This window comes from Somniosus microcephalus, unplaced genomic scaffold (genome assembly GCF_052327205.1).
Source record: "Somniosus microcephalus isolate GS21.2 unplaced genomic scaffold, FLI_Smic_1.0 unresolved_chr2, whole genome shotgun sequence".
Taxonomy (NCBI): Eukaryota; Metazoa; Chordata; class Chondrichthyes; order Squaliformes; family Somniosidae; genus Somniosus; species Somniosus microcephalus.
Window position 1 is genome coordinate 40018769 of NW_028225180.1, and position 72089 is coordinate 40090857.

Genomic DNA, 72089 nt, shown 5'->3' on the forward strand with positions numbered 1-72089 from the left:
TTAGGTTAATCTTCCAACAGAGCCAAGTGAAAAGCTTCCCAATTCAGTTACATCCTGTTGTTTTTCATTGTAATAATAAAACTCTTAAAAAAGAAATATTATTGATGTATGAGGTTACACTCACCATTCAAATAAAATTAACATAATTGCATTATTGTAAAAATTAGGGTCTTAATTCGGTTCAAGTTCAGACAATGGTTTAAATTCTGCTTTGTGTTAAGTACAAATTGAATATGTACTTGGTTTGGTTCAAGTTCAGTAGTATTGTGAATCGGACGCATTGGACCGAGTGTGTGAAGTAGAAATTGAATCATTAGATTTTACAAATAAACTGACGGGATAATATCCTTCTATTTGACGGAGAGAGAGAGATTTTGGTGCAAGTAGCTTCACTCTCTTCTAATTAAAAAATGCAACCTTACCTTGAGCATGCATTTTAATTTACTCTGACGTTCCAAACAACAATCATCCAAAACAAGGTCTAGAAATTAAAACGTACAACACCATAAAACAGGTCTGTCGTCCCCACGAGTCACTGTTGGCGTTTAACCTCAAAGCAGACAAATTATCAAAGACACAATTTGAGATAAAGGACCTTGTTACAAACCCAATGCTAATATTCAGTAAACAGCCGGCTGTGAGGCATTGAACCACAGCTCGGGATTTCTATATATAAATGTTAGCACAGAAATTTCTTATCAGCACGCAGGGGATATTGTGTGTAATCGTTGGATTACATTTAAAATATGAACATCACTGAAACGTTCAGACTGAAGATATGCAACAATCCGAGAAGTTACTGTACTATTTAAGCAGATAAACTTATCACATTTCTGTATATATTTTAACTGCGTGATATCGGACGATATCGAAAAGGCTTTTATACGGCCCCGGCAGATTTTCCCTTCCATGGACTTCAATGGAAGGGAAATCAGTCGTGGTGTCTAACATGTGCTTAATTCCATATCGACCATGAAACACTCAGAGTTAAAAGTACCCCCATTGTTCCCAACAAGAATCATGTCTCTTCGGTAAAATGAATTCAATGTTCAACATGAAGTCGGCATAACTTACTTGAGATTATCGATCACCGTTTTGAGCTCGAGCGCCTTTAGGGAAACATGAGTAATACTACCAGATGTAACGTAAATTAGTGATTGGCTGGCGTTCGGGGACGGTTTGCTTCATGTTCACTTGTATTGTGAATCAGACGCATTGGGCTGCTGGCCTGTTTTTATGTTGTAACTTCTGCGCATTATTTGGGTCAATAGCGTCTCACAGCATGAGTCCAATCTCTTTATCTTCTATGGACCTGCTCTAAACAATTTTATTCAGAGGAGAACAATAGGTATTTGAAAGAAACATGGCAGGAATACTGACCTTTAATGTGAGTCTGGAAATTACATTTTGTCCTATCAGAGGAGAGACGTTTCGTGGGTGAAATAGGACATATGAAGTGAAGCAAAGCAGGTGGAATCCCATTTCCGGACTATTGCAGGACACGCGTGATTTTCATTTCTATTGAAGCCGCAGGGACTGAATATCGGGTGGAACATATAACAGGCAACCCATGCGATACCACCATTGAAGACTCAGGGACTGAATATCGGGCGGAACATATGTCAGGCGACCAATGCGATACCACCTAATTTGTATTCCCGCCCAAGGCCAATATTACACTCCTCCTAGTCTTCTTATAATATTCATATGATAGTTATTTTATCGGAATGTTATCAATTCAAGGAAAGCCTTTGCTACCCTCACTAAAATTTAAAGAGTCACACAACACCAGGTTATAGTCCAACAGCTTTATTTGAAATCACAAGCTTTCGGAGCGCTGCTCCTTCTTCAGGTGAAGTGGAGAAATGCATAAAGACACAGCTTATATAGTCAGAGAATCATGTCAGATGTTTACAGGTAACTTTTCCAACTGCCATTAATCACACCTCGGAACCCTGAGTGAGAACCTCTCTGGATATGTCGAGGGCATCCTGAAACCCATCGTACAGGGAGCCCCCAGCTTCTGTCGTGACACTACAGACTTCTTACAGAAGCTCAGCACCCACGGACCAGTTGAACCAGGAACACTCCTCGCCACGATGGACGTCTCGGCACTCTACACCAGTATCCCCCACGATGACGGCATCGCTGCGACAGCCTCAGTACTCAACAGCAACAACAGCCAATCTCCAGACGCCATCCTACAACTCATCCGCTTCATCCTTGACCACAATGTCTTCACCTTCAACAACCAGTTCTTTACCCAAACACACGGAACAGCCATGGGGACCAAATTCGCACCCCAATACACAAACATCTTCATGCACAAGTTTGAGCAAGACTTCTTCGCTGCACAGGATCTCCAACCAACGCTATACACCAGATACATCGACGACATTTTCTTCCTATGGACCCACGGCGAAGAATCACTGAAAAGACTACACGATAACATCAACAAGTTCCATCCCACCATCAAACTCACCATGGACTACTCCTCAGAATCAATCTCATTCCTGGACACACGAATCTCCATCAAAGACGGACACCTCAGCACTTCACTCTACCGCAAGCCCACGGACAACCTCACGATGCTTCACTTCTCCAGCTTCCACCCTAACCACGTTAAAGAAGCCATCCCCTATGGACAAGCCCTGCGAATACACAGGATCTGCTCAGACGAGGAGGAACGCGATGGACACCTACAGACACTGAAAGCCGCCGTTGTAAGAACGGGATATGACGCTCGACTCGTCGATCGACAGTTCCGACGGGCCACAGCGAAAAATCGCATAGACCTCCTCAGAAGACAAACACGGGACACAACCAACAGAGTACCCTTCGTCGTCCAGTACTTCCCCGGAGCGGAGAAACTACGCCATGTTCTTCGCAGCCTTCAACATGTCATCGATGACGACGAACACCTCGCTAAGGCCATCCCCACGCCTCCACTACTCACATTCAAACAGTCGCCTAACCTCAAACAGACCATCGTTCGCAGCAAATTACCCAGCTTTCAGGAGAACAGCGACCACGACACCACACAACCCTGCCACAGCAACCTCTGCAAGACATGCCAGATCATCAACACAGATACCATCATCACACGTGAGGACACCACCCACCAGGTACATGGTACATACTCATGTGACTCGGCCAACGTTGTCTACCTCATACATTGCAGGAAAGGATGCCCCGGAGCATGGTACATCGGCGAGACCATGCAGACACTGCGACAACGGATGAACGGACACCGCACAACAATCACCAGGCAGGAGTGTTCCCTCCCAGTCGGGGAACACTTCAGCAGTCAAGGACATTCACCCTCCGATCTTCGGGTAAGCATTCTCCAAGGTGGCCTTCGAGACACACGACAATGCAAAATCGTCGAGCAGAAACTGATAGCCAAGTTCCGCACCCATGAGGACGGCCTCAACAGAGATCTTGGGTTCATGTCACGCTACATGTAACCCCACCTGATGCAGGGTCATCCAGACTCGAGTCGACATTGGCTTGTTCTCTCTACACGGATGCGGCCGGACCTGCTGTGATTTCCAGCCAAAAAAAAAAATGCTTTTTGCCTGTTTTTTTGTTTTTCATACAGACCCCAGCATCTGCAATATTTGACCCCTTGTGACCCCACCTCATTGTTCTTTGATGTAATGTTTCCCTGACTGACCTGTTTGGACACCATTCACACCTTTGACTGCTGTGATTATCTCTCTGCCGAGGTGTGATTAATGGCAGTTGGAAAGGTTACCTGTAAACATCTGACATGATTCTCTGACTATATAAGCTGTGTCTTTATGCATTTCTCCACTTCACCTGAAGAAGGAGCAGCGCTCCGAAAGCTTGTGATTTCAAATAAAGCTGTTGGACTATAACCTGGTGTTGTGTGACTTTTTACATTTGTCCACCCCAGTCCAACTCCGGCATCTCCACACCCTCACTAAAATTGGAAAGCGAATTTTCATAGTGTTCACCCGCTATTGTCCAATTATCAATTACACCTGTTTTGTGTTCCTGCCTATGTTCAATTTCAACCACATGATGGGCTACTGCTTAATTTTGGTTCATTTGTTATGGAGACTTCAGAGTAAACGACATTTACAATGACTAAACTATGCCAGCAATTGACCGGTCTCTGGCCTGAGTGCATCTTAAGTAGAGGTAACGGGGACAGCACTCTGCTACTGGACACAATACTGCCCTGTTAGTTTTGTTTAGTTTTCATAAAACAATGTGATACATTGAGTTGTGGAAATAAAGTTGACTATGAACGAACGATTGATGGTGTAAAGACGGTATTGTTACCAAATAAGTGCATGTCTGCAAGAGAGACTAAATGTTCATGTTCTTGTTTCCGGTTCTCACATTCACTCCGTGCTCTGACGATTCAATATCCCATCTCGGTTTAGGTGGTAATCGACAATGTGCATCTAAGACGGTGGGGCACACACCTCTGCATGACATTATCTGGGTCAGGGCTGTACTTTGTTACAGGCACTGCACATTGTCAATAGCAACCGAACCACAGCCAGTGGTTTCAGCAGCTGCACATTTTGCTGGAGGTTGGGATTCAAGCACACTGGGACTGCTCTAGCTTGGTTCCAATCTTAACTATCCAAATGTAGCCATAGCATCTCCAGCATTGGCTGCTCTCTTATCCCGCACTGCTACGTTTGGCGTTTTATCAAATATTTAAGCTTTGCCCTCTGACCTTCCTCGTGCATAACTGCCCCTTGGTGACATCATCCGAAGACTTGGAGTCAGCTTCCACATGTGCTGACGTGGTAACTCTACGCCTTTGAATATAGAAGATAAAGAAGGGTGATACAATTGATGTTATTAAGATACTTAAAGTATTTGATAAGGTAAATAGAAATTTAAAAAAATCTCGTTGGGCAGTCCAGAAATAGGGGGCATAACCTTAAAATTAGAATGAGGCAGGTTCAAGATTGATATTAGGAAGCAGGTCTTCACTCAAAGAATAGGGAAAACCTGGAACACTCTACCCAAAAAAGCTGTTGAGGCTGGGGGTCAATTCAAAATGTAAAACTGTGTTTAATAGATTTGTGTTAGCAACGATATTAAGGGTTACAGAACCAAGGCCGGTGGATGGAGTTAAGATACAGATCAGCCAATACCTAATGGAATGGTGGGAAAGGCTTCAGAGGTTGAATGGCCTCATCATTTTCCTATGTTCCTAAATCCAAAATACTGTTGGTCTTTTTTCATGACTTTACCTACCTGCATGGGTACTTCTGGTTCTCCATTAAATATATGCGACCATTCATTAAAAAACCTAATATGTCACACTTATCCACATTAAACACCATCTGTCATCTCTATCCCCAGTTCTCCAACCTGTTTTCCTGAAGGTGCTGACAGTCGGGATAGCTGTTGAACAAACTCCTTCCTTTTGTGTTGTAAGCCAATTTCGAGATTATTCTTGCTATTTCCAAATTTACATCATCTAAATACATAAAACACAAAACTGGATTCCTGTGGTACACTTCGAACCTATTGCCAAGCTTTCTCACTCTAGCATTAAATGGAACTAACTGTTTGATACTTGTCAATCAGCCGCCGTTATATCCACGCTGCTACATCTTTTCTGATCCAAAAGGTCAGATTTTACTAGGATGCAGTTACAGGACAATTAACTGTAAAAAGAAGCGAACCATTTTTTTCTTCAACAAGACCTTTGTCAGGCCTCAGTTAGAAAACGGTGTCTAATTTTGGACCCTCACTTCAGGATAGAATTGGTGCAGAGAAGGGCCATGCAATTAACACCCTGTTTGAAGCATCCTAGTTACCAAGATAGGCTCAAAGAGATGGCTCTGTACACTTTGGAGAAGCGCAGAGTTAGTGGTGAATTGATTAGAGTTCATAAGATGATGATGGAGTCAATTTGCCTTTCTCTAGACAAAATTTTTGGCTAAATATTTTAGGGTGGACCAGGAGTCACAATCTGAAGTTGTCTACTGCCAGATCTAGGTAAGATTTCAGGAGATAGCTCTTTTATCAAAGGATAGTGCTCCTGTGCTTGTGCGGTGGATGCCGAGTCACTGAATTCCATTAAGCGAGGGCTGCATCTTCTGTGGGCTGGTGCGGAGGACACCTCGTACAACGGGAAGGTACCTGATCAGGGTAATCCGGGCCGGTGTGATCCCCTGGACAAATTTAAATCCCATAAAGGGATCTGAGAGGAATTTTCCTGATTTTCGACTACTCATGATCCTGGGTTTGATCTGTTTTGGCGCCTCTTCCAGTAGATCACATGGTTTTGGGTGGGGAGGTGAGTTTATTTATTGGGAAGCACAAGGCATCTCAACTGTACGGGACAGGGTGGGTGGACCAATAGTTCTCTTCCTGTCCGCCATTTTTCGTATGTTCCTAACAAACCTTTTGTGGAAAACATTATTAAAAACCTGATAAAAATGTATACAATCAATTTACTTCATACCCGCCATCTTTGCAATCGGTTACATTTTAAAAGATACTGTAAAAGTTCTCAAACATGACTTGACTTTCTTAAATCCATGCAGACAGCCCTTAAATTAACCCGTGCATTTCCAAATCCTCACTAATTTTTTCTCGGTTTCTTGATTTGAAGCATTTGTCCAAAAACTAATGTTTGTACTCGGGTTACAGATTGGCGCAAAGTTCCGATCAAACCCCAGCGACACAAATCGGGAGACGGGTTCAAACTGAGACATCAGACCAAAATCAGCAATCATCAGAAATCCCTGCAGCGTCTCAACAGGACCCAAACTGACTCAACTCCAAAGAAATTAACAAAAAATAGTAACCATTTCTCTGCTTCACTTTTTTTTTGCAGAAATTGACTCGACACAACTTAAATTCAAACTGCAAACCTACAACAGATATGCAGCTGCTAAAACCACTTACTGTGGTTGGGTTGCTATTGGCAATGTGCAGAAACTGCTGCAAAGCACAGGCCTGACCCAGATAATGTCATGCGGACGTGCGTGTCCCGCCATCTGAGAATCACATTGTCGATCACCACATTAACCCAGATGGGTTTTTGACTGGTCGGGTGTAGCGAGTGAAGGGGAAAACAGGAAGCAAGATAATTAACATTTACTCGTTCTCAGAGTCAGGCAATTATTTGATACAAACAACCCTGTATACCGTCTACCACTCGGGCACAGTCAGCATTATTCCCCAACTAAATGGAATACTGGAATGGTACAGCACAAATGGAGGCCATTTGGCCGATTTACCCGTGCTGGCAAATATCTGTCACATTCCGTTATGAAAACTAAATAGCAAAACTACTACGCAAGTATTGCGTCAGTGCCAGAGTGCTGACCCCTTGAACTCCACCATTATCTATCTACAGTGTACTGGGCCCATCGAGAGGCGAATTGGCTGCGCGTTTAAGCTGCTGAAAAGGGAGTGGTCATTTATTTAGCGTTCTCGGTAACTTAGAGTCAACATTTGGCCAGTGATTGCATACTCACCGTTGAATTAGAAGATTGAGGGCGAGATTCCCTCTCCAGCACAAAATCTAGGTTGACACTCCCAGTGCCAGTACTGAGGGAACGATGCACTCTCGGAATTGCCGTCTTTCAGAAGAGACTTTAAAGAAAGCCTCCATCTATTTCGAAGCAGAGCAGAGGAGTTCTCCCTGGTGTCTAGGGACCAATATTTACCCCTCAACCGACATCGCTAAAAACAGTTTATGTGGTCATTATCACGTTGCACTTCGTGAGTCCTTGCTTTGCGCAAGGTAGCTGTCACCCTGCCTACATCACAACAGTGAGATTACTTAAAAAGAACTTATTTTTTGAAGCAGGGTCCAACCCGAAACGTCAACTCAAATTTCTCTCCACGGATGTTGCCTGACCTGCTGAGTTTTTCCAGCATTTTCTGTTGTTATTTCGGATTTCCAACATCTGCAGTATTTTGCTATCGTCCCACTTAATTTGCTGTAAGGTGCGTTGGTGCCGAGGTCGTGAAAGGCGCTATAGAAATCCAACTACTTTATTTCAATGGAAGTTGAAGTTTAAATAGCATCATAGCATAGTACAGGATACATGGAGACCATTCGGTCTATCAAGTCTGTGCTGGCTCTTTCGAAAAACATTCGAGTTATTCCCACTCCCCGCTCTTTTTCCATATCCCTGCAATTGTTTCTCCTTCAAGTATTTATCAAATTCACTTTTGAAGACTACGTTTGAATCTGTTTCCTCTGCCCTATCGGGCAGTGCATTCCAAATCCTATCCACATGTTGCATTAACGTTTACCTTCATGTCGCCTCTGGTCCTTTTGAGAATTACCATAAATTTGTGCACTCAGGTTATCGATTCATAAGTCATTGGCTACAGTTTCACTTTATTTATTCTATCTAAACCCTTCATGGTTTTAAATAACTCCATCAGATTTCTGCTTAGTCTACTCTGCTCTAAGGAAAACAATCCCAGCTTCTCTAGTCTGTCAACGTGATAGTAATGCCTCATCCCTGGAACAATTCTAGTAAATCTCTTCTGTACCCTGTCCAAAGTCTTCAGGTCCTTCATAAAGTGTTGTGTCCAGAATTGTACACAATATTCACGCTGGGACCGAATGATTGTTTTATATAGATTTCGCATAAATCTTTTGTACTCTATGGCTTTATTTATATAACCCAGGATCCCATTTGCTTAATTAATTGCTTTATTAACCTAAACGGCCGCCTTCAAATATCTGTGCACAAATACGCCCAGGGCTCTGTATTTCTTTACCCCTTTAAAATTGTACCATTTAGCTTTTATTGCCTCACCTCACTCTTCCTATCGAAAGGGATCAGCTCACACTCTTCTGCGTTGAATTTCATCTGCCACGTGTCCGCCCATTCCATCAGCATAGCTATGTCCTCTTGAAGTGTATTAATATCTTACTCACTGTTTATTACACGGCCAAGTTTCGTGTCAACTGCAAATTTCGATATTATATCCTGTAATCCCAAGTCCAAGTCAATAATTTATATGAAAAACATGAGTAGTCCTAGTGCTGAACCCTGGTGAACAACTGTATAGTTCACTCGATTCCGAAAATGAGCCATTCATCACAACTCTATGTTTTCTATCCTGCAACTAATTTTGTGTCCATGTTGCTACTGCACTTTATTCCATGTGCTTTTATTTTGCTAACAAGACTAATAAGTATTATTTCTCAAAGCCTTCTGAAAGCCCATATATACAGCATGAGCTGCACTGCCATCAACCACACTCTCTGTTATTTCTTAAAAAAGCTCAGTTAATTGAGTCAAATAGGATTTGCTCTAAACAAATCCGTGTAGGCTCTCCTTTATTTGTCCATGTTTGTTCAAGCAGCTGTTAATCAACTCCCGGATTCCCCACCACCGACGTTAAACAGACTTGTTTGTAATTGCCACCCTGCTCCATTTTTTGAACAATGATGCAACATTTGCAATCCTCCTGTCCTCTGGCACCACCCCTGTATCTGGCAAGTTTGATCCAAAACTGACTCAGTGGCAGGAAGTCGACGGATGTTTTTGTGACACGAAGCCTTTTTCCAGTGTGGTTCTGCAGGGCTCAATGCTAGGTCCCTTGCTTTTTGTGGTATATATCATTGTTTTAGACTTCAAGAAGGGGGCATGATTAAGAAGCTTACGGATGATACAAAAATAGCCGTGTGGTTGATAGTGAGGAAGAAAGCTGTAGACTGCAGGAGGATATCAATATCTGGTCAGGTGGGCAGGAAAGTGGCAACTGGACTTCAATCGGTGTCGTATGAAGTAATGTATTTGTGGAGAGCTAACAAGGCAAGGGAATAGACAATAAATTGTAGGATACTGAGAAGTGCAGAGGAACAGTTAGACCTTAGAGTGCATGTCCACAGATCCCTGAAGGTATCAAGACAGGCAGACAAGGTTGGCTAAGAAGGCATTCGGGATACTTTGCTTTATTATCTGAACATTAAATATAAGAGCAGGGATATCATGCTTGAACTGTATAAAACACTATTTAGACCACAGCAAGAGTACTGCGTACAATTCTGGTCACCACATTGCAGGGATAACGTGATTGTGCTGGAGCGGGTTCAGAGGAGGTTTAAGAGACTGTTACCAGGACTGGAGAATTTTAGCTATGAGAACAGGTTGGATTGGCTGGGGTTGTTTCTTTGGAACAGAGGAGGCTGAGGGGAGGCCTGATTGAAGTGTATAAAATTATGAGGAGGCTAGATCGAGCAGAGAGGAAGGACTTATTTACCCAGCAGACAAGTAAATTACAAGGAGGCACAGAGTTAAAGTGATTGGTAGAAGGATTAGAGGGGGGCTGAGGAGAACCTTTTTAACCCAGAGGCTGGTGGGGGTCTGGAACTCACTGCCTGAAAGGGCGGTAGAGGCAGAAACGCTCATTACATTTTAAAGCACTTGGATATAGACCGGGAGCTGGAAAATGGAATTAAGCGGGATAGCTCCTTTTCGGCAGCACGGAAACAACTAGCCGAATGGCCCCCTTGTTTGCTGCAAATTTATATGCTTGTATGATTCTATGTATCTAGTGGGGATTAGAAGAATGTGGCGAGCAACGTGGCAATTTGTACCTTGCTTTCCACAGTAATCTAGGAGGGATCCCAACCAGACCGGCTGACTTATCCACTTTAGCCACAGCCAGCCTTTCTAGTACATCCACTTTATCTGTAATATCTCATCCAGTGTCCTTCGTGTTTACCGTAGCTTTGGCAAAGTACTCTTCTTGGTAAACTCTGATGCGTAGCACTCATTTAATACCTCAGCAATGCCTTCTGCCTCTACCAATAGATCAACATGTTTGCACGATTTGCCCCACCGCTCATATGACATAACCTTTTTCTCTTAGTATGCCGATAGGAGACCTTTGGTTTCCCTTTTTAGTTTGGCGCCAATCTATTCTCGCACTGTCACTTTCCCTTTATTATTTCCTTTTTCATTTCTACATTTTGCTTTTCTATATCCAGCCAGATGCTCGCTTGAATTATCAAGCTGACATCTGTCATACGTCGCCTTTTATAATTCATCCCACCCTAACACGTTCGTTATCCAGGCTTTGGTCGCCCTATCTTTCTCCCTTGTGGGAATGTACCTAGACTGTACACGAAACATCTTCCCTTTAAAGGCCATCCATTGCTCGATTACATTCCTGCCTGCCAGTCTTTGACTCCACTTTAACCGGGACAGGTCCCTCATCAATTCGCTGAAAATAGCCCTTCTCCAGTTAAGTTATTTTTAAATTCGTTATTGCTCATTGCCTCTCTCAATAGCTAATGTAAACATTATGATACTATGATGACTACTCCCAAGATGCTCCCCCACTGTGAAATTCTCCATTTGACCCACTTGAACTGACAAAGTAAAATGCAGCGTCAGCTTTCTGGACAGCCCATATCTCTGACATCGACCATCTGAAGGCAGGCTGTGAGAACCTAACTTCCAACAGCAGCCCGGGCAGAAAAAACAGGAAACAAAAAGAAAGACTTGAATTTATATAGCGTCTTACACGACTACTAGACGACCCAAAGCGCTTCACATCCAATAAATCATTTTTTTTCCAAGTGTAATCACCATTGAAATGCAGGAAAGGCGGCAGCCAATATGCGCACAGCAAGCTCGCACAGACAGCAATGTGATACTGACCAGATAATCTGTTTTCAGTGATGTTGATGGAGAGATAAATATTGGCCAGGACACCGGGGATATCTCCCCTGTTCTTCAAAATAGCGCTTAGGCATATTTTACGTCACTTGACAGGGCTGACGGTGCCTCGGGCTAAGTATCCAATTAAAAATGTTTCCACTTGTGGGGAAGAGCATAACTGGAGATCATCAATGTAAGATACCGACAAAGAAATCAAATAGGGAATTCAGAAGTAGCTTGTTTCCCCAGAAAGTGGTGAGCATGTGGAACTCGCTACCACAGGGAGTAGTTGAGGTAAATATTGGCCCAAAACCGCGCGTGCAAGCCCCCGATCTGCACTCACCCTGTGCGCTGACATCTGAAGCCCGGGCCTGCTTGCATTTCCTGTCACAGGCCCGGTTCAGATGTCAGTGCGCAGTGCTTACCTGATTCAGCGGCGTAGTTAGTGCGATGTGCCGGCTGGGATCAGGTGAGCACTGTACAACCAATCAGGGGAGGGGACGGTTCATTCATGAGTTTGAGAGTAAGAACTGTCAAACTCATGAAAACTACGGGGGCCCAAAACACTATTTAAGCTTTAAATAAAATTTTTAAAAACATCCCAATCATTAAATTAAGTATAAATAAGATTTAAAAAAAATTTGAACAATTTTTTTTTTGAAAAAAATAATTTTTTAATAAAAAGGGTCTAAAACTAAACTTACCTTATTGTAGATTCTTTAAAATAATAAACCTGTGCAAAAAAAATTCTAAAACTGCAATAAAACACCACTTACCTGTAAAAATAAATACTTACGTGTGCTTTTTCCAAGCGTAAAGACCGGAGGCTTTTACACATGCGCAGATCCCCCAAAACAGAGGAAATCCAAGACGCACGCGCTGCCCCCTACAGCGCACGCGCTAGCCTCTTCAACTCTTGGGTTAGAGGAGAGGAAATGCCGGTTTTCAGCGCATGCGCTGTGCATGCTGAAAACCGGCATTTCCTCCGGCCAGATGCGTGAGTACCCCTTCTGTACTCACGCGTTTGGGGAGGAATTACTGCCCCATTATAGATGCCTTTAAGGGGAGGCTAGGCATGTATATGAGGGAGAAGGGAATAGAGGGTTGTGCTGATAGATTTAGTTCAGGAAAGATGGAAGCAGACTCGAGTGAAGCATAAATACCGACATGGCCTGTTTCTGTGCCGTATATCCTATGTAGCCTATTTATCATCTGAAGGACGGAACCTCCGACAGTGAAGCACTCCACTGATGTGTCAGCCTAGATGTTTCTGCTCAATTCTCTGGAGTGGGACTTGAACCGATAACCTTCTGATTCAGAGGCGAGGGAGCTACCAGCTGAGCCGTGACTGATACTAAAGAGGGAGAGAAGGGAATTCAAGGCCCTGATTTCCTTCTTCCATCTAGGCCCGAAAGGTAAATAAATTAAGCGTCCCCATCTACATTTATGTCAAGTGTTTGAATAAATCTGTGCAAATTTCCATTCTGCATTGACACCGACAAATATAATTGCACCGACAGCCCGGAGTCCGAGTAGGAACATACCCCAGGCATCATGGTTCTGTTCTAGATCATTAGTGGGAAGGACACATAACCAGTTATAAGCAATCTCCAAAAGGTCCCCTGCTCCCTGTGTCTCGCCGAATTGGCAACCCGTTTATAGAGAATGTGTTTGAGATTTAAATACGCACAATTGATAACTCATAATCTCGCAATATCGTAAGTTCAGGCAACACGGACCACGGGTTCTAGAGTTTGATGAATAATCTCAAAATTCAGCGAATTTTCTCGGGTATGGTAATGTCATGCTTATTCTACTGGACCACTGACTTGGTGTCCTCGAGTGGTAATCGAGAGAACGTGAGCTGAAATCCCACCATGCCAGCTTGAGAATTTGAATTCGGTTTCTGAAAATTTCTGGAAACAATGCTGGAATCAGTAAAACTAATCATGAAGCTGTGGGTTGTTTTAAAACTCAACGGGTTCACTGGTGCCGTTTAGAGAAGGAAACCTGCATTCCTTACCCGGTCTGGGCCTCTGTGTGACTCCGGCCCCAAACTAACGTGGCTGAGTCCTAACGGCCCCTCTGAAGTGGACTAGCGAGCCTGTCAGCTGTATCCAGGACAAATCGGGGTGGACATTACATGCCGAGCTTTCCAGCGACGCCCTTACGCCTAGAATGAATAAAAACAATTCAACGGATTATTATGTTCTTTTGGTACTTGGATTCATGAAACAATGAACAAGATAAAATATTGTCGCTTGGAGATTATTTTGGGATAATTGAATAATTAGTGATTATTAACAATCTACTGTCCAAAGTTAGCAACTAGTCAACCACTTCAAATTGTTAATCTTCCGATAAAATAAACACACACGAAGCGTCTCTCCACTTATAGGACTAAATGTAATATCCAGCCTTACACTAAAGGTCAGCATTCCCAAATTCTCTCAAATATCAGCTGTTCCCCTCGGAACTGAACTGAAGAAAACAGAAAAAATAAATGTTTGGACTGTTGCGTTGAGAAGCTAGTGAAAGGACAGGGTAAAACTCCACCCCCCCCCCCCCGCCGCCCCCCCCCCCTGGCTAACCGGTTATATCAGACAGACCCCGCAGTGTTACACAATTGTCCCGTCAGAAAGGCTGGCGAGCTCTGAAGGAGGACACAGAGACTCGATCGGTGACTGATACTCATGGGTAAGTTAAGCCGACTTCATATTGTCCATGTAATTCATTTTACCAGAACATGGCTTTTCTTGCGATCAATGGGGGCAATTAAAACCCTGGGCGATGGTGTGAAATGAGCGATGCGGAATTAGCCGCCCGTTACACGCTCGACAGATGTTCCTTTCCATTGAGCGCCATTGAAGGGAAAATCTGGCGAGTGCAGATAACAGCCCATTCGACACCGCCCGTTTTAGACCATCTGTCAATGTTTAAATTGCCCCCAACATACACAGAATTGTGACAAGTTCATCGGCATATTAACTGCATTTAAAATATTACAATATGTTCTCGGATTGATGGATATCTTCAGTCCATATTTATCAGTTGAGGTCCTGTCGTCAAATGCAATCCGCCCATTACATACAATATCACACGAACAAATGGAACGTGTGGGCAGGGTTATTTTTAACCACTGATTATTCAATTTGCATTTAACACAATGCAGAATTAAAACTACGTCTTAGCATTTAGCCGAAATAAGACACGAAGTTTTACATTGACACAATTACTTTTCTTTTTAGTTCAATGGTCAGTGTAACCTCATACATTAATAATATAGTGTTAAGTGATTTATTATTATAATTATAGAGAACGGGATGAAACTGAAATGGGAAGATTTTCGCAAGGCTGTATTGAAAGTATTGCCTAGGTGTGCATGTATAAGTTATTTCGGTTGGTAATTGCAGCGAAATTCGCAATTAAAATAGATGCTTGCGATTACAGGACGAATATCAGACAGAAGAAAGTGCTTTATCACCAAAGGAAACATATTGCCTTCGATCTGGCACAAATCCATTGCCCCGATTAAATTTCACGAATGGGTAGAAAGTTTCCTTCAGAGGTTTAGTTTGTTCGATTTTTTAAACTGAATTGTTAAAATCCCCATCATGTGATTCGTGAAAACGAAGCACTCCTCAAGATTCAAAGGGAAGAACCTTGTGCACATGAACGTATATTACTGAAGGGTTCAATCGAAATGAATTGAATTCATAGAAAATAGTTATACATTAGGTACCAGGATGGCTAACATGTCACAATTTTCCATTGGCAGATTATAATACTATAAAGAATATTGTTTATTTACTATTAAATCAAATGTTGGCATTCTAATGTCTGTGGAAATACCTTCTTATGGACTAAGGGTCAATTTTCCAGTCCTTATTTGGATCATGGCAACTTCACTGGGCATAGAAGAGAGCGCCATCAGTCCCAATATTAACCCAAAATCCGGTACAAGGGAAGCCCTGGTGAGACGGGGAGGCTCCCAGACTCATTCACCAACCAGAAGAGTAAACCGTCCAGGAATTCAGATGGGAAAACCGAAAGCTCTGGGGGTAAGATTTCACCCTTTATTTTATTCAGTTATTCCTTCTCAAATAGATCACTATTTCAACATGCAATGCTTTAATTTCAAGATTCCTTGAGTAAAATATTTTTGAGCCGCAAGTGTAGGGACATCATCAATTAGCTGATGGAGATTAGTTCCCGGCACTAGTCGAAGGGAAATTATAAACAACTTCAGTGTGAGCATATGTAGAAGTTCATTGGGACTACCAACCGGGAAATATGTTCCTGAGTACATTTATGGGCTATACTTCTCAAAATTAATTCTGGGGATATGGTCTTCGCTAGCAAGGTCAGCATTTATTTCCCAAACCATTTACCCATGAAAAGATCATGGTGCACCTACTTGTTTAACAGCTACAGTCCCTGTGGTGAAGGCACTTCAAAAGTGCTGTTAGCCAAGATCTGAAGGGTTTTTACCCAGCGACGATGAAGGAACGGCGCATATCTTCACATGTCGGGGTGGTGTGTGACTTGGAGGGAAGTTCATGGTGTTCTCATGCACCTGTTACCCTTGTCTTTCTGCGATGTGGAGCTCCCGGGTTTGGGCAGTGCCGTTGACGATGCCTTGGCGAGTTGCTACAATGCATCCTGTAGGTGGTGCACACTTTAGCCACGGTGCGCCGGTGGTGGTGGGAGTGAAGGTTTAAGGTGGTCCACAGGAATATGTGTGTTGGAGAATTTGCTCCGTGGCTATCGTCGTAACAAAAGTTTGTTATTCCGAAGATAATAACACAGCTCATGATTCTTGCATGAGTGTTTAATTTAAATAATATCAAGCATGATTACATTCAATAATAGCACTAATAGATTTTATATGATTGTTGTACAGTGTTATTTTAAATGACAAGAATCCATGTAAATTATTCAAACTGGTTCCCCGGGCCGTAGTGATCACCTTCGGCCCTAGGATGCCTGAATGTCTTTGAGCTTCCAACTGACCCTGAGAGCGCTTAAACCCCAAAGAGAACCACACAACCTGTGTTTCCCAGGCATAAAGCCCCATCCCTCCAGGTCTACTGTGTGGCTGCATGGCTTCTGACCAACCCGAGAACGTCTGCCTTGGGGACAAACAGGATCTACTGTTATACTATAGTACAAGCTTGGTCTGTGCCTACATAATACATAGTTGCACGTTTTGTTGACGCCACGTTTTTAGGCGTTTACCCCGCTTAATTGCTAGGGCTAGAATTCGGCTCGGACGGTGGCACAAAACGGGCGGTCTTGGATAGGCGGCTGGTATTCTCAGGGCCTGATATTCAGTCCCATTGCAGTCAAGTGGACTGAATGTCAGGCGCTGCGTTTAACTGGGCCGCCGATCCGATACCGCCCATTTTGTGTCACTACCAGAGACGAATTTCTGGTCCATTTTAGGAATTTACCTCGGTTCAACAAGCTTTGTTTATACTGCATTAATTAGGTCAGCTTTTATCTTTTACCGTGGTATATGGTATCTTGGCAAATAGTATCTTTCAGCCTTTATCTCTATCTGGGCTTTTATGACTTTGTGTCCTTGCGTTTCCAAACTCTTTATGGTTCATACATAGAGACAAGATTCACGTTCCCCTTGCTCCCACATCTGGTCTAATACTAAATATGATAATGCAAGAATGCTAGGACACCTTGACCATTTAAATGATCTTAAAGCTTTCTAACAATGTACTAATCTAATCATCTCATTCAGCTTTCAACAAAGCTTTACTTGTCTCTTACCTTGATCTCTCTCCCTTTCTGACTCTCTTTTTCACCTTCTCTCGCTATTAGCTCCTCTGTCTAGCTCCCACACACATGTATGATTTTATATATGTTAGCTTTCTTGGCCACTGCTTGTTCTCTTCTAGGTTACTCAGATTGTGTTGGGAACATTGATTATATTATTCTGGACACCTTTAATTCTGAGTCCGATATCGATGGCAGGAGGACACAGAACACATTGGTTTGGCGGACTGTCGGTGAGTTTCCTTGCAATGTCTGTAGTAGATACTGTTTGGAGGAATTTAAATCGGGTTGGAATTGTTTAGATGTGATGTTAGGCTTTTTTTTGCCATTTTATGCATGGAATTGTAGCGCCTTGCTCTAATATTCTTCTCAGTGTCGCTATTGTTTCGGAGGCATCAACTATTCAAACCGAATAATATTCCCGTTAAAATGGCGAACAAATTGGATGTTACAGGAATGAAAATTCCGAAGGTAAAAGCAAGAATAATAAAGTCTGCACCCAGATTTATTTAAAATCGTTAAGTATCGAGATGGTTATTTGTTTGATTGTCTGAACAATCAGCCAGAAAATTAAACTTCAGGATTTAACTGTACACCAGAATGATAGCGGCCTTAAATTAATTGTAATTATGAGGGCAAGTTGCATAAACCTAACTTGAATACCCTCGACTATAGAAGATTAAGGGGTCATGTAAGTGAAGTGTTTAAGATGCTTAAAGTATATAACATGGTTGATAGAGAGAAACGATTTCCTCTGATGGGGGCGTCCAGAACATAACCTTAAAATTCGAACTAGGCCATTCAGGGGAGACAGCAGAAGGCACTTCTTCACGCAAAGGATATTGGAAATCCGGTGCTCTCTCCCTCCAATAGCTGTTTAGGGTAGGGAGCAATTGAAAATTTCAAAGCTGAGGCTGATCGATGTATGTTACATGCATGAGGTTATTAAGGGTTACTGAACCAAGGCAGGTAAATGAAGTCAAGTTACAGATTAGCCATGATCTAATCAATAGGCGGAACAGGCTCGAGGGGCTGAATGACCTTGTCGTGATTCTGTATTCCAATAATTATACACAGGCTTCATCAAGTGGAATTAATATGTCACATTTCTTTCCCAGTTTATACTTTCTGGGAGCCTGTGGTGTATGCTGGGAAAGACTCCATCTAGAGGCCTTGTAAGTATCTCCACAATGACTCTCCATTTAAACAAAACAGTCCATTTCACGGAATACTGCTCCAATTTGATATTCTGATTGCTGAGCTGATTATGGACGTATTCGCAAAGTAACGTTTAACAGGGATAGTTCAGATATGTGGTAAGCCGTATACTTGGGTGGGTCTTGGGGATGAAATTGGAGAATTGCAGGCCGGTAAAACAAGCGGTAGTGCATCGGTCGCACGTTAGACGTCCAGCCCTATATTCAGTTCTATTGAATTCATCATCGATATTGTCGGTTTCACCCTCACTGGGAGTAAATTTGGACTTCGTTGGTAGTAAATCGAGTCGACAGCCCGTCTTAAGATCTGCCCCAGTGTCTTTTACCCACGAGACCCAGTTGTAATTCCAGAAATTTGTTCTCCTTTCACTTTTACTAGGCAGGAGTATTAAGACTCTTTGGAACCAAGAAGGGTAGATGGAGTTAAGCTAAACATCAGAAATAATGTAATTGAAGGGGGGAACAGTTTCGAGGAGCTGTGTGGCCTATTCCTGATCCTATGTCCCTGTGTTCCTAGTGACTGTCTAGAAGAGATTTCATTATTTGTCGCTCAGACTCTACCCCTGATCAGTGCAGTTTCCCACTACTCACACTACTCATATTGCTCTGCAAAATCCAAAATAGAAAACCTTCTTCATCTACAAATTAGATTATAATAAATTCCATTTTTTCTCTTTCACTTTTATGACAACTACTTACCCTGCCATACTAGGAAATTTTTATTTTCATCCAGGAAACTTTTATTCTAATTTGATACCTCTTTCAAGGAGTCAGCAGAGACTTCATGGAACTCTGTGCTATAACTTTCTGTGATTCAATTTTATTGCAATAAATGCATTTTGTATGGAAATTGGAACTCGATTATGTCTTCAGATGCTGCTTTCAATTTGATTTTCCACCCAGACAAAATAATGGCCTTTTGTATACATCACCAAACTTAGATATTTTAGTAAACTTTTGCTTATTCTTCGAAGGTGGCGATGTGCCTGGTGCTCAATGCGATCAGCGCCCTTCTTGGCTTAGGCAATATGGTCCTGTGTTGCATTTACTTCGAGATTAGGACCCCACTCATATTCTGCCCTTCCGGAAGAGTCTGTGATTCTGGGCCCATTACTTTGGCTGTAAGTACAGAATTGAAATATTAATCGCAGAATTAGAAAATGATACAGCAGAGTGGGAGGCCATTCGGCCCATCGTGCCAGTGCTTGCTTCTTTAAAGAGTTATCCAAGCATACTCACGCGACTGCTCTTTCTCCATAACTCTGCAAAATTTTCCCAATTTAATTATTTGTACAATACCCTTTTGAGAGGTATTATTGAATCTCCTTCCACCACGCATTCAGGCAGTACACTACATATCACAAGAACTCGCTACATAACCTTTGTCCTCATGTCGCCTCTGGTTAATTTGCAAATTACCTTAAATCTCTGTCCCCTGGGTACCGATCGTGCTGCCACTAGAACCAGCTTCTCCTTAGTTACTCTTTCAAACGCCTTCATGATTTTGAACAATTCTACCAAATTTCCCCTTAACCTGCTCTGCTCCAAGGAGATCAACCCCAGTTTCTCTAGTCTATCCACGTTACTGAAGTTTTTCTCCCTGGTACCTTTCTATAAAATCTCATGTGCAGCCTCTCTCAGGCTTTGACATTGTTTCGAAAGCGTGGTGCACAGTACTGGCCACAGTACACCAGCTGAAGCCTAAGCAATGTTTTATACAGTGTTAGCATAAATAACTTTAGATGTAAATATTCAATTCAGCCCTCTCTTTGGCCTTGTTATGGTTGGTTGTGCAATTAAATAAATTCCTAAAAGAAACAATCGAAATAGCCCTTCATAGTACAGCTTTGAATCACTTTCCATTTCACAGGCAAACACAGGCGCAATAAAATCAGTGGTCGTTGGATCACCTTGAGAGAGAAACAATGAGAAATCCCTTTAGAAGGCGTCTTGTTTTCCATCTTACGAAGTGTAACCGCAATGCAGTGACAATTCAGCATTTCAATGGGATGAGAGGGCATCCTGTGAAGACATGTATACCGGAAACAAGCTTGAAGTTGAAGTAGATGTTTGGAGAGGCAACATAAATTTGCTTAATCCTGCAAATAGCTAACAAAAAGATTTGTACATAGATAGTCTGGATCATGAATTATTTATAGAATAAATAAGTAAAAACTGATTCCAGTAGCAGAGGGTCGGTAACCAGAGCACACAGATTGAAGATAATTGGCAAAAGAACACAGTGACTTGAATAATAACTTTCAAAGTGGAATTCGATAAACACTTGAATGGAAAAAAAATACTTGGCTATGGGGAAAGGGTCAAATTGGATATCACTTTCATGGTACATGCATATGCACGAAGGCCCGCATGGCCTCCTTCTGTGCTGTATAATTCTGTGATTTTATGAATTGGTATTCCGCAGATTAAAGCAATCTTCGGCCTGTTCGTACTTTCTATGTGCACAAGCTGTTATAACTTTTCCAATTATATTGTCAACTGTTCACGTTTGTAATGACTAGACATTATGCCAACCGGTCTGTGGCTGCCCCGTCCTCAACCTGGAGTGTAGAGTTCCTTCAATTAAATGTTCTTCTAGACTTACAACATTGTGGTCAGTTTTCCTATCCACAGTGTCAGCTGTGGCTCAGTGGGTAGAACCCGTGCCTCTGAGTCAGAAGGTTGTGGGTTCACAGTGCCACTCCAGCACCTTGAACACAAAAATCTATGCTGACATTCCAGTGCATTGCTGAGAGAATGCTGCACCGTCGGAGCTGCCGTCTTTCGGATGAAATGTTAAACAGATGCTCTCAGGTAGCCGTAAAGGATCCCATGGCATATTTCGAAGAAGAGCAGGGGAGTTATTGCCGGTGTCCTGGCCCATAGTTTTCCCTCAATCAACATATCAAAAACAGATTATCTGGTCATTATATCATTGCTTGTGGGAGCTTGCTCTGCGCAATTTAGCTGCTGCCTTTCCTACATTACAACAGTGAGTACACTCTAAATTGTACTTAATTGGATGTAAAGCGCTTTGAGACGTCCGGTGGTCGTGAAAGGCGCTATATAAATGCAAGTCTTTCTTTTAAGAGTAAAGTTCAGACTTGCAAACGGGGGGTGACTAACATTTCCACGCCCTGGGCCAGTAATTGCCTCCCCTACCCTGAAATATATTTTCAACTGAAGACATGTTCTCGAATCCCTGTGGGCGGTCGCCTAATATTGAGTCAATGGGGATGAAATTAGTTTGCTTTACGCTCCTCGCGATCTTCTTTTCCATTAAATTGAATTGGAGAGGAGAATCGTTAGGAGCGTAAAATTGACTTTGGATGCCCGTTGATCACTACTGGTGGAGATAAATTTAACTCCCAGTATTTTTCGTTGACCCAACATTGGCTAATTTGTAAGCGTCGACTTCAGATTCTCCTTGAATTGTGCTGTCGCTGTATGTACGACATTTCTCGTTGTCAGAAGTCGGCTTATTTCTAATTGCCCTGAACATGTTCTTTCCACTGATCCACAGATATATCGCTTCAGTCTCATACTCGTTCTCTACCTGCTGGCAATGTTGGAGATGTTTATATCAATTGTCATTTCCATTTTCGGAGGCAAGGATTTGTGGTACAATTCATTGATACAAGTCAATAAGGTTTGTATTTACAAGACCAAATTACCAAACAATATTCCGGACTCTGCTGAATATTAACTCTAACAATTCAGAAATTGGTATTAACCTCCCAAAGGTATTGCAATATGAAATTTTGCACCAGTATTTACTGTAGTCAGCGGACGAACGGCGCCCGCCATTCGTTAGACTTGCCAAGTCTATTTAATTTCGATGACCTTTTGTACTGGACGCTGCAGTAAGAGATTCAAACGTTGCGGCGAGCAAGCAACTGTGTATCTCCTTCACCAATCATATTGAAGGTTTGAAGTTTGAACATTCCAGATTCTGAAACAGGAACTTCATGTTAGAATAGTGTATTCAATGTCAAATCAGGTATTCAACGCGAAATCGAGAGAGGGAAAGGAAGATTGGATTCAGAGAGAGAAGAAAAGAGACAGAGAGAAAGATAAAGTAATTGTTTAAAACTTTTAATTTTTAAAATAATCTCCATCTACAATTAAAATCTGCAGAAACAAGATTCCACATTCGTAATAGTTAATTATCAGTGCCGGAGAGGTTGTTTGGCAGTAATTAAAAATTAACACGTTTTCAAAAAAAGCTACTTAGACTGATATGGATTTTCCCTAGCTTTCTGTGGCGAGGTTAGTCCCTCTCTAACATGCAGTACAGGAAATTCACGCAGCTCAGTACATTTGAATGGGGAGCCAGAAAGCGAGATGCCATTTTCGAGCAGTTTGATGACTAGCGGTGATACTCGGACAGGAACTCCAGGTTTTCTAGTTGAACTGCGCATCTATATAGGCTCGAAGTAGCTGTCCAATTTGTGAATAAATAACAGTGACTGCCATTAGCCTCGCCATTATTGTTAAAGTAAATTCTAGCCCATTATAACGTATGCCGTGATTCTCATTTATCGAGAAATTTCACACAATACGTGGAGGAAATCATCATCATTTACCTCAGCTTGGATGTTTGCATGTTTATTTATTTGTTTATTTAATTACTGTTTTCCAAGAATTCCGTTTTCCTTCCCAGCCTTCCCATAAGCCGACTGATCAGGACAACACATCTCAAAAACCGATCCCCAAGGTCCAACCTACAACAGTCTGATGTCACCACCGTTATAGAAAGGTTTACAATGGTACGAATGCAGACCTTACAATGGGACACATTACAGATGAAATTTAAGGTAGAGAACTGAAAAGTGATGCATTTTTGAAGAACGAGGAGAATCATTATAAACTATTAATTTCTATGACCTTATGTACTGGAAAAGTGTACAGAAACCGATAGATGGGAGTTCAGGGAGACTCAACTATGATGGTGGCAGGCCAAGCTGATATAGCTGTTAACAACATGCGGGATAAATTGCTTTATAAATAGTCACACAGCGTACAAACGCACGGAAGTTATGCTAAATCTTTGTAAATCATTGATTAGGCCTCCACTGGAGCATTGTGTCCAATTATAAGCACCACACTTTCGGAAGGATATCAAGACCTTGGAGATGGTGCAGAAGAGATTTATTAGAATGTTAGCAGTGGTGAAGTGTTTCAGTTATTTCAAGAGCCTGTAGAAGCTGGGATTATTCTCCTTAAAGCAGGGAAGGATAAGGGGAGATTTAATAAAGGTGTGCAAAATTATGAGACGTTTTGATAGAATAAATTAGCAGAAGCTATTTCCACTGACAGAAGAGTCGGTAATCCGAGGACGCAGATTTAATGGAATTTGTGGTCGGAGGCTTCCAACGGGGCATTGCCTCCGATCCACAAATAAAAAGCCCGCCAGCTGGTGGCCCGGGAGGTACGGAGAATCGAGGTCCTGGGCCATTCCGGCTACCCGCGGAAGAGGCCCATGCATCCTAGGGGTGCACGTGATTTGCAAGCGCTCCTGGGATCTCGTGACAAAAGAAAGGAATCACTATTCATGCTTATGGGGATTCCTGGTGTACGGAATCCCCACAAGCATGAATGGGAATACCCCCAAAATACATCCACACATCAAATGAATAAATAAAAACATTACATATTTAAAATGCCGTTAAATTAAATTAAATATTCAAAACAAAAGTTAAATGATTTAAAGGGGCTAAAATAAACTTACCTTATTGCAGGTTTTTAAATTTATATCATTTTTAAAAACTCTTACTTAGGTTTTACCAGGAATAAGAATTTCATGGGCACTCGCAAGGCAGAAGTTGGGCAAAAAGCCCAACTCTCCGGCCACAATGCCCTTTTCCCGGGGACCCATTGTATCTGTCAAGGACATTTTTGAGAGACCGCCGGGTCCGGGTTTTCACGCATGCACGTCCCACGTGAAAACCCGGACCATGCGCGGCATTAAATTATGGGCCATTGTAATTGGCAAAAGTGCACAAGGGGGGAGGAGGACAAATGAATTTACGCAGCGAGTTGTTCTGATCTGGAACACACTGCCTGAATGGACGGTGGAAGCAGATTCAATCGTAACTTTCAAAAAGGAAATATATATAAAATTAAAGCGGAAAACTTTGCAGGGCTCTGGGGAAAGAGTAGGGTAGTGGCTGTAATTGGATCGCTCTTTTATGAAGTCGGCATAGGAGCGATGGGCCAAGTGGTCTCCTTCTGTGCCATATCATTCGTGATTCTATGATTCAGCAAGAAGACTTTTTGCTGCAGTGGCGTCTAAATCCAGTTCATCCATGACGTCATTATTTCTATCGAGCAATACGTGTGAAGCGAAGAGCATTACCTGAAACACCAGTTGATAAATGAACAGAATAAAGATAAATTTGAGACCTGTCACAACGGATTATGTTGGGAAAAATCACCGTATAATGCAACAGATTCCAGCTCTGATTCGTTGTTCTTTCTGTAGTGAAAAACCTTGTTGATCTTTGATGCAGTATTGATTGTGTTGCTTAAATGATTGAAAAAATTTATCTACCGTGCTATTACTTTCTTGACTTAAGACGGTCTTATTTTCTTCCTACACCTTCTGCCAATTCCTCCGCCTCACCTTTCACCTCTGAAGAGATTCATTACTTGTTGGTGGTAGGCGATCAGTCGGGCAATCGGGTGGGTGTCAACTCGACATTTTTCAGCCTGTCCCGAGAGTGTTCACTCGTACGAGCTTGGCTTTCCCCGGCACACACCCCTTGTATTCGGGTAATTTTACCATAACAGGCCGGGCGTGAATCTGACAGCATCGGGTGGAAAGCCAGTTTTACATCCTCCCCACCCCGTCCCCTTTGTATTACTCTCCGTTGACTTCAATGAGCATAAAAGCAGGCGGGGTTTAAAACCCACGGTCACCCGATTCCATTCGTTTCCCGACTGCAAAGTTAGGTTAAAATTGCCTCCAAGAGCGGGAATCATTTTCCCGTTCGTCCTCCCAGCGAATTCTATTCCAGTCTAGAACCTGGGACATTTCTACACTGTGTGACTTAGCAATCAGCTACCTAAACGGACTGATCTATGGAATAGGAAATGCAGACGTCAGCTGGTGCACGCGTTGTGCCCATATCGCTGTATCCAACATCACGTGTTTGTACCGGAATATGAGGAACTCTAGACTGAAACCCTGGGGAGAGATCTTGCACTCAGCAGACGCCTGATTGGAAAAAGTTATTTCCATTTTAAATTGTTCAACACCTCCTCTAAAGAAGCGGAATGTCACAGGTTGCATTCTTCCTCTAAGATCTCATGCGGGGACCTCCAGCTCACAGAGATACAGGAATCTATAGGGAAATGATTCGGCTCTTCAGGCAGGTTGTGGAAATGGACCGGTGCTGGGTAATTTGGGAGAAATAGCCCTGCGAATCAACAACGTTATTCACAAGGAGAAACATGGCACCTGCTTTCTTTATGAAATTATTTGGTAAGACACCAGGAGGGTTAATTTAACCAAACCGGTCGGGCCGTAAACGGGCGGGTTCTGGTCTCCCGCTCGTGTTAAACTCCGCCCGATTTTACTTTCCATTGAAATAAGGTTAAGCTTCGCCCAGTCTTTCTCTCCTATGTTTTGCTGTGCAGTATTGGTATCGGAATGGTCATTTCACTCATTTGAAGTAACTTCGCCAACCATTCAGATATAAAGCTCAAAACCACCATTAAAATGGTACAGAGGGATTCTATTGTAAATATTATAATTTAGATTTAGTCTGCTAATAACGCAAACAGTAATTTCTAGACTCACAGCGCTTTATTCAGTCGCACACACCTATTACTGTTTCTGTATGATAGATTTTCAGCTATAGGTAGGGGCCTAAAACAGGTGTTCAATCCCTCATCCTGCTTTTATTACCTCAAGTCTGGACTATTCCAATGCTCTCCTGTCCTGCCTTCCACCTTGTACCCTCGGTAAACTTCTGCTCATCCATCATTCTGACGGGTCATTCTAACTCGCACCAGGTCCCGTTCACACATCACCCGCTGAGCGCGCTGATCTACACTCACTCCTGGTCCGGCAACACCTCACTTTGAAAATTATCATCTTTGTATTCAAATCCCTGTAAGGCCTCGCCCCTCCCTATCTCTATAACCTTTTCCAGCCCTACAACCCTCAGAATTATCGGGGTTACTCCAGTTCTGGCCTCTTGGGTAGCCCTGGTTTTAACGCTTCAAGGTTGGCGGACTTGCCTTCAGATTCCTCGGCACTATACTACTGCAAATTCTCCCTAAATCTGTGCAATTCTCTGCATTTTTCTCCATCCTTAAGATGCTGCTTAAAACCTACATCTTTACCCAAGCTTTTGGTCAGCTGTCGTAATAACTCCTGATGTTTCACGGTGTCAAATTGTGTTTGATAATCGTTAAGTTACGGGCGCTACATAAATGCAAGTTGTTGTTATTGATGATGCGGATCAGCTGCCTTTCATTAGTACCGCCCGATTTTCCTTCCCATTGGCCACTCTGCGGGTAAAATGATCTAATGCCGGAAACCATCGCCAAGTATGTTGCACAAGTGAAGCAGGGGATCTAAGACCTGGGCCCGAAGCTCACTGAAAATTGGGCTTCGTGCTTTCTCTGCCTAAAATCTGCGGGGGTCCAAACGCCAATCGTCTGATGCAGCTCGTCGCTAGGGCCATCGTAAAATTCGTTCGACAGGGCCAGCGAGCAATCCCAAGGGGAAGGAAAGGAGTGAACAGTAAGTGCGAATCCAGGTCTCAGCCCTGCTCCACATGACCGCACATTAAGGGAAGTGAAACACTATTTTACTTACGTGCTCTGTGTGGCCTCCCGAGGTCACTTGAGGGATCAGTTGTTTGGCCATTGTATACCGGAAAAAACTGAGGGTGCATGTACTGGGCATGCTCCATCCAATTGATCACGAATTGGCAGCGTGGTGGCGGAATGCCGTGGACGCTTGGAAGACACTTCCAGAGGTGACCTGGCGCGGAAACATTGCAGTCCGAAATTCAGCACCCAACCCTCATTTATCGGCGACAAATATGAGCAACTCTGCACAATTACTCCCCCTCGTCTCTCAGTTGCTCTCATTTGGAGTTTCCGAGGGGTTTGACGAAAGTCCCACCGTAATTTTGCCAGAAACCCCAGGAAAAAGACAGCGTCAACAAACCACTTCTCCCGTGTTTTGTTCTGACATTCCATTGGAAGGAGCGTAAGATGCCGAGGAAAAAAAAGTGGAATAGGACTGTCGCTGGTTATTGTCTGTCGGTCTGTTCACTCTGCTGTTTCTCTGACCCTGGCGTGTTTCTCATTCATTGCCTCTCTGTATCTCTCCACAATAGTAATTAGTGACAACAAGTTTGGGTTATAAAAGTGCTGAGGTCAATAAGATAGGACGTTCTGCTCTTTGGGCGAGGATTACACTGTGACATTTCCGTTTGGCTCCACATTCTACATCTCCTATCTCTGCGTCCCTCTCTGTACCGCGAGGTCTCTTTTCTCAATTTATCTTACTGTATTTCTCTATATATCTGTATCTTTCTCTTTATATATCTCTCTCTTTCTGTATCTCTCTCTCTTGGTTTCTCATTTACTACATCTTTATTTCTTTCCATCTCTTTCTATTTCTGTATCTCATTGTGCCGCTATCTCTCTCTTTCTGCATCTACTGTCTTTCTGCATCTCTTTCCTTTCATCCCAGTCTCTCTCTCTCTTAACGACCCTCTCTTTCCACATCTCTCCTGTCGCTCTGCATATTTCTCTGTCTTGGCGGAGGCAAAACGCTTTCACAGATAGAGCTGGCAGGAGCAGCCCTGTTATTTAACTCAGACTGGTTATTAGCATGTGAAGCGGCTGTAAAATAAGTCAAGGAGTTAATCCCATGAAATCAATCTGATAAAAAGAGATTTTTCATGTTTTAAATAGAATTCTGACCAAACATCCACGTCCTAAGCTAGCGCTCATGTGGCTCTTATGTTAATGTAATTCGCAGGGCGAGAGACCACGGGATCGGGTGCAATGCGTGTTTCACATCCTGCCCGATTTTGCTTCCGTGCACTTCAAAGGAGAGTAAAATCGGGCGGGGTGTAAAACCACCGTTGCACCCGATTGTCTCAATTTCCCGACGGACGTGGATTATTAATAAAGCTATTTTTATCTTTAAAAATAATGATAATCCGATTTCTACTTCCTGTATTTCCAGTTTTCTTTTTTTACTTCAAGCACGTGCTGTTTTGGATTATTTTTAATCTCCCGTGTATCTCATTTCATTGCTTATGAATCTTATCAAAACACATTTCAGGCTATGTTAACAGACCAATTAACAATCGCTTCCTCGGCCCCCTGATCAGACAAACACTCGCAATCCAGCTCTGGATTCTCTCAGCGACCGGAGCTCTTTCTGTCGATCGGAATTGAGCGGATTCCCCCATACTCTGAAACAGAGGTAAACAGACAATTAATAGATTAGGCCAAAATGACAAAAGCACTTGTAACATTTCAATCATATAAGTAAAATGTAGTTTTATACTTTCGAAAGGGCAATTGGATATGTACTTGTAAATAAATATTTTGCAAGCCTTAGTGTAAGAGCAGGCGGTGTGGGACTAATTGGATAGCTCTTTCAAAGAGCCAGAACAGGCGTGATGGGCCGTATGGCCTCCTCTGTGTTGTAAAAATCTATGGGGTATAAATTATTCGGGCTGTGTGCAACAGACAAAGGCCTCCTGTTATAAGTGGCGCTGTATATTCAGTAACGGGAGCAATCTTACCCTAACGCATCTGTCGGGAATCTGACAAGATTGGCTGGGATGCAGATATTTACATCCACCTGATTTTATTCTCGACTGAAGGAAGCGGAGAGCAATATCACGCGGGATGTAAAACGGGTGTTCCACCTCATCCGTTGGGATTCCCGCCCGGATAGTTAGATTGAAATTAACCTCTGATGCCAATGGAACGGAATATCGCGAGTGCATTACAATGGGCAGCACATGTGACATATCATCCAATTCGTGACACTGCCCCAGAAGAATTTCTCTACCATATTATTTTATAACAGAAAGCAATATCCACAGATTGAATGATTCAAGATTAACGCACGCACTCACTGGATCAGCTCCATGGGTTTACTGTTCAGTGTGAGGTTTCGCAGATCGGGAACACATTGGTCCGTGAATTGATTTCCGTCCAGGTACAGCCTCATCACAGACTGGTTCATACTGAATGCTGTCCTGCGATCTCAATGCAAGCAGCTGTCAGATTGTTATCCTGCAATCTAAAGATTAATAATTAAAATCAGGATTTACTCCAGCTCGAAAAGGCAATAAGATTTTACATTAGGAACATAGGAAGAAAAATGGGAACAAAGGAACGGGAGAAGGCCATTCAGCCCCTCGAATTTGCTCTTCCAATCAATTAAATAATGACTGATTTGTACCTTAACTCCATCTACCCGGCTTGGGTCCATAAAGCATTAACAACATTACCTAACAAAACTCTGTCAATGTCCGTTTTGAAATTTTCAATTGATCCCTCCCTCAACAGAATTTTGGGGGAGGGAGTTCCAGATTTCCACCACCCTTTGTATGAAGAAGTATTTCCTGAAATGATGCAGGAAGGCTGTTCCCAATGGCGGGGGAGTCCAGAACCAGGGGTCACCGTCTAAGGATAAGGGGTAAGCCATTTAGGACAGAAATGAGGAGGAATTTCTTCACCCAGAGAGTGGTGAACCTGTGGAATTATCTACCACAGAAGGCAGTTGAGGCCAATTCATTAAATATATTCAAGAAGGAGTTAGATATCTTTCTTAAGGCTAAAGGGATCAAGGGATATGGGGAGAAGGCAGGGACAGGGTACTGAATTGGGATGATCAGCCATGGTCTCATTGAATGGCAGAGCAGGCACGAGGGGCCGAATGGCCTACTGCTGCTCCTATCTTCTGTGTTTCTATGTTTCTATGACCCTTGACCGGCCTAGCTTTAAAATATAATGATCTGCACTGGTTTTGGACTCCGCCCACCAAAGGAAATAGTTTCTCACGATCGACCCTATCAAATCCTATAATCAACGAAAGCACCTCAATTAGATCACCCATTAATCTTCTAAACTCAAGGGAATAGTAGTCTAGTATAAGCCACCTGTCCGCATAAGATAACCCTTTTAGCCCCTGTTTCATTCTGATGAATCTGGGCTACACCACTTCCAGGGCTAATATATCCTTTCCGTGGTGTGGTGTCCAGAACAGAAAGTAATTCCCCAGATGGGGTCTAACCAGGGCTCTGTCCAGCTCTAACATACTTTCCACAATAATGCATAATGCTGCATCATATGCCAAAAGCAGCCAATTATTATAACCTAACCCGCCAGACATTTATTGGTCAATGGTAAAATTGGGAGTGGTGTGAAAAAAGTGGCCGACTTGCCCCCATCGGGCGGTGTGTTAGTTTAAAATGGGGAGTGTCACCTATAGAGCCATAGAGTCATAGAGTTATACAGCACTGAAAGAGGCCCTTCGGCCCATCGCGTCCGCGCCGGCCATCAAGCCCTGTCTAATCTAATCCCATTTTCCAGCATTTGGTCCGTAGTTTTGCATGCTATGGCATTTTAAATGCTCATCCAAATCCTTTTGAATGTTGTGAGGGTTCCTGCCTCTACCACCCTTTCAGGCAGTGAGTTCCAGATTCAAACCACCCTCTGGGTTACTCCAGTCTCTTAGTTTTACAGTCCGGGTGTCTCAGTGCTGCAGACAACAGTTTGACTCATGCGTCTCCAATATTATTGTAATTCAGCCTGAAAGTCAAGAGAAAAAGAGTCAGAAATAAGGGAAGGAAAAATCGCTATTCTCGTAAAAATCTTTTCCATGTTACAAGAAACGTTCTCAGAGTTTTCTCGTTAGAAGCAGAGACGGATAAGGAGATATAATGGAGCTGTTCAAAATCATGAAAAATTTCGATAGAGTAAATAAGGGGAAACGGTTTCCACTGGCATAAGGCTCGATATTCAAAGGACACAGATGAGAATTTTTTATTTACACAGCGAGTTGTTATGATCTGGAATTCACTGCCTGAAAGGATAGTGGATGAAGATTCAATAGCAAATTTCAAAAGGGGATGGGATAAATACCTTAAGGGCAATAATTTGCAGGCTGTGGTGAAAGAGGAAGGAAGTCGGATGAATTGGACAGCTCTTTCAATGACCCGGCATAGGCATAATGGGCCGAGGTGTCTCCGTCTGCGCTGTATCATTCTATGATTCAATGACACGGCACTTTCATTTTAATTTAAACTTGAGAGTCATTCAATGCTTGACAGGGAAATGATGGGACTGTGCCTATCGCTGGTTTTACACTTCAACGGATATTACTCCCATTTGAAGTCAACGGTGAGCAAAACCGGGCGAGGAGTAAAACCTTTGGCCGAATATATTATGTTAACCTCCCACTGGGCGGGTTAAAATCTCAGCCAGCCGGGGGCTGAAATTCTCCCCATAGAAGGACTGTTCCGTTATTCAATCATGAAATAAATTCCAGTCAACCTGAAGATTTCTGAATTTACAGAATAACGGTGTAATCCATTGCAAGGCATTATGGGTTAAAATGTCAACTTGGGTAGCATCGCGAAATGAGCGACGGCGACTTAGCAGCATATTCTTCAATCCCCCGAGCACTATCCACCATTCTCCACTCCTCCCGAGCACTACCCCAATTCTCCACTCCCCCCGAGAAATATCCCACATTCTCATCTCCCCCGAACACTTTCCCCCATTCTGCAGTTCCCCGAGCACTATCCCCCATTCACCTCAAACCCTGAGTACTATCCCCCATTCTCTACTCTCCCAGAGCAATATTCTCCAGTGTGCACACCCCCGAGCACTATTCCCCATTCGCCACTCCCCCAGGCACTTTCACCCATTCTCCACTCCCCCGAGCATTCTCCCCCAGTCTGCACTCTCCCCTAGCACTATCCCCATTCTCCACTCCCCCCGAGCACTATCTCCATTCTCCACTCCCCCGAACACTATCCCCCATTCTCCACTCCCCACGAGAACTATCTCACATTCTCCACTCCCCGAGCTCTATCCACCATTCTCCACACCCCCCGAGCAATATCTCCCATTCTCCACTCCCCCCAAGCACTATCCCCCATTCTCCACTCCTTCCAAACACTATCCCCATTCTCCACTCCCCCCGAGCACTATCTCCCATTATCCACACCCCCCTGAGCACTATCCCCCATTCTCCACTCCCCCCGAGCTCTATCCACCAAACTCCACACCCCCCGAGCAATATCTCCCATTCTCCACTCCCCCCAAGCAATATACCCATTCTCCACTCCTCCCAAACACTATCCCCCATTCTCCACTCCCCCCGAGCACTATCTCCCATTCTCCAGACCCCCCTGAGCACTATATCCCATTCTCCACTCCCCCCGAGCATTATCGACTATTCTCCACTCCCTATGAGCACTGTCCCCCATTCTCCAATCCCCCGAGCACTATCTCCCATTCTCCACTCACACGGAGCACTATCTCCCATTCTCCACACCCCACGAGCACTATCCCCTATTCTGCAGTCCCCCGATCACTTTCTCCCATTTTCCACACCCCCAATCACTATCCCACATTCTGCACTCCCGCCGAACACTATCACCCATTCTCCACTCCCCCCGAGCACTATTTCCCTTTCTCCACTCACTACGAGCACTATCCCCATTTTCCACTCCCCCAAGCACTATCTCCCATTCTCCACACCCCCCGAGCACTATCCTCATTCGCCACTCCCCGAGCACTATCCCCATTCTCTAAACACCCCGAGCACTATCCCCCATTCTCCACTCCCCCGAGCACTATCCCCCATTCTCCACTCCCCCGAGCACTATCCCCATTCTCCAAACACCCCGAGCTCTATACCCCATTCTTCACTTCCCCCGAGCACTATCCCCATTCTCCACATCCCCCGATCACTGTCTCCCATTCTCTACACAAACCGAGTGCTATCCCCATTCCCAACTCCCCTGAGCACCATCCCACATTCTCCAGTTCCCCCGAGAATAATCCCCCATTCTCCAATCCTCACGAGTCCTATTCCCCATTCTCCACTCCCCCCGAATCCTATCCCCCATTCTCCACTCCCCCCGATTCCTATCCCCCATTCTCCACTCCCCCCGAGCACCATCCACCATTCTCCACTCCCCCCGAGCACTATCCCCCATTCTCCACTCCCCCCGTGCACTATCACCCATTCTACTCTCCACCGAGCTCTATCACCCATTCTCACTCCCCCTGAGCACCATCCCCAATTTTCCACTCCCCCGAGTACTAACCCCCATTCTCCTCTCCCCTCGAGCACTTACCTCTCATTCTCCACTCACCCCGAGTACTAACCCCCATTCTCCACACCCCCCGAGCACTATCCACCATTCTCCAAGCACCCCAAGCACTATCCCCCATTCTCCACTCCCCCCGAGCACTATCCCCCATTCTCCACTCCTCACGAGCACTATCCCCCATTCTCCACTCCCCCCGAGCAATATCCCCCATACTTAACACCCACCGAGCACTATCCCCCATTCTCCACTCTCCCCACAGCACTATCCCTCATTCTCCTCTCCCCACGAGTGCTAACCCCCATTCTCCACTTCCCCCAAGCACTATCCTCCATTCTCCTCTCACCCAGGCACTATCGCCCAATCTACTTTACCCCCGAGTACTATCCTCAAATCTCCAATCACTCCGAGCATAATCCCTCATTCTCCCCCCCAGCGAGCACTATCCCCCATTCTCCAATCCCACCAGCATTATCCCCATTCTCCACTCCCCGAGCATGAACCCCATTCTTCAAACCCCCCGAGCACTAGCCCCCATTCTCCACTCCCCCCGAGCATAAATCCCATTCTTCACACCCCCGAGCACTATCCCCCATTCTCCAAAAACCCCGAGAACTATCCCCCGTTCGTCACACCCCCCGAGCACTATCCCCAATTCTCCACTCCCCCGAGCACTATCCCCATTCTCCAGTCCCCCCACAATTATCCCCCATTCTCCAAACACCCCGAGAACTATCATAAGAACATAAGAAATAAGAGCAGGGGTAGGCCAATCGGCCCCCCGAGCCTGCTCCACCATTCAATAAGATCATGGCTGATCTGATCCTAACCTCAAATCTTCTATCACTCTCCATCCCTCCCGAACCCATGTGATCTCCCGGGAGAAGCGAAAAACCAGCTAAAAAACCCAATGGCAAATTTGGGAGAAAAAATCTGGGCAATTCCTCTCCGACCCATTTGGGCGATCGAAACTCGTCCAGGAGATCACTCTGTCCATGTATTTTCTACAGTACTTACCTTCTGTAAAGGCGATCTCCACCCCAGCCAGGAACAGGAATAAAACCATCTCCTGAAATCTAACAGAATTAGAACACAAGAAGTAGGAGCAGAACCAGGGCACACGGCCCCTGGGCCCGCTCCACTGCCCACCGGGCCATGACCATTCCGAACCCAGACTCATGTCCAATTTCATGCCCGCTCCCCGTAACCCTTAATTCTCTTTACTCCTAGGGAACTATCTGTTTCTGTTTTAAAATTATTTAATGATGTAGCTTCCATAGCTTTCTGGGGCAGCAAATTCCACAAACCTACCACACTCTGAGAGAAGAAGTTTCTCCTCATCTCAGTTTCGAAAGAGCAGCTCCTTATTCTAAGATTATGCCCCCTAGTTCTAGTTTCACCCATCATTGGGAACATCCTCACCGCATCCATCTGATCAAGCCCCTTCACAATCTTATATGTTTCAATAAGATCGCCTCTCATTCTTCTGAACTCCAATGAGTAGAGTCCCAATCTACTCAACCTCTCCTCATATGACCACCCCCTCATCCCCGGGATTAACCGAGTGAACCTTCTTTATACTGACTCGAGAGCAAGTATGTCTTTTCTTAAGTATGGACACCAAAACTGTATGCAGTATTCCAGGTGCGGTCTCACCAATACCTTGTACAACTGCAGCAATACATCCCTGTTTTATATTCTATCCCCCTAGCAATAAAAGCCAACATTCCATTGGCCTTCTTGATCACTTTCTACACCTGCATACTAACTTTTTGAGTTTCATGCACCAGGACCCCCAGATCCCTTTGCACTACAGTACTTTCCAGTTTCTTGCCATTAAGATAATAACTTGCTCTATGATTTTTGCTGCCAAAGTGCATAACCTCACACTTTCCAGTATTGTATTCCATCTGCCAAATCACTGCCCACTTACTTAGCCTGACTATGTCCCTTTGCAGGTTTTTTATGTCCTCCTCACTCACTACTTTCCCTCCCATCTTAGTGTCATCTGCAAAATTTCATATGTAACACTCGGTCCCCTCCTCCAGATCGTTAATATAGATTGTAAAGAGTTGGGGACCCAGCACTGACCCCTGCGGAACACCACTAGTTACTGATTGCCAGTCTGATAGTGAACCATTTATCCCAACTCTCTGCTTTCTGTTAGAGAGCCAATCCTCCACCCACGCCAGAATATTACCCCCAATCCCGTGATTTTTTATCTTGAGCAATAATCTATTGTGTGGCACCTTGTCAAATGCCTTTTGGAAGTCTAAATACACTACGTCCACTGGTTCCCCTTTATGCACCCTGTATGTTACTTCCTCAAAGAATTCCAGCAAATTTGTCAAACATGACTTCCCCTTCATGAAACCATGCTGAGTTTGTCCTATTGAATTATGTTTATCCAAATGTCCCGTTACTGTCTCCTTAATAATGGACTCTAACATTTTACCAACCACAGATGTTAGGCTAACAGGTCTATAGTTTCCAGCCTTCTGCCTACTACCCTTTTTAAATAAGAGTGTTACATTAGCAGTTTTCCAATCTGCTGGGACCTTTGCGGAGTCCAGGGAGTTTTGGAAAATTATTACCAATGCATCCACAATCCCTACCACCACTTCCCTCAAGACGCTAGGATGTAAGCCATCAGGTCCAGGGGATTTTTCCGCCTTGAGTCCCATTATTTTACCAAGTACAACTTCCTTAGTGATTTTAATCGTATTTAGCTCCTCCCCCCCAGAGCCCCCTGTTTGTCCATTGTTGTGATAGTCTTAGTGTCCTCTACCGTAAAGACTGATACAATATATTTATTCAGCGTTTTTGCCATCTGCATGTTTCCCACCATTAATTTCCCGGTCTCATCCTCTAAAGGAGCAACATTAACTTTAGCCACCCTTTTTCTCTTTATATAACTATAGAAACTTTTGCTATCTGTTTTTATATTTTTAGCTAATTTACTTTCTTGATCTATCTTGCCTTTCGTAATCAATCTTTTACTTATTTTTTGCCGTCTTTTAAAGACTCCCCAATCTTCTATCCTCCCGCTAGATATGGCTACCTTATATGCCCTTGCTTTTCGTTGGATACTATCCTTAATTACTTTCATTAGCCACGGATGGCTATCTTTTCTTTTACACCCTTTTTCCCTCAGTGGGGTATATATTTTTTGGAAGTTGTAAAATAACTCCTTAAATGTAGACCACTGATCATGTACCGTCTTACCCTTTAATCTATTTCCCCAGTCCACTCTAATCAATTCCGCTCTCATACCTTCATAGTCTCCTTTATTCAAGCTCAGAACGCTTGTTTCAGATCCAACCTTCTCACCCTCTAATTGAAGATGGAATTGAACCATATTATTGTCACTCATTCCAAGTGGATCCTTTACTAGGACATTTTTAATTAATCCTGTCTCATTTCACCGGACCAAATCTAAGGTTGCTTGCCCCCTGGTCGGTTCAGTTAAATACTGCTCAAGAAACCCATTCCTAATACACTCAATGAACTCATCCTCTAGGGTGCTCTGCCCAATTTGATTTGTCCAGTTAATATGATAGTTAAAATCCCCCATAATGATAGCTGTTCCCTTATTACAAGCCTCAACTATATCCTGATTAATACTCCGTCCAACAGAGTTGCAACTGTTCGGAGGCCTACAGACTACGCCCACTAATTTTTTTTCCCCTTATTATTCCTTATCTCCACCCAAACTGTTTCACTATCCTGCTCCTTTGACCCAATCTCATTTCTCTGTATTATAGTGATTCCTTCCTTTATTAACATAGCCACCCCACCTCCCCTCCCTTCCTGCCTGTCCTTCCTGATTCTTAAATAACCTGGTATGTTCAATTACCAGTCCTGGTCACCCTGCAGCCATGTTTCTGTAATGGCCACAAGATCATACCCATATGTAGTTATTTGTGCCGTTAACTCATTTATTTTGTTATGAATGCTACGTGCATTCAGATAAAGAACTTTCAAATATATTATGTGACACTTAGTTCCTGTTTTTTCCCCTTTTACTACTTTACCTTTTACTCCATACCTTCTGTCCCTTCCTTACACGTTCTGTTTTTTAATTCCCCCACTGCTAGCTAAGTCTATGACCTTCTCCGTTGTCATTTCTATTATTTGCTCTCTAGAAACCTCCCCACACTAATTAGTTTAAAGCCCTCTCTACAGCCCTAGTGATATGATTCACCAGGACTCTAGTCCCAGCACTGGCCAAGTGGAGTCTGTCCCAATGGAACAGCTCCCTCCTGCCCCAGTACTGGTGACAGTGTCTCGTGGCTCAGGTAATAACCCAGAGATTATTACCCTTGAGGTTCTGTTTTTTAATTTGACCCCTAGCTGCTCATACTCCTTTAACAGAACCTTCTTCCTTGTCCTATCTACGTCGTTTGTACCAACATGGACCACGGCAACTGGATCCTCCCCATCCCACTCCAAGTTTCCTTCAAGCCCAGAAGAGATGTCCTTAACCCTGGCACCGGGCAGGCAACACAGCCTTCGGGACTCCCGCTCTTTACTGCAGAGAACCCTATCTTTCCCCCTACTGATACTATCCCCTACCACTACAACATTTCTTTTTACTCCCTCCACTTGAATGGCCCCCTGTACCACGGTGCTGTGGACAGGTTGCTCATCCTCCCTGCAGTCCACGCTCCAGCCCTCACAGGGAGTAAGAACCTCGATCCTGCTTGACAAGAGCAAGGGATGCGGCTCCTTCAACACTACCAACTGTATCCCTGTACCTGCCTCACTCATAGCCACACCATCCTGTCGCTGACCACGGACGACAACTGCATTAATTAATTTCATAGGTGTGACCACCTCCTCAAACATAGAGTCCAGGAACTTCTCCCCTTCCCTGATGTGTTGCAGTGTCTGAAGCTCGGTCTCAAGCTCTTTAATATGGAGCTTGAGTTCCTCTAGCACCAAACACTTATCGCAAATGTAATCCCCCATTCTCCCCTCCCCCCGAGCACTATCTCCCATTCTCCACTCCCCCCGAGCTCTATCCCCCATCCTCCACTCCCCCCGAGCACTATCACTTATTCTCCACTTCCCCGAGCACTATCCCCCATTCTCCACCCCCCAGAGCACTATCGCTCATTCTCCTCCCCCCCTGAGTGCTAACGCCCATTATCCACTCCCACCGAGCACTATCCCACATTCTCCTCTCCCCCGAGCACTATCTCCCATTTTCCACACCCCCCAAGCATTAACTCCCATTCTGCACTCCCCCGAGCACTATCCCAATTCTCCGCTCCCCCAAGCGCTATCCCCATTCGTCACTCTCCCCGAACACTATCACACATTCTCCATTTCCCATGAGCACTATCCCCCATTCTCCAATCCCCCTGAGCACTATCCCACATTCTCCACTCCTACCCCGAGCACTATCCCCCATTCTCCACACCTCCCGTGCACTATCATCCATTCTTCTCTTCCCCCGAGCATTATCCGCCATTCTCCACTCTCCCCGGTCACTATCCCCCATTATCCAATCCCCCTGAGTACTATCCCACATTCTCCACACCCCCCGAGCACTATCCCCCATTCACCACGCTACACAAGCACTACCACCCATTCTCCTCTCTCCCACCACTATCACCAAATCTCCACTCCACCCCAGCATTTCCCCCCATTCTCCCATCCCCTGAGCAATATCCCCCGTCCTCCACTCGCCCCGAGCACTATCCCCCACTCTCCTCTCCCTCCGAGCACTATCCCCATTCCACACTCCCACGAGCATTTTCCCCCATTCTCTCCTCTCCCCAAGCATTATCCCCCATTCTCCTCTCCCCTGAGCACTATCGCCAATTCTCCACTCCGCTGAGCACTATCCCCCATTCTCCACACACCCGAGCAGTATCACCGATTCTCTCCTCCCCCCGAGCACTAATCCCAATACTCCACTCCCCCCGAGAAGTAACTGGCACTCGCCACTTCCCCCAAGCTCTATCTCCCATTCTCCACTCTCCCCGATCACTATCCGCTATTCTCCACTCCCCCGAGCACTATCCCCCATTCTCCACTCCCCACGAACACTATCAGTTATTCTCCTCTCCACCGAGCACTATTCCCCATTCTCCACTCCCCCGGAGCACGATCCCCCATTCTCCCCTCCACCCGAGCACTATCTCACATTCTCCACTCCCCCCAAGCACTATCCCCAATCCTCCTCTTCCCCCGAGCACTATCCCCCATTCCCCACTCCCCTGAGCACTATCCCCCATTCTCCACCCCCAGAGCACTATCGCTCATTCTCCACTCCCCCCGAGCACTAACCCCCATTATCCACTCCCACCGAGCACTATCCCACATTCTCCTCTCTCCCGAGCACTATCTCCAATTTTCCACTCCCCCCAAGCACTAACTCCCATTCTCCACACACCCCGAGCACTATCCCCATTCTCCACTCCCCCGAGCACTATCCACATTCGTCACTCCCCCCAAACACTATCACCCATTCTCCATTCCCCATGACGACTATGCCCATTCTCCAATCCCCCTGAGCACTATCCCACATTCTCCACTCCCCCCCGAGCACTATCCCCCATTCTCCAATCCCCCTGACTACTATCTCACATTCTCCAGGCCCCGGAGCACTATCCCCCATTCACCACGCTACGCAAGCACTACCACCCATTCTCCTCTCCCCCACCATCACCAATTCTCCACTCCACCCAAGCATTTTCCCCCATTCTCCCATCCCCTGAGCAATATCCCTCGTTCTCCACTCGCCCCGAGCACTATCCCCCATTCTCCTCTCCCCCCGAGCACTATCACCATTCCACACACCCCCGAGCATTTTCCCCATTCTCTCCTCTCCCCAAGCATTATCCCCCATTCTCCTCTCCCCCGAGCACTATCGCCTATTCTCCACTCCAACGAGCACTATCGCCCATTCTCCACACACCCGAGCAATATCACCTATTCTCTCCTCCGCCCGAGCACTAACCCCAATACTCCACTCCCCCCGAGAAGTAACCGGCATTCGCCACTTCCCCCGAGCTCTATCTCACATTCTCCACTCCCCCCGATCAATATCCGCTTATCTTCAATCCCCTGAGCTCTATCCCCCATTCTCCACTCCCCACGAACTCTATCACCCATTCTCCTCTCCACCGAGCACTATTCCCCATTCTCCACTCACCCGGAGCAAGATCCCCCATTCACCACACACCCTAAGAACTATCCCCCATTCTCCACACCCCCGAGCACTATACACCATTCTCCATTCCCCCCTAGCATATATTCCAATCTCGTCTCCCCCAAGCACTATCGCTAATTCTCCACTCCATGAGAACTATACCCATTCTCCACTCCCCCCGAGTAAGATCCCCAATTCTCCACACCCCCCGAACATTATCACACATTATCCAATCTCCCTGAGCACTATCCCTCATTCTCCACTCTGCCTGAGCGCTATCCCCCATTCTCCACTCCCCCCGAGCATTATCCCCGATTCTCCACTCCCTCCGTGCACTATCACACATTCTGCAATTCCCCCGAGCATCATCCCCCATTCCAAACTCCCGCCGAGCACTATCCCTCATTCTCCATTCCCCCCAAGCACTATTTCCCATTCTCCACTGACCCCCAGCTCTATCCACCATTCTCCACTGCCCCCAAGCATTATCCCCCATTCTCCAATCCCCCGAGCACTATCTCCCATTCTCCATTCCCCCGAGCACTATCCCCCATTCACCACTCCCCCGAACATTTTCCCCATTCTCCACTCCCACGAGAACTATCCCCCATTCTCCACTCCCCCTGAGCACTATCCCCATTCTCCTCTCGCCCCGAGCACTATCTCCATTCTCCTCTCCCACAACCACTATCCCCCATTCTACACTCACAAAGCATTTTCCTCCAATCTCCAATCCCCCGAGCAATATCCCACTTTCTCAACTCCCCCTGAGCACGATCCCCCATTCTCCACTCCCCCAAGCAGTAACCCCCATTCTCCACTCCCCCGAGCACTATCCACCATTCTGCTTTCCCCCTGTGCACTATCCCTCATTCTCCACTCCCCCAAGCATTATCCCCCATTCTTCACTCCCCCGAGCACTATTCCCCATTCTCCACTCCCCCCGAGCTCTATCCCCCATTCTCCACACCCCAAGAACACTAGCACCCATTCTGCAATCCCCCTGAGTACTATCCACCATTCTGCTCTCCCCCGAGCACTATCCCTCATTCTCCACTCCCCCTGAGCACTATTCCACATTCTCCACTCCCCCCAAGACGTATCCCCATTCTCCACTCCCCCCGAACTCTATCTCCCATTCTTCAGTCCCCTGAGCACAAACACACATTCTACACTCCAGCCAAGCGATATCACCCATTCTGCACTCCCCCCGACCACTATCCCCCACTCGCCACTCCCCCCGAGCTCTATCCACCATTCTCCACACTCCCCGATCACTATCCCCCATTATCCAATCCCCCTGAGTACTATCCCACATTCTCCACTCTCCCCGATCACTATCCCCCATTATCCAATCCCCCTGAGTACTGTCCCACATTCTCCACACCCCCTGAGCACTATCCCCCATTCACCACGCTACACAAGCACTACCACCCATTCTCCTCTCTCCCACCACTATCACCAATTCTCCACTCCACCCCAGCATTTCCCCCCATTCTCCCATCCCCTGAGCAATATCCCCCGTCCTCCACTCGCCCCGAGCACTATCCCCCATTCTCCTCTCCCTCCGAGCACTATCCCCATTCCACACTCCCACGAGCATTTTCCCCCATTCTCTCCTCTCCCCAAGCACTATCTCCCATTCTCCTCTCCCCTGAGCACCATCGCCAATTCTCCACTCCACCGAGCACTATCCCCCATTCTCCACACACCCGAGCACTATCACCGATTCTCTCCTCCCCCCGAGCACTAACCCCAATACTCCACTCCCCCCGAGAAGTAACTGGCACTCGCCACTTCCCCCGAACCCTATCTCCCATTCTCCACTCTCCCCAATCACTATCTGCTATTCTCCACTCCCCCGAGCACTATCCCCCATTCTCCACTCCCCACGAACAGTATCAGTTATTCTCCTCTCCACCGAGCACTATTCCCCATTCTCCACTCCCCCGGAGCACGATCCCCCATTCTCCCCTCCCCCGAGCACTATCTCACATTCTCCACTCCCCCCAAGCACTATCCCCCATCCTCCTCTTCCCCCGAGCACTATCCCCCATTCTCCACTCCACTGAGCACTATCCCCCATTCTCCACCCCCAGAGCACTATTGCTCATTCTCCACTCCCCCCGAGCACGAACCCCCATTATCCACTCCCACCGAGCACTATCCCACATTCTCCTCTCTCCCGAGCACTATCTCCAATTTTCCACTCCCCCCAAGCACTAGCTCCCATTCTCCACACACCCCGAGCACTATCCCCATTCTCCACTCCCCCGAGCACTATCCACATTCGTCACTCCCCCCAAACACTATCACCCATTCTCCATTCCCCATGAGAACTATGCCCATTCTCCAATCCCCCTGAGCACTATCCCACATTCCCCACTCCCCCCGAGCACTATCCCCCATGCTCCACACCCCTCGTGCACTATCACCCATTCTCCTCTTCCCCCGAGCATTCTCCCCCATTCTCCTCACCCCCCGAGCACTACCCCCCATTCTCCAATCCCCCTGAGTGCTATCTCACATTCTCCAGGCCCCGGAGCACTATCCCACATTCCCCACTCCCCCCCGAGCACTATCCCCCATTCTCCACACCCCTCGTGCACTATCACCATTCTCCTCTTCCCCCGAGCATTCTCCCCCATTCTCCTCTCCCCCCCGAGCACTATCCCCCATTCTCCAATCCCCCTGAGTACTATCCCACATTCTCCAGGCCCCCGAGCACTATCCCCCATTCACCACGCTACGCAAGCACTACCACCCATTCTCCTCTCCCCCACCACTATCACCAATTCTCCACTCCACCCAAGCATTTTCCCCCATTCTCCCATCCCCTGAGCAGTATCCCTCGTTCTCCACTCGCCCCGAGCACTATCCCCCATTCTCCTCCCTCCCCGAGCACTATCACCATTGCACACACCCCCGAGCATTTTCCCCATTCTATCCTCTCCCCAAGCACTATCCCCCATTCTCCTCTCCCCCGAGCACTATCGCCTATTCTCCACTCCAACGAGCACTATCGACCATTCTCCACACACCTGAGCAATATCACCTATTCTCTCCCCCGCCCGAGCACTAACCCCAATACTCCACTCCCCCTGAGAAGTAACCGGCATTCGCCACTTCCCCCGAGCTCTATCTCACATTCTCCACTCCCCCCGGTCAATATCCGCTTATCTTCAATCCCCTGAGCTCTATCCCCCATTCTCCACTCCCCACGAACTCTATCACCCATTCTCCTCTCCACCGAACACTATTCCCCATTCTCCACTCACCCGGAGCAAGATCCCCCATTCACCACACACCCTAAGAACTATCCCCCATTCTCCACACACCCAAGCACTATACACCATTCTCCATTCCCCCCTAGCATATATTCCAATCTCGTCTCCCCAAGCACTATCGCTAATTCTCCACTCCATGAGAACTATACCCCATTCTCCACTCCCCCCGAGCAAGATCCCCAATTCTCCACACCCCCCGAACATTATCACACATTATCCAATCTCCCTGAGCACTATCCCTCATTCTCCACTCTGCCTGAGCGCTATCCCCCATTCTCCACTCCCCCCGAGCATTATCCCCGATTCTCCACTCCCTCCGTGCACTATCACACATTCTCCAATTCCCCCGAGCATCATCCCCCATTCCAAACTCCCGCCGAGCACTATCCCTCATTCTCCATTCCACCCAAGCACTATCTCCCATTCTCCACTCCCCCCAGCTCTATCCACCATTCTCCACTGCCCCCAAGCATTATCCCCCATTCTCCAATCCCCCGAGCACTATCTCCCATTCTCCATTCCCCCGAGCACTATCCCCCATTCACCACTCCCCCGAACATTTTCCCCATTCTCCACTCCCACGAGAACTATCCCCCATTCTCCACTCCCCCTGAGCACTATCCCCATTCTTCTCTCGCCCCGAGCACTATCTCCATTCTCCTCTCCCACAACCACTATCCCCCATTCTACACTCACAAAGCATTTTCCTCCATTCACCAATCCACCGAGCAATATCCCACTTTCTCAACTCCCCCTGAGCACGATCCCCCATTCTCCACTCCCCCAAGCACTAACCCCCATTCTCCACTCCCCCGAGCACTATCCACCATTCTGCTCTCCCCATGCACTATCCCTCATTCTCCACTCCCCCAAGCATTATCCCCCATTCTTCACTCCCCCGAGCACTATTCCCCATTCTCCACTCCCCCCGAGCTCTATCCCCCATTCTCCACACCCCAAGAACACTAGCACCCATTCTGCAATCCCCCTGAGTACTATCCACCATTCTGCTCTCCCCCGAGCACTATCCCTCATTCTCCACTCCCCGAGCACTATTCCACATTCTCCACTCCCCCCAAGACGTATCCCCATTCTCCACTCCCCCCGAACTCTATCTCCCATTCTTCAGTCCCCTGAGCACTAATACCCATTCTACACTCCAGACAAGCGCTATCACCCATTCTGCACACCCCCCGACCACTATCCCCCACTCGCCACTCCCCCCGAGCTCTATCCACCATTCTCCACTCTCCCCGATCACTATCCCCCATTATCCAATCCCCCTGAGTACTATCCTACATTCTCCACACCCCCTGAGCACTATCCCCCATTCACCACGCTACACAAGCACTACCACCCATTCTCCTCTCTCCCACCACTATCACCAATTCTCCACTCCACCCCAGCATTTCCCCCCATTCTCCCATCCCCTGAGCAATATCCCCCGTCCTCCACTCGCCCCGAGCACTATCCCCCATTCTCCTCTCCCTCCGAGCACTATCCCCATTCCACACTCCCACGAGCATTTTCCCCCGTTCTCTCCTCTCCCCAAGCACTATCCCCCATTCTCCTCTCCCCTGAGCACTATCGCCAATTCTCCACTCCACCGAGCACTATCCCCCATTCTCCACACACCCGAGCACTATCACCGATTCTCTCCTCCCCCCGAGCACTAACCCCAATACTCCACTCCCCCCGAGAAGTAACTGGCACTCGCCACTTCCCCCGAGCCCTATCTCCCATTCTCCACTCTCCCCAATCACTATCCGCTATTCTCCACTCCCCCGAGCACTATCCCCCATTCTCCACTCCCCACGAACACTATCAGTTATTCTCCTCTCCACCGAGCACTATTCCCCATTCTCCACTCCCCCGGAGCACGATCCCCCATTCTTCCCTCCCCCGAGCACTATCTCACATTCTCCACTCCCCCCAAGCACTATCCCCCATCCTCCTCTTCCCCCGAGCACTATCCCCCATTCTCCACTCCCCTGAGCACTATCCCCCATTCTCCACCCCCAGAGCACTATTGCTCATTCTCCACTCCCTCCGAGCACTAACCCCCATTATCCACTCCCACCGAGCACTATCCCACATTCTCCTCTCTCCCGAGCACTATCTCCAATTTTCCACTCCCCCCAAGCACTAACTCCCATTCTCCACACACCCGAGCACTATCCCCATTCTCCACTCCCCCGAGCACTATCCCCATTCGTCACTCCCCCCAAACACTATCACCCATTCTCCATTCCCCATGAGAACTATGCCCATTCTCCAATCCCCCTGAGCACTATCCCACATTCCCCACTCCCCCCCGAGCACTATCCCCCATTCTCCACACCCCTCGTGCACTATCACCCATTCTCCTCTTCCCCCGAGCATTCTCCCCCATTCTCCTCACCCCCCGAGCACTACCCCCCATTCTCCAATCCCCCCGAGCACTATCCCCCATTCTCCACACCCCTCGTGCACTATCACCATTCTCCTCTTCCCCCGAGCATTCTCCCCCATTCTCCTCACCCCCCTAGCACTACCCCCCATTCTCCAATCCCCCTGAGTACTATCCCACATTCTCCAGGCCCCGGAGCACTATCCCCCATTCACCACGCTACGCAAGCACTACCACCCATTCTCCTCTCCCCCACCACTATCACCAATTCTCCACTCCACCCAAGCATTTTCCCCCATTCTCCCATCCCCTGAGCAGTAACCCTCGTTCTCCATTCGCCCCGAGCACTATCCCCCATTCTCCTCCCTCCCCGAGCACTATCACCATTCCACACACCCCCGAGCATTTTCCCCATTCTATCCTCTCCCCAAGCACGATCCCCCATTCTCCTCTCCCCCGAGCACTATCGGCTATTCTCCACTCCAACGAGCACTATCGCCCATTCTCCACACACCCGAGCAATATCACCTATTCTCTCCTCCGCCCGAGCACTAACCCCAATACTCCACTGCCCCCGAGAAGTAACCGGCATCCGCCACTTCCCCCGAGCTCTATCTCACATTCTCCACTCCCCCCGAACAATATCCGCTTATCTCCACTCCCCTGAGCACTATCCCCCATTCTCCACTCCCCACAAACACTATCACCCATTCTCCTCTCCACCGAGCACTATTCCCCATTCTCCACTCACCCGGAGCAAGATCCCCCATTCACCACACACCCCAAGAACTATCCCCCATTCTCCACACCCCCGAGCACTATACACCATTCTCCATTCCCCCCTAGCATATATTCCAATCTCGTCTCCCCCGAGCACTATCGCTAATTCTCCACTCCATGAGAACTGCACCCCATTCTCCACTCCCCCCGAGCACTAGCATCGATTCTCCACACCCCCCGAGCAAGATCCCCAATTCTCCACACCCACCGAACATTATCACACATTATCCAATCTCCCTGAGCACGATCCCTCATTCTCCACTCCGCCTGAGCGCTATCCCCCATTCTCCACTCCCCCCGAGCATTATCCCCGATTCTCCACTCCCTCCGTGCACTATCACACATTCTCCAATTCCCCCGAGCATCATCCCCCATTCCAAACTCCCGCCGAGCACTATCCCTCATTCTCCATTCCCCCCAAGCACTATCTCCCATTCTCCACTCCCCCCAGCTCTATCCACCATTCTCCACTGCCCCCAAGCATTATCCCCCATTCTCCAATCCCCCGAGCACTATCTCCCATTCTCCATTCCCCCGAGCACTTTCCCCCATTCACCACTCCCCCCGAGCACTATCCCCATTCTCCTCTCGCCCCGAGCACTATCTCCATTCTCCTCTCCCACGACCACTATCCCCCAGTCTACACTCACAAAGCATTTTCCTCCATTCTCCAATCCGCCGAGCAATATCCCACTTTCTCAACTCCCCCTGAGCACGATCCCCCATTCTCCACTCCCCCAAGCACTAACCCCCATTCTCCACTCCCCCGAGCACTATCCACCAATCTGCTCTCCCCCTGTGCACTATCCCTCATTCTCCACTCCCCCAAGCATTATCCCCCATTCTTCACTCCCCCGAGCACTATTCCCCATTCTCCACTCCCCCCGAGCTCTATCCCCCATTCTCCACACCCCAAGAACACTAGCACCCATTCTGCAATCCCCCTGAGTACTATCCACCATTCTGCTCTCCCCCGAGCACTATCCCTCATTCTCCACTCCCCCTGAGCACTATTCCCCATTCTCCGCTCCCCCCAAGACGTATCCCCATTCTCCACTCCCCCCAAACTCTATCTCCCATTCTCCAGTCCCCTGAGCACTAACACCCATTCTACACTCCAGCCAAGCGCTATCACCCATTCTGCACCCCCCCCGACTACTATCCCCCACTCGCCACTCCCCCCGAGCTCTATCCACCATTCTCCACTCCCCCACCACTATCACCCTTTCTCCACTCCGCCCAAGCATTTTCCCCCATTCTCCAATCCCCCAAGCAATATCCCCAATTCTCCACACCCCCGAGCACTGTCCCCCATTCTCCATTCCGTCCGAGAAGTAACCCCTATTCTCCACTCCCCCCGAGCTCTATCCCCCATTCTTCACTCCCCCCGAGCACTATCTCCCATTCTCCACTCGCCCTGAGCACTATCTCCCATTCTCCACTCCCCCCGAGCCCTATCCCGCATTCTCCACTCCCTCAAACACTATATCCCATTCTGCACTCCCCCGAGCACTTTCCCCCATTCTCCACTCCCCCCGAGCACTGTCCCCCATTTTCCACTCCCCCAAGTACTAATCCCCATTCTCCACTCCCCCGAGCTCTATCCACAATTCTGCTCTCCCCCGAGCACTATCCCTCATTCTCCACTCCCCAAAGCATTATCCCCCATTCTGCACTCCCCCGAGCACTATTCCCCATTCTCCACTCCGCCGAACTCTATCCCCCATTCTCCACACCCCCAGAGCACTAGCCCCCATTCTGCAATACTCCTGAGTACTATCCACCATTCTGCTCTTCCCCCGAGCACTATCCCTTATTGTTCCACTCCCCCTGAGCACTATTCCCCATTCTCCACTCCCCACGAGCACCAGCCCCCCTTATCCACTCCCCTCAAGCATTTTCCCCCATTCTCCAATCCCCCGAGCAACATCTCCCATTCTCCACTCCCCCCGAGAAGTACCCCCATTCTCCACTCCCCCTGAACTCTGGCCCAGAAATTCGGGTCGGGGGTTTCCCATGGGTGCAAGCCCCCGACCTACACTTACCTAGTGTGCCGGCAGTTTAGCTCTGGGCCTGCATAGAATTCCTCTCCGTGGCCTGGCCCAGAGGCCGGCGCACTGTGCTGGCATGTCCCAGAGGCATAGTTACTGCAATGCATCCCCTGGGATCACATGAGCCATGGGCAGCCAATCGGACGAGGGAAAATCCCATTCATAAGATTGACAGAAAGCCCTGTCAAAACGTATGAATGCTGAGGGCCCAAAACAATAGTTAACCTTCAAATACATTATTTAAAAAATCACACTTTTTAAATAAGCTATAAATTGCATTAAGTAACTATTATAAACAATAATTTAAATTTTTGAAAAAAATTATTTTATAAAAAAACGGGGCTAAGTATAAGCTTACCTTGCTTTAAATTATTTAAAAATAACAAACCTGTGGAAAAAATGTTTTAATTTTAATTACATGACCACTTACCTTTTAAAACGCAGTCCTTACGCCTGGTTTTTACATTTCTAAAATCTAAAGACTTACCCTCACGGAAAAACCTGTAAAAAAAACGTAAGTTCAAAGCACACGCGCAGACTCCCGCGCGCACACCTTCGACCTCTGAACCCCTTCGTTCAGAGGCTCAGAAGTGCCGGTTTCCCGCGCATGCCTAGTGCATGCAAGGAACCGGCACTTCCATCGGCTACACACGTGAGTTCCCCAAGCGTACTCACGCATTGGGACCCGAATTTCTGGGCCTCTATCTTCCATTCTCCACTCCCCTGAGCACTAACACCCATTCTACACTCCCCCCAAGCGCCATCACCCATTCCACAGGCCCCCGGAGCACTACCCCATTCTGCTCTCCCCCCAAGAAATATCCCCCATTCTCCAATCCCCCCGAGCACTATGCTGCGTCACCTGGTCTCCCATTCTATGTAATTAGTTAAATGTATTATTATTTTTAAATACCCTCTGCTCCGATTGTAGATGATGAATATCACACCTTAGAGACTATAAACCACAGAGTTTAAGTTTAAAAAGAGAGAAATGCTCACCAACCAATCACTTACCTGCTTTCTGGTGACGTCACACTTCGATTTCTTTTTACCTCTCTCCTTCCCTTTGAGTTCCGAGCTCAGAGACTGGTAGGCCTTACCTGCTCTCTGGAGCCTTTTATAGCCACTCTGCTGCCGCTCGAATTTCCCGCCAACGCTCTGAGGCCTTACCTGCTCTCTGGAGCCTTTTATAGCCACTCTGCTGCAGCTGAAATTCCCGCCAACGCTCTGCGGCCTTACCTGGTCTCTGGAGCCTTTTATAGCCTTCTGCTGCCGCTGAAATTCTCGCCGACGCTCTGCAGCCTTATCTGGTCTCTGGAGCCTTTTATAGCCCCGCTGCTGCCGCTGAAATTCCCGCCAATGCACTGCGGCCATACCTGGTCTCTGGAGCCTTTTATAGCCCCGCTGCCGCCGCTGAAATTCCCGCCGACGCACAGCGGCCTTAACTGGTCTCTGGGGCCTTTTATAGCCCCGCTGCCGCCGCTGAAATTCCTGCCGACGCTCTGAGGCCTTACCTGGTCTCTGGAGCCTTTTATAGCCCCGCTGCTGCTGCTGAAATTCCCGCCGACACTCTGGCTCAGCGTGATCATAATATGATGGAATTCTCCATTAAGATGGAGAATGAAGTAATTGACTCGAGACTAGGGTCCTGATTTTAAATAAAGGAAACTACTATGGTCTGAGGTGCGAGTTGGGTAGGATATATTGGGGAATGTCACTCAAAGGATTGATGGTGGATAAGCAATGGCAAACATTCAAAGACCGCATGGATGAATTACAAAATAAAAATGAAACAAAAAAGGTGACTAAACCGTGGCTAACAAGGGAAATTAGGGATAGCATAAGATCCAAGGAGAGGACATATAAATTGGCCAGAAAAAGCAGCAAACCTGGCGATTGGGAGCAGTTTACGATTCAACAAAGGAGGACAAAGGGATTAATTAAGAAGCGGAAAATAGAATATGAGAGGAAGCTTGCAGGGAACATAAACACTGACTGTAGAAGCTTTTATAGATATGAGAAGAGAAAAAGATTGGTGAAGTCAACCGTAGGTCCCCTGCAGTCAGAATCAGGGGAATTTATAATGGGAAACAAAGAAACGGCAGGCCAATTAAATACATATTTTGTTTCTGCCTTCACAAGGAGGACAGAAATTTCCTTCCAGAGATGTCGGGGAACATAGGGTCTGATGAAAGGGAGGAACTGAAAGAAATCAGTATTTGAAGGGAAATAGTGTTAGGGAAATTGACGGGATTGAAGGCCAATAAATCCCCAGGGCCTGATAATCCACAATCTAGTGTACTTAAGGAAGTAGCCCTAGAAATAGTAGATGAATTGCTGATCATCTTCCAACATTCGGTGGAATCTGGAACAGTACCCATGGATTGGAGGGTAGCTATTGTTACCCCACTATTCAAAAAAGATGGTAGAGAGAAAACGGGGAATAACAGATCGGTAAGCCTGACATTGGTAGTGGGAAAATGCTACAGTCCATTATAAAAGATGTAATAGCAGAGCACTTGGAAAACAGTGACAGGATCAGACAAAGTCAACATGGATTTACAAAAGGTAAATCATGCTTGACTAATCTACTGGAACTTTTTGAGGATGTAAATGGTAAAATAGATAAGGTAGAACCAGTGGATGTGGTGTATTTGGACTTTTAGAAGGCTTTTGATAAGGTCCCGCATAAGAGATTAGCGTGTAAAATTAAGGCACATGGGATTGGGGGCAACGTACTGACTTGGATAGAAAACTTGTTGGCAGACAGAAAGCAAAGAGTTGGAATAAACGGGTCTTTTTCTGAGTGGCAGGCTGTGACTAGTGGGGTACCGCATGGATCGGTCCTTGTAACCTAGCTATTCACAATATATATTAATGATCAAGACAAGGGAAATAGATATACTATCTCCAAGTTTGCAGACGACACAAAGCTGGGTGGGCGTGTGTGCTGGGAGGAGGATGCTGAGACACTCCAGGATGATTTGGACCGGTTGGGAGATTGGGCAGAAGCATGGCAGATGCAATATAACGTGGATAAATGTGAGGTTATCCACTTTGGTGGCACAAACAGGAAGGCAGATAATTATCTGAATGGCAATAGATTGGGAGAAGGGGAAGTGCAACGAGACCTAGGTGTCCATGTGCACCAGTCGCTGAAGGTAAGCATGCAGGTGATTAAGAAGTCAAACGGAATGTTGGCCTTCGTAGCGAGAGGGTTTGAGTACAGGAACAAGCATGTCTTGCTACAGTTGTACAGGGCCTTGTTGAGACCACATCTTGAGTATTGTGTGCAGTTTTGGTCGCCTTATTTGAGGAAGGATGTTCTTGCCCTGGAAGGAGGTCAGCGAAGAATCACCAGGCTGATACCTGGGATGGCAGGAATGATGTATGATGAGAAATTGGGTCGATTGGGCTTATACTCGCTGGAGTTTAGAAGAATGAGAGGGGGTCTCATGGAAACTTATACAATTCTGACAGGACTGGGCAGACTAAATGCAGGAAGGAAGTTCTCGATGGTCGGGGAGTCCATAACCAGGGGTCACCGTCTAAGGATAAGGGGTAAGCCATTTAGAACAGAGATGAGGAGGAATTTCTTCACCCAGAGAGTGGCGAACCTATGGAATTCTCTCCCACAGAAGGCAGTAGAGGCCAATTCATTAAATATATTCAAGAATGAGTTGGATATATTTCTTAAGGCTAAAGGGATCAATGGGTATGGGGAGAAAGCAGGGACAGGGTACTGAATTTGGACGATCAGCCATGATCTCATTGAATGGCGCAGCAGGCTCGAGGGGCCGAATGGCCTACTCCTGCTCCTGTCATCTATATTTCTATGTTTCTATGTGTTCCCCTTACTTGCCCTGTTCAATGTTTCGAACTGAACAGTTGCCGTGTTCCTCTTACTTCCCCTGTTCCCTGTTTCCAATTAAACATTTACTGTTTTCACCTTACACCCGCTGTTCTCTGTTTCGAATTAAAGGTTTGCCATGTACCCCGTACTTCTCCTGTTCTCTGTTTCTAATGAAGCAGCTACATTATTCCCCTTACTTCCCATGTTCTCTGTTTCTAAATATATAGTTACCATATTCCCCTTATTTCCTCTGTTCACTGTTTCTAATTAAACATTTCCTGTGTTCACCTTACACCCGCTGTTCTCTGTTTTGAATTAAAGAGTTACAGTGTACCCGGTACTTCTCCCGTTCTCTGTTTCTAATGAAGCAGTTACATCGTTTACCTTACTTCCACTGTTCTCTGTTTCTAATTAAACAGTTGACCTGTTCGCCTTACTTCCCCTGTTCTCTGTTTCTAAATAAACAGCTACGATGTTCCCCTTACTCCCCCTGTTCTCTGTTTTTAAGTAAACATTTACCGTGTTCCCCTTACTCCTCCTGTTCTCTGATTCTAATTAAAAGGATACTGTGTTCCCCTTACTCCCCCGTTCCCTGTTTCTAATTAAACAGTTACTGTGTTCCTCTTACTTCCACTGCTCTCTCCTTCTATTTATCAGTTACTGTTTTCCCCATACTTCCCCTGTTCTCTGTTTCTAATTCATCAGTTACTGTGTTCCCCATACTCCCCCATTCTCTTTTTGTAAATGAACAGTTACCGTGTTCCACTTACTTCCCCTGTTCAATGTTTCTAATTCATCAGTTACAATGTTCATCTAACTTCTCCTGTTCTGTGTTTCTAACTAAACTGTTACTTTGTTCTCCTTGCTCCCGCTGTTCTCTTTTATTAATTAAACTTTTACTCTGTTCCCCTTACTCCACCTATTCTCTTTTTCTAATTATAAGTTACTCTGTTCACCTTACTCCCCCTGTGCTCTATCATTAATTAAAGAGTTACCTTAATACAAAAAGAAAATACTGCAGATGCTGGAAATCTGAAATAAAAACAGAAAATGCTGCGAATACTCAGCAGGTCAGGCAGCATCTGTGAAGAGAGAAACAGAGTTAACAATGCAGCCCGATGACCTTTCGTCAGAACTGGAAAAAAGCAGGAAATGTAACCGATTTATAAGCAAGTGTAATGGCTGGGAAATGGGGAGGAGATGAAAGATCAAAAGTTTTGCTTTTTCATGCCCCCCCCATTTTTCAGCCACTTCACTAGCTTAAAAACCTGTTACATTTCCTGATTTTCTCCTTTTCTGACGAACGGTCATCGACATGAAACGGTAGCTCTGTTTCTCTCTTCACAGATGCTGCCTGACCTGCTGAGTATTTCCAGCATTTTCTGTTTTTAAACAGTTCCCGTTTTCCACTTACTCCCACTGTTCTCTGTAATTAATTAAAGAGTTACCACGTCCCCCTTACTCCCCCTGTTCTCTGTTTCCAGTTAAATAGTTACCACTTCCCCCTTAATCCCCCTGTTCTCTGTTTCTAATTAAATAGTTATTTCTTCCCCTTACTTCCCCTGATCTTTCTTCCTAATTAAACAGTTACCGTGTTATCCTTATTTCCCCTGTTCACTGTTTCTAATTAAATAGTTACTGTGTTCCCATTACTTCCCTTTTTCATTGTTTTGTGGTGGTACCACCGGTTGTCCCTTACATTGAGACACATAATTCCCTTTAACTTACCTTTTGGGGCCGTTGCCCTTTTAACTTACCTGTTGGGGCCATTGCCCCTTTAAGACGTGCCCTAGCACACTGACTTCACGTCACGTACAACGTGATGTGCATGCGCCGGCAAAGCCCGGCCTAGCGTCTTCGGCCTAAACGGCCAGCCGACGGGAGCGACGCGATCTTCCGCTCCCGCGGCAAGCACCGGCACAGACCGGCCTAGCGTCTTCGGCCTCAACGGCCAGCCGACGGGAGCGACGTGATCTTCCGCTTCCACGGCAAGAACCGGCACAGCCCGGCCTCCCGAATTCAGCCTCAATGGCCAGCAACGCAATGACGTGCATCACGTGACGCCCTAAGCGCGGGAAATGCGAACAACGTGATGATGCCACAACACAAACGCGATGACGTAATCACACTCCCCACAGGACCGCGAACTCAGTCCTCGTGGAGTCCCCACTGGGACAAGACCTACACCACGGTGCTCCTGCAGTCAGCCATCTTACCTGCTATCTTACCTGCTGTAATTAGCCTGTTCCTGTAAATAAACAACTTATTTATAGTTCGTCAAAGTCAAACTCTCTTAATTAGTGGCGATCTACATGAACCGCTACATTGGTGACCCCACGACGTGAGTACGGGAGCTCATCAATTCCAACGCTACAGTTGGTGAACCCTGATATACCTATCAATTCATTCCATTGAAAAGCGACGAGTTAAGATAGTAACTATAGGTTTTTATTGGCTAAATAACAGAGCCCACCCTCGTGGGCGATCGGTTCCAACAAGGGAGAATACTAGCCAAGCGGTCACCTTTATACCTGGGCAAGCAGGCGGAGCCATGGGCGGAGTCAGCTGAGGTAAGCCCAGGTATAGCAGCGTGCATGGCCAGAGGTAACCTTGTGTAGCGATAACAACAGTGTAAACAGTGATGACAACAGTGTAACAATAGTGAACGGTTGTGAACGGTAACAGTGGTTTACCACAAGCCCATATCCGTGAATGATATTCATGGTAGCAACGCACGCCTGAACCTTGTCTTCACTCAAGATGACCAACACACAACCGACGAACAACCACGGAACAGCAACCGCCTAACACCGATTCCACCAAAAGCGACCCCGTCTTTGGGTACATATTCACAATGGAAGCACAGCTTGGAGGTGAGCCCGTTTTTCACGAATGATTTCACAGAGGTAGAGGACGACCAACGGCAACCGTCATCCACCAGCGCTACAATTGGAGGGTTTGTGAATGTTTCTCACAAGCGAAGCACACTATGAAAGCATCAGCCGTTCTGCTGTTGCTACCGCAATCCAGGGAGCCACGGTCTCCCTCGTGCTTTATGAAGGTAGAAGCCCTGTTCGCCGAGAACATCGATGCGGCACAGACCACGCACGTGCTCAGGGTCTCCGTATTCGACTCTTCTACTGCCACACGGATCGTCCGCCTCTACATCCAAAGCAACAGCAAGTATACATCTCTCCAAGTGCGGGGTACAGCATGTTCGGGCCCACAAGATCGGAGCACGCTCCGCAGGGATACCACAAGGACTCACCCCCGCAAAGCACGAGGATGCACTCCTCACACACGAGGACCCATCCCTTGCGATCCATGAGAACCCATCCCTCGTGAACACCGATGACTCCTTCCCCGCCGACGATGCACCAGCCCTTCAGCCTGTTGGTTGTGTTACCTACTACACGATTTGGCGTGAACAAAAGGCGTGCTGCCCTCCCGGCTGTTTTATCCTAAAGCAAGAACAATTACCAGTGTTGCCGCCCTCCTGGCAGAGTTAACCCCTCCTGAAAGCAACAACAACCTGGACCGCTCCCGTCCTATCTCCAGTTTTCCCTTTAACAAACACAAACGTCTACTGAAGCTGCACACATCGAGGATGGGTCCAACGGGCATCCTGCGGCTGTGATCCGCCACGTGAAAGTTGCTAGCCTCACCAACCACAGATCAATGCAGCAACTCTTCACTCTCCATTGTGTTATCATCGTAGCACTATGGCTTGCACCGTTCCATGCGTTCCAGACTCCCGAAGGTTTCGCTCACCTGTCGGCGAGTTCACCGACCTCACCAGTCAAGTCCTCCTGGATCGCCCGTCGGCATTCCTGCAGAGTTCGTCAGAACAAGGAGCTGTTTCAACATCAACGGAGACATCGCCCGTGTCCGCCCAACCTGCCCATCACTCTGACAAGGCCTGCTGTTTCGCACGTCTCCACGGTCCTTCGCCTGACGGATATGTTTTATACGCCACGACGCATGTAAGGATCCGCTCACGAGCAGCATCTTCATCCCTCGCCTACCAGGTCGAGACAGCACGACCGCCGTGACCACCAGCTCATCAGACCATCTCATCCTTGGACTTTCGTTAAAGTGAATTCTGGGGGGGCCTATGTGGCGGTAGCACTGGTTGTCCCTTACATTGAGACACATAATTCCCTTTAAGTTACCTTTTGGGGCCGTTGCCCTTTTAACTTACCTGTTGGGTCCATTGCCCCTTTAAGACGCACCCTAGCATGCTGACTTCACGTCACGTACAACGTGATGTGCGTGCGCCGGCACAGCCTGGCCTAGCGTCTTCGGCCTCAACTGCCAGCCGATGGGAACGATGCGATCTTCCGCTCCTGCGGCAAGCACCGGCACAGCCCGGCCTAGCGTCTTCGGCCTCAACTGCCAGCCGATGGGAACGATGCGATCTTCCGCTCCCGCGGCAAGCACCAGCACAGCCCGGCCTAGCGCCTTTGGCCTCAACGGCCAGCGACGCAACGACGTGCACCACGTGACGCCCTAAGCACGGGAAACGCGAACAACGTGATGACGCCACAACACAAACGCGATGACTTCATCACGCTCCCCACAGGACTGCGAACTCAGTCCTCGTGGAGTCCCCGCTGGGACAAGATCTAAAGCACGGTCCTCCTACAGTCAGCCATCTTACCTGCTGTCTTACCTGCTGTAATTAGCCTGTTCCTGTAAATAAACAACTTAATTATAGTTCGTCGAAGTCAAACTCTCTTATTTAGTGGCGATCTACATGAACCGCTACAGTTTCTACTTAAACAGTTAGGCCTAGAAATTCGTTGTAGCCACATTTGGGGCGGTAAAGTGGGGCGGCCGCTAAAGTTTGCGCCCGCCGCCAAATCGAGGCCACTTCTCCGATATTCATTAGCTTCGTCCTAAGAGTTCGCTCGAGCACTAAAACTGGTGCTGGACGCCTCTCTTTGGGCGCTAAGCCGAGGTGCTGATCGATAGAGCCAAGGCCGGGCGCAGCAGACACCCTGGCGCCGGCCAGCTCTTAAGGGGGAAGGGTCGACTGTGTCTGCTGCCACGCCCTGGATAGTGGAGCCCTCCAGCTAGGCCTGAACACTGCTGCTGGACCCAAATAGTGCCTGAAGCCATGCAGAAGGCCCGTGAACGTGCGCAGCGCTTCTCAGAGTGTGATCTGAGTGTGCTGGTTGGTGCTGTGGAGAAGAGGCGCCATGTTTTGTACCCGGACAATGGCAAGAAGGCGACGGTCCGCGTCTACAGGAGAGCCTGGAGGCATGTCGCCAGCAAGCTGTCAGCCAACAACGAGGTCCCCAGGAGCGGTGTCCAATGCCGCAAAAGGTTTAATGACCTCACTCGCATTGTCAGGGTGAGTACCCTTTCCAGTGACCTCCTCATCCTTGCAGGTGCACCTCACATTATGGGCAAAGGGACCTGAAAGCCCTAATGGCCAGCCCTCATCCAGCAGCGATGGGACAGGCATGAACATCAATTGCACATTCTGTACTTAACACACTGGCCAAACTATTCCACCATGGGAGGCAGTGCACACAAGATCAGGGCGACACACTGGCCAGGCTATTCCACCATGGGAGGCAGTGCACACAAGATCAGGGCGACACACTGTACTTAGAGGCACTCCTTTCTCTTGCAGGCCAATCTGGCTAATAATCGGAAGAGCCGGACTGCGACCGGGGGAGGCCGACACCAGATCCAGCTGCTCACCGAGCTTCACCATCGCGTGGAGCACATCATGGGTGCCCGAGTGATTGGCCCTGTTGCATGTGGAGATGCCGACCCTGTTCTGGGCCCCAATGGTAAGGACGTCCACATTTGGAGCTCTCTCGACCCACTTGCGCATCAGATCTACATCCTTTCCCACTGTCCGACCAATGCGCTGAATGCCACCACTCATGCATCCCTTGCTGACGCCCTCTCCTCAGTCTAAAGCTACTCTTGTGCCCTCTTGCTTTCAGATGGTGAGGAGGAGGTCCCTGAACTTGCCAGTGACAGCCCCTCAGAAGAGGAGCAGGAGGAGGAGCAAGAGGAAGGCGGCCCATCAGGGGAACCCTCAGCCGCAGCCACCCAGGCCAATGTAGGGGACACGTCTTCCCTGGAGGGGAGCGTGGCGGAAGTGTCGAAGGGGAGGGGAGCTCATGGGACCTGCGGCCTGCAGAAACGCGGGAGGGGTGTGGAAGCTCGGCGGCCTTCTCCCCAGAGGGGGGATGCGTCAGAGGGGAGTCCAATTGCTGGGCCCAGTGGCGTCCAGCAACGCAGGAAGGGTCAGCCAGCTCGGCGGCCGTCTCCCCAGAGGGAGAGTCCGGCCTCCAGTCCGGAGATGGTCTTCGCCGAGGAGATGGAATGCCTCGAGGTCTTGTCCGCAGACTCGAAGCGCCGGCACACGGAGCTCATGGCGGCAGTGGCACGGTTGCCTGAGGCCATCGAGTCCCTCTCTCGGAGTGTGACCGAGTTCAGGCCCTCAGAGGACACCAGTCGGGCGGAATCCCGTGCAGATCAGGCAGCGAGTCGATCGGAATTCGGGGCAGCTCTGGCAGCGAGTCAAGCGGAATTCGGGGCAGATCAGGCAGCGAGTCGGGCTGAATTCGGGGCAGCTCTGGCAGCGAGTCGGGCGGAATTCGAGGCAGATCAGGCAGCAAGTCGGGCGGAATTCGGGGCAGCTCTGGCAGCGACTGGCCAGGTGATCATCGGTGCCGTCCAGTCACTGGCTGCTCTGATGCGGTCAGTGAACAGGTCAACACGGACACTCACTGCTGCCACACTCGCTGTGTCAGCCAGGCATTGCCAGGCACCCAGCGCACTGCAGCAGCGCAGTGGTCTGTCCCTCGGCAGATTGGTGCGCATGCTGCAGTGCTGGCCCGGGCGAGTGCCAGTGTCTCAGGTGACCAGCGAGCACCTGCCATCCGCCAGCTTGCCCCCATTCCTCCAGCCGCCACTGCCACTCCACCAGTGGAGCTGCCAGGAGCTGCTGCAGCGAATGATGCTGGCCAGCCACAGCTGCAGCATTCAACAGCCACCCGCTCGACGGCCAGACCTCGACTAGGCCGACCCCCAAGGGCATCTGCCGTCACGACATGTGCCCCTCAGGAGCCTGCCCCCAGCCTTGCAGCAGCCAATGGCCTTACTTTGAGGAGGAGCAGCAGGGCGGGCAGGGGCCACACAAAGGTGGCCAAGGCATCGCCCTAGCGGGCCAAATAGTCGAATGTGTGGCCAGTTGTGTTTGTTACTTGAGGCCGGGAATTGGATGTTTGTTTTTTGAAGGCCGATGATGTGATGTTTGTTTTTTACGAAGGCCGAGAATGACGGCCATTTTAGTTGCACTATTTTGTTAATCCTCTCCAGGTAGTGGGAGCGAGTAATGTGTTTGAGTGTTTTTTGGGGGTTTCCTCTGTTTTTGGTTTTCATGTGGGAAGGGACCTGAGTTTGAACAATAAAGCATTTTATTTATTAACATTGTCCATGTTTGATCTTTGAAGTGTTTGTTGCCTTAACCGGCTGAGGGCTTGCGGAGCGGCTGCAATCATGTTCTTTCATTGGCACAAGCCATTCCCTGACAGGGGGCCTAGAAGTGACGTTCAATAAGCCGCCGACGTGCGGCCCTTGGACCTTGTGCCTCCCTCCTTCGCTGGTACTCCTCGTCCTCCTCCTCCTCATGCTACTCCTGCTCCTCCTCCTGAGGTGGTGGTCCAACGTGAGGTGGCAGTGCCTGAGTCCTGCGGATAGCCAAGTTGTGCAGCATGCAGCAAACGACGATGAATTGGGAGACTTGATCCTGCGACTACTGGAGGGCACCCCCGGAGCGATCGAGACAGCAGAACCGTTGCTTGAGGACGCCGATTGTTTGTTCTATGATGTTCCTAGTCACTTGATGGCTCTCGTTGTATGCCTCTTCAGCAGCGGTCGTGGGCGCGCGGAGCGGGGTCATGAGCCAGGTACACAAAGGATAGCCTTTGTCCCCGATAAGCCATCCTCTTGGGGGAGGCTGTGCCTGGAACATATCAGCCACAGTTGTCTGTCGCAGGATAAAGGCATCGTGGCTGCTGCCTGGAAAGCGGGCATTGACAGCTAGGATGCGCTGCCTGTGGTCACTCACCAGCTGTACATTGAGGGAATGGTAGCCCTTCCGGTTGCGGTAATCCTCGGCATGCTCAAGAGGTGCCCGCAAAGCCACATGCATGCAGTCAATGGTGCCCTGCACCATGGGGAAGCCCGCTATTCTTGCAAATCCCACTACACGCTGCTGCTGCTTGTCCATGGTCATGGGGAAGGAGATGAATTGATGTGTCCTTGTGAAAGGGCTTCGGTCACCTGGTGGATGCAGCAATGCACGGCGAACTGGGAGATGTTAGCAATGTCCCCAGTAGCGGATTGGAAGGAGCCGGTGGCATAGAAGTTGAGGGCCACCGTCACCTTCACTGCCACCGACAGAGACATCCTGGCATCAGCTGTGGCTGCAGATCTCTGTGAAGCAGCCGGCAGATGTCTGCAACCACCTCCCTTCGGAATCGCAGCCTCCTAACACACATCGCGGCAGACATGGTCAGATAGGAGGTCTGCTGGTGGTATACCCTGGGTGGGTAAGGCCTCAGTTGGTGAAGCCTGTTGCCCCCTCTGTGTCTAGCCAGGGCTGCCACTCTCTCACGGCATCTGTAAGCCCTTCTGGCATAAGGCTGAAAGTCAGCGTTGCCACCCAATGTAGCCCCCATTATATGCTGGCAAACACTGGGCTCTCAATGAAGGCAAAGATAATTGCTAAGCTCTGGCCTGAGCCAAAAATACCTGTCCTAGTGTTGGTCCAAACCAGTAAGCTCTCCTCCTTGGTCTCTGTCCAAATAACCGTTGCACAAGAGTGAATGTTGCAAAATGGCAGCCCTTTATAGTGCAGGGTAAGTGCCCTTTAATTTGCGCTCCCCGCAGCCCGGCTCAGCTGTGTACCGTTCCACTTCACAGTCGTTAGGGCCGCCCGTCGCACAATGGGCCGGCGCGAGTGAAGTTCCGCTTTGGGGCGCACAAAGGGCGTTGCACTAGTAAATGACGTCATGATCTGCGCGCGCAGCAGGGCGCGCGCTAAGACTTTGCGCCAGCGCTAAATGTGTACTGAAGCTGGGGCGAGGTGCAGATCGCGCTGCGCCCAGGCGCTAAGCGCCTAGTGCTCGAGATCTACTCCTCCTAAGGCGCTAACGGCTGGTGCGCCCAACTGAATTTCTAGGCCTTACTGTCTACCACATCCCCTGTAGTCTGACTCTAAATAAAAAGTTACCATGTTCCCTTACTTTATCTGTTCTCTGTTTCTAAATAAACAGTTACCACGTTCCCCTTACTTCCCCTCTTCAATGTATCTAATTATACAGTTACGGTGTTCACCTAAATTCCCCTGTTCACAGTTTTTAATTAGCAGTAACTGTGTTCCCCTTACTTCCCCTGCTCTCTCTTTCTAATTGAACAGTAACTGTGTTCCACTTACTTCCCCTGTTCTCTGTTTCTAATTAAACAGTTACTGTGTTCCCCTTACTTCCCCTGTTCTCTGTTTCTTACGAAACAGTTACTGTGTTCCCCTTACTTTCCCTGTTCTCTATTGTAAATTAAACTGTTGCCATATTCCCCTTACTTCCCCTGCTCTCTGATTCTGATTGAACAGTAACCATGGTTCTCTATCTTCCCCTGTTCTCTGTTTCTAATAAAACAGTTACGTTGTTACCCATACATCCCCTGTTCTCTGTTTCTAATTAAACAGTTACTGTGTTCCTCTTACTGCCCATTTCGCTGTTTCTAATTAAGTAGTTACCGCATTTCCCTTACTTCCACTGTTTCCTGTTTCTAATTAAACAGCTACTGTGTTCCCCTTACTTTCCCTGTTCTGTTTCTAAATAAGGAAATAGCGTGTTCCCCTTACTTCCCCAGTTCACTGTTTCGAATTAAACAGTTACCGTGTTCACCTAACTTCCCCTGTTCTCAGTTTCTAATTAAACAGTTACTGTTTTCCCCTTACACCCCCGTTCTCTGATTCTAATGAAGCAGTTAGTGTTCTGCTTACTACCCGTCATCTGCTTCTAATTAAACAGTTGCCATGTTTCCCTTACTTCCGCTGTTTCTGTTTCTAATTAAAATTTTATCCTATTTCCCTTACTTCCCCTGTCATCTGCTGCTAATTAATCAGTTGCCGTGTTATCCTTATTTCCCCGTTCATATTTACTAATTAAATAGTTACTTTGTTCCCCTTCCTTCCCCTGTTCTCTCTTCCTAATTAAACAGTTAACGTGTTATCCTTACTTCCCCTCCACATTTTCTAATTAAAGAGTTACCATGTTCCCCTTACTTCCCCTGTTCACTGTTTCTACTTAAACAGTTACTGTCTTCCCTTACTTTCACTGTTCTCTCTATCTACATATAGTTACCATGTTCACCAAACTTCCCCGTTCTCTGTTTCTAATTAAACAGTTACTGTGTTCCCTTTACTCCCCCTGTACTCTGTTTCTAATTAAACAGTAATTGTGTTCCGCTTACTTCCCCTTTTCTCTAATTTTATTAAACAGTTGCCATATGCCCCTTACTTCTCCTGTTCTCTGAGTCTAATTGAACAGTAACCGCTTTTCTCTATCTTCCACTGTGCTCTGTTTCTAATTAAGCAGTTACTGTGTTCCCCGTACATCCCCTGTTCTCTGTTTCTAATTAAACAGTTACACTTTTCCCATTACTCCCGCTGTTCTCTGTCTCTCATTAATAAGTTACTGTGTTCCCTTTACTTACTCTGTTCTCTGTTTCTAAATAAATAGTTTCTGTGTTCCCCTTACTACCCCTGCTCACTATTTCTAATTAAACATTTACTGTGTTCACCTAACAGCACCTGTTCTCTGTTTCTACTTAAACATTTACCGTGCTGCCCTTACTGTCGCTGTTCTCTGTTTCTAATTAAACAGTTACCATGCTGCCCTTACTGTCGCTGTTCTCTGTTTCTAATTAAACATTTACCGTGCTGCCCTTACTGTCGCTGTTCTCTGTTTCTAATTAAACAGTTACCGTGCTGCCCTTACTGTCGCTGTTCTCTGTTTCTAATTAAACAGTTACCGTGTTGCCCTTAATCCCCCTGTTCACTGTTTCTAATGAAAGTTACTGGGTTCACTTCCTCCCCCTGTTCGCTGTTTCTAATTAATCAGTTACTGCGACTCCCTTACTTCCCCTGCTCTCTGTTTCTCATTAAAGAGTTACTTTGTTCCCATTACTTCCCCTGTTCTGTGTTACTAACTAAACAGTTATGTTGTTCCCCTTAATCCCCCTGTTCTCAGTTTCTAATTAAACAGCGACTGTGTGCACATTATTTCACCTGTTCTCTATTTTAAATGGACAGTTACAAAGTTCCCCTTACTCTCCCGTTCACTGTTTCTAATTAAACAGCTGCAATGTTCCCCTTACTGCCCGTCATCACTATTTCTAACAAAACAGTTACCGTGTTCCTATTACTCCCCCTTTCTCTGTCTCTAGTTAAACATTTACCGTGTACCCGTTTCTTCCCCTGTTCTGCATTTCATTTAAACAGTTTCCGTGTTCGCCTTACTCCCCCGTTCTCTGTTTCTAATTAAACAGCGACTGTGTGCTCCTTACTCCCGCTCTTCTCTGTTTCTAGTTAACCAGTTATTGTGTTCCCCTTATTCCTCGTGTTCTATATTTCGAATTTTAGAGTTAATGTGTTATGCTTACTCCCCCATTCTCTGTTTCTAGCTGAAATGTTACTGTGTTCCCCATACTCCCCCATACTCCCCCTGCACAAATAGAGGTAAACGAATACGATTTGGTTGGGATTGCAGAAACGTGGCTCAAGGATGTCCAAGACTGGGAACACAACATCCAGGGGTATTCGATATTCAGGAAAGATAGGCAAAAAGGAAAGGGAGGTGGGGTAGCATTACTGGTTAAAGAAGGGATTAAAACAATTGTAATGAAGGATATTAGCTCTGATGATGTGGAATCTGTATGGGTAGAATTGAGAAATACTAAGGGGAAAAAAACATTAGTGGGATTGGTATGTAGACCTCCAAACAGTAAGGTGGAGGTTGGGGATGGCATTAAAAGGGAAATTAAAGAAGCGTGCAATAAGGGCACAGTAGTCATCATGGGTGACTTTAACCTACATATAGATTGGGCCAACCAAATTAGTAACAATACTGTGGAGGAGGAATTCCTGGAGTGTTTACGGGATGGTTTCCTGGACCAATATGTCGAGGAACCAACCAGAGATCAGGCAATCGTAGACTGGGTATTATGCAACGAGAAAGGATTAATTAGCAATCTTGTTGTACGAGGCCCCTTGGGTCGGAGCGATCATAATATGATCGAATTCTTCATTAAGATGGAGAATGAAGTAGTTGACTCAGAGACAAGGGTCCTCAATTTAAATAAAGGAAACTACGATGGTCTGAGGAGCGAGTTGGGTAGGATTGAATGGGGAATGGCGCTCAAATGGTTGACGGTGGATAGGCAATGGCAAACATTCAAAGACAGAATGGATGAGCTACAGAATTTGTTCATCCCAGTTTGGCGTAAAAATAAAACAAAAAAGGTGACTCAACCGTGGCTAACAAGGGAAATTAGGGATAGCATAAGATCCAAGCAGAGGACATATAAATTGGCTAGAAAAAGCAATAATCCTGAGGATTGGGAGCAGTTTAGGAGTCAACAAAGGAGGACAAAGGGATTAATTAAGAAAGGGAAAATAGAATATGAGAGTAAGCTAGCATGGAACATATAAACTGTCTGTAAAAGCTTTTATAGATATGTGAAGAGAAAAAGATTGGCGAAGTCAAGCGTAGGTCCCTTACAGTCAGAATCAGGGGAATTTATAATGGGAAACAAGGAAATGGTAAACCAACTAAATGCATACTTTGGTTCTGTCTTCACAAAGGAGGACACAAATAACCACCCAGAGATGCCGGGGAACATAGGGTCTGATGAAAGCGAGGAACTGAAAGAAATCATTATTTGTAGGAAAATGGTGTTAGGAAAATTGATGGGACTGAAGGCCGATAAATCCCCAGGGCCTGATGGTCTACATCCCAGGGTACTTAAGGAAGTGGCCCTAGAGATAGCAGATGCATTACTGATCATCTTCCAGAACTCGATAGACTCTGGAACGGTACCCATGGATTGGAGGGTAGCTAATGTTACCCCACTATTCAAAAAAGGTGGTAGAGAAAAAGCGGGGAATTATAGACCGGTAAGCCTGACATCGGTAGTGGGGAAAATGCTAGAGTCTATTATAAAAGATGTAATAGCAGAGCACTTGGAAAGCAGTGACAGGATCGGACAAAGTCAACATGGATTTACAAAAGGTAAATAATGCTTGACTAATCTACTGGAATTTTTTGAGGATGTAACTGGTAAAATAGATAAGGGAGAACCAGTGGATGTGGTGTATTTGGACTTTCAGAAGGCTTTCAATAAGGTCCCACACAAGAGATTAGCGTGCAAAATTAAGGCACATGGGATTGGGGGCAAGGTATTGACTTGGATAGAGAACTGGTTGGCGGACAGAAAGCAAAGAGTTGGAATAAACGGGTAGTTTTCCGAGTGGCAGGCAGTGACTAGTGTGATACCACAAGGATCGGTCCTAGGACCCCAGCTGTTCACAATATATATTAATGATCTGGACGAGGGAAATGGATGTAATATCTCCAAAGTTGCAGACGACACAAAGCTGGGTGGGAGGGTAAGCTGCGAGGAGGATGTCGGGAAACTCCAGTACGATTTGGACAGGTTGGGTGATTGGGCAGAAACATGGCAAATGCACTATAATGTGGATAAATGTGAGGTTATCCACTTTGGTGGCAAAAACAGGAAGGCAGATTATTATTTGAATGGCAATAGATTGGGAGAAGGGGAAGTGCAAAGAGACCTGGGTGTCCTTGTGCACCAGTCACTGAAGGTAAGCATGCAGGTGCAGCAGGCGGTTAAGAAGGCAAATAGTATGTTGGCCTTCGTAGTAAGAGGGTTCGAGTACAGGAACAAGGATGTCTTGCTACAGTTGTACAGGGCCTTGGTGAGACCTCACCTTGAGTATTGTGTGCAGTTTTGGTCACCTTACCTGAGGAAGGACGTTCTTGCCATGGAGGGAGTGCAGCGAAGATTCACCAGGCTGATACCTGGGATGGCAGGAATGACGTATGAGGAGAGATTGTGTCGATTGGGCTTACACTCACTGGAGTTTAGAAGATTGAGAGGGGAACTCATCTAAACCTATAAAATTCTGCCACGTCTGGACATACTAGATGCAGGAAGGATGTTTCTGATGGCCAGGAAGTCCAGAACCAGGGGTCATAGTCTAAGGATAAGGGGTAAGCCATTTAGGACTGAAATGAGGAGGAATTTCTTCACCCAGAGAGTGGTGAACCTGTGAAATTCTCTGCCACAGAGGGCGGTGGAGGCCAGTTCATTAAATATATTCAAGAAAGTGTTGGATATGTTTCTTGAGGCTGAAGGGATCAAGGGATATGGGGAAAAGGCAGGGACAGGGTACTGAATTTGGATGATCAGCCATGATCACATTGAATGGCAGAGCAGGCTCGAAGGGCCGAATGGCCTACTCCTGCTCCTATCTTCTATGTTTCTATGTTCTCTGTTTCTAATTAAACAGACACCGTATTCCCCTAAATCTCCCTAATCGCTCTATCTAATGAAACAGTTACTGTGTTCCCCTTACTCCCCCTGTTCTCTGGTGCTAATTAATCAGCTATCGTGTTTCCCTTAGTCCCCTGATCTCTGTTTCTAATTAAACACTTACTGCATTCCCCTTACTCCCCCTGTTCTCCGTCTCTAATTAAACAGTTACAGTGTTCCCTCTGCTTCCCCTGTTCCCTGTTTCTAATTAAAAAGTTACTGTGTTCCTCTTATTCAAGCTATTCTCTGTTTCTAATTAAACATTTACGATATTCCCCTAACACCCCCCAGTTCTCTGTATCTACGGACGCATTTACTGTGTTCCCCTTAGTTCCCCTGTTCTCTGTTTCTAATTAAACAGTTACCGTTTGCCCCTTACAACCCCTGACATAATAAAGACTCACTACGCACCTGGTTGAACATAACTCAAGGCTTTAATCAACTTGTAACAAAACATGGAGGTCTAGTTAGTAATCACTAGCTTCCTGTTTCCAGCTTGTCTCTGGCCAAGTTGGGCCCAAGCCCAAGCATTTATACTTCTCAGACGGCGCCCTCAGCTCGCTGTCCAGTAGTCCTTCCTGAGTTACTTCTTGTAGAAGTTGCGATTTATGACATCCCCTGTTCTCTGTTTCTAAGTAAACATCTACACTGTACCCTGTACTCCCCCTGTTCTCTATTTCTAATTAAATTGTTACCATTTTCCCCTTACTCCCTCTGTCTTTGGCTTTTAATTAAAAAGTCACTGTGTTCCCCTTACTCCCCCTGTTCTGTGGTTCTTATTAAACAGTTACTGTGATATCTTAATTCCCCCGTTCTGTGTTTCACATTAAACAGTTACTGTATATCCCTTACTCCCCATGTTCTCTGATTCTAATTAAACAGTTACCGTGTTCCCCTTACTTCCCCTGTACTGTGTTTCTAATTAAATAGCTACTGAGTGTTCCTTACTTCCCCTGTTCTCTGTTTCTAATTAAACAGTTACCTTGTTCCCCTTATTTCCCGCTGTTCTCTGTTTCTAATTACCAGTTACCGTGTTCACTTTACTCCCTCTGTTCTCCGTTTCTTATTAAACAGTGACAGTGTGCTCCTTATTTCCCCTGTTCTCTGTTTTAAATAAACAGTTACCTGTTCCATATACTCCCACTTTTCTCTGTTTCTAATAAAAGAGTTTTGTTTTCCACAAATCCCCCTGATCTCTGTTTCAAATTAAATATTTATGGTGTTCGCCTTACTCCCCTGCACTCTTTCTCTAATTAAACAGTTATTGTGTTCCCCTTACTTCCCCTGTCCTCTGCTTCTAATTAAACATTTACTGTGTTCCCCTTTCTCCCCCTGTTCTCTTTCTCTAAATAAACAGTTACTGTGTTCGCCTTAATCGCCCTGAAATCTGCTTCCAATTAAACAGTTACCATGCTCCACTTACATCCCCGGTTCTCTGTTTCTAATTAAACACTTACTGTGTTCCCCTTAATCACCCTGTTCTATGTTTCTAATTAAAATGTTAGCATGTTGCACTTCCTTCCCTATTCTCTGCTTCCAATTAAACAATTGCTGTTTTCCGCTAACTCACCCGTTCCCTTTTTCTAAATAAACAGTTATCGTGTTCCCCTTAATCTCCCTGTTCCCTGCTTCTAATTAAACAGTTACTGTGTTTCCCTTACTCCCCTGTTCACTGTTTCTCATTAAACGGCTTCTGTGTTCCCCTTACTCCCCCTGTTGTAAGAACATAAGAAATAGGAGCAGGTGTAGGCCAATTGGCCCCTCGAGCCTGCTCCGCCATTCAATAAGATCATGGCTGATCTGATCCTAACCGCCAATCCTCTATCACAGAACCATCTCCTGAATCTAACAGAATTAGACACACGAAACAGGAGCAGGATCAGGCTACACAGCCCCTGGGCCCGCTCCGCTACCCACAGGGCCATGACCGATCCGAACCTCGACTCATGTCCAAATTCCTGCCCGCTCCCCGTAACCCTTAATTCCCTTTTCTTCTAGGAAACTGTCTATTTCTGTATTAAATTTATGTAATGATGTAGCTTCGACAGCTTTTTGGGGCAGCATATTCCATGGACCTACCACCCTCTGAGTGAAGTAGTTCCTCCTCATCTCAGTTTTGAAAGAGCAGCCCCTTATTCTAAGACTATGCCCCCTAGTTCTAGTTTCACCCATCATCTGGAACATCCTCCCTGCATCCACCCGATCCAACCCCTTCACAATGTTATATGTTTCAATAAGATCGCCTCTCATTCTTCTGAACTCCAACGAGTAGAGTCCCCATCTACTCAACCTCTCCTCATATGTCCATCCCCTCATCCCTGGGATTAACCGAGTGAACCTTCTTTGTACTGACTCGAGAGCAAGTATGTCTTTTCTTAAGTATGGACGCCAAAACTGTATGCAGTATTCCAGGTGCGGTCTCACCAATACCTTATTCAACTGAAGCAATACCTCCCTATTTTTATATTCTATCCCCCCAAGCAATGAAAGCCAACATTCCATTGGCCTTCTTAATCACTTGCTGCACCTGTATACTAACCTTTTGAGTTTCGTGCACCAGGACCCCCAGATCCCTGTGTACTTCAGTACTTTCAAGTTTCTTGCCATTAATATAATAACTTGCTCTACGATTTTTCCTGCCAAAGTGCATAACCTCACACTTTCCAGTATTGTATTCCATCTGCCAAATCTCTGCCCACTTATTAGCCTGTCTTTGTCCCCTTGCAGGTTTTTTATGTCTTCCTCACTCACTACTTTCCCTCCCATCTTAGTATCATCTGCAAACTTTGATATGTTACACTCGGTCCCCTCCTCCAAATCGTTAATATTGATTGTATAGAGTTGGGGACCCAGCACTGACCCCTGCGGAACACCACTGGTTACTGATTGCCAGTCTGAGAATGAACCATTTATCCCAACTCTCTGCCTTCTGTTAGATAGCCAATCCTCTATCCATGCCAGAATATTACCCCCAATCCCGTGATTTTTTATCTTAATCAATAATCTTTCATGTGGCACATTGTCAAATGCCTTTTGGAAGTCTAAATACACTACGTCCACTGGTTCACCTTTATCCACCCGAAATGTTACTTCCTCAAAGAACTCCAGCAAATTTGTCAAACATGACTTCCCCTTCATAAAACCATGCTGACTTTGTCTTATTAAATTATGATTTTCCAAATGTCCTGTTACTGTCTCCTTAATAGTGGATGCCAAAATTTTACCTACCACAGGTGTTAGGCTAACCGGTCTATAGTTTCCAGCCTTCTGTCTACTGCCCTTTTTAAATAAGGGTGTTACATTAGCAGTTTTCCAGTCTGCCGGGACCTTTGCTGAGTCCAGGGAGTTTTGGAAGATTATTACCAATGCATCCACAATCCCTGCCTCCACTTCCCTCAAGACCCTAGGATGTAAGCCATCAGGTCCAGGCGATTTATCCGCCTTGAGTCCATTATTTTACCGAGTACCACTTCCTTAGTGATTTTGATCGTGTTTATCTCCTCCCCCCTATAGATCCATGCTTGTCCAGTGTTGGGATATTCTTGGTGTCCTCTACTGTAAAGACTGATACAAAATATTCATTCAGTGTTTTTGCCATCTCCATATTTCCCACCATTAATTTCCCGGTCTCATCCTCTAAGGGACCAATATTTACTTTAGCCACCCTTTTTGTTTTTATACAACTATAAAAACTCTTACTATCTGTTTTTATATTTTTTGCTAATTTACTTTCATAATCTATCTTCCCTTTCTTAATCAATCTTTTTGTTATTTTCTGCTGTTTTTTAAAGTTTTCCCAATCCTCTATCCTCCCACTAGATTTGGCTACCTTATATGCCCTTGTTTTTAGTCGAATACTATCCTTAATTTCTTTACTTAGCCACGGATGGCTGTCTTTTCTTTTACACCCTTTTTTTCT

At 46.6% G+C, this 72089-nt stretch overlaps 1 long non-coding RNA gene across 1 annotated transcript; it reads right to left on the bottom strand.

Annotated features, from left to right (window-relative positions):
- Window positions 1-16414: 16414 nt before the first annotated feature.
- LOC147092545 (uncharacterized) lies at window positions 16415-32693 on the bottom strand. The gene is made up of 3 exons (XR_015075053.1): window positions 29782-32693; window positions 20566-29106; window positions 16415-19774 (listed from the first exon to the last, which is right to left on the bottom strand). It is a non-coding gene; the product is annotated as an uncharacterized LOC147092545 (long non-coding RNA).
- Between the last annotated feature and the right edge of the window lie 39396 nt (window positions 32694-72089).